The sequence below is a fragment of the Pan troglodytes genome, chromosome X (assembly GCF_028858775.2).
Source record: "Pan troglodytes isolate AG18354 chromosome X, NHGRI_mPanTro3-v2.0_pri, whole genome shotgun sequence".
Taxonomy (NCBI): Eukaryota; Metazoa; Chordata; class Mammalia; order Primates; family Hominidae; genus Pan; species Pan troglodytes.
The window spans coordinates 140,131,456-140,203,544 of NC_072421.2; positions in this window are offsets into that span (position 1 = coordinate 140,131,456).

The following is a 72,089-nucleotide window of genomic DNA, read 5'->3' on the forward strand; positions in this document are numbered from 1 at the left end:
CTCTAAGAAAAAGATCATCATCCTCCAGACCCCAGAATGGTAGATCCACTGACAGCTTGCACTGTACACCTAGAGAAGCCACAGATACTCAACAGCAGCTGTGAAAGCATCCAGGAGGGGGGCCGTACACTGCAAAGCCACAGGGGCTGAGCTGCCCAAGGTGGGAACCCACGTCTTGCACCAATGTGACCTGGATGTGATACATACAGTCAAAGGAGATTATTTCAGTGCTTAAGATTTAATTACTGCCCTATTTGATTTTGGACTTGCATGGGGCCTGTAGGCCCTTTTGCGTTGGCCAATTTCTCCCATTTGGAATGGGTGTATTTACCCAGTGTCTGTACCCCCACTGCATCTAGGAAATAATTAACTTACTTTGATTTTAGGCTCATAGGTGGAAGGGACTTGCCTTGTCTCAAATGAGACTTTGGACTGTGGACTTTTGAGTTAATGCTGAATTGTGTTAAGACTTTGGGGAACTATTACGAATGCATGATTGGTTTTGAAATGTGAGGACATGAGATTTGGGAGTGGCCAGGGGTGGAAAGATATGGGTTATCAGTGTCCCCACCCAAATTTCATTTGAAATGTAGCTCCCATAATTCCCATGTGTCATGTGAGGGACCCAGTGGGAGGTAATTGTATCATGAGAGCAGGTCTTTCTCATGCTGTTCTCTTGATAGTGAATAAGTCTCATGAGATCTAATTGTTCTGTATAAGGGGAGTTCCCCTGCACAGGCTCTTTGGCCTGCTGCCATGGCAGACATGACTTTGTTCCTCCTTAGCCTTCTGCTGTAATTGTGAGGCCCTCCCAGCCAGGGGGAAATGTGAGTCCATTAAACGTCCTTTCCTTTATGAATTACCCAGTCTTGGGTGTGTTTTTATTAGCAGCATGAGAACAGACTAATGCAATATATTTTTATACTTCACAGTATTGCCACTCCTCTTTTTCCAAATGTTATGTCTATATTTGCTGGTCATGGCTTTCCTTTTAATAATGTTATTATTTTAAAAATAGGAGCATCAAAACAATTTCAAAAACAAACCTATGAAACAACACAAAGGCAAATCAACACCTTGTTTTTTCAAGAAAAATGGAAATCAATAGTGTAAAAATGACTACATATATGTGTACGTATTTTACTGCATGTCATTTACAAGCAAAGTAAGACAAGAAATAGTCATTAGATTCATTGAGTTAATTATTGTCATCCTTACATATATAACTATATACTAGTTCCAAAACACTTATATTTTTTCCTTTCATACTTTCTTATTTCAGCTTAATTTATGGATTATTGACAAAAAACATTGTGTTCTATATATTAAACCTGTACAATGTGATTAGTTAACATATGTTTATTGTGAAATGATTATTACAATCAAGAAAATTAATATAGTTACTATTGAATGTAGAATGGCAACCCCATTCTGCTCTCTGTATCTGTGAGTTCATTTTTTTTCTAAATTTTCACATGTAAGTGAGATCATACAGTATTTGTCTTTCTCTGTCTCCCTTATTTCACTTAGCGTAATGTCCTACAGATTCATCCATCTTGTCAAAAATGACAAGATTTTCTGATTTTTTAAGTCTGAATAATATTTCAATGTATGTGTGTGTGTGAATACACACACACACACTCACACACACACACACATATATATATATCTCACATTTTCTTTATCCATTCATCCAACAATGGACACTTAGGTTGTGTCTATGTCTTGGCTATTGTGAATAATGCTGCAATGAATATGAGAGTGTGGATAGCTCTGCAAAATACTAATTTCGTTATCTTCAAATATATGCCCAAAAGTGGGATTGCTAGACCTCTATTTTTAATTTTTTGAGGAACCTATACTTTGTTTTACATAATGGCTGTACTAATTTACATTCTCACCAAGAGTGAACAAGGGTTCCCTTTTCTCCTCATCGTGGCCAACTTATCTCTTTTCTTTTTGATAATAGACACCCTAAACTGTATGAGGTGATATCTCATTGTGGTTTTGACCTGCATTTCCCTGATAATTACTGATATTGAGCACCTTCTCATATCCCTGCTGGCCTTTTGTATATCTTCTTTTGAAAAATATCTATTTGAGTTATTTGCCCATTTTAGGATCATATTGTTTTGTTGTTGGATTGGTTGAGTTTATATTGAGTTTAATATATTTTGATATTAACTCATTATCAAAAATATATTTACGAATATATTGTCTTGTCCCATAAGTTGCCTTTTTATTTTGTTGGTTTTTTCCTTTGCATTGCAGATGCTTTTTATGTTGCTGTAGACTAACATGTTTACTTCTGCTTTTGTTGCCTATAATTTTTGTGTCATATCCATAAAAATCATTACAAAGATCTTTTTGATCTTTTTTCCTCTTTTCTACAGAGAGTTTTATGGTTTCATGTTTCACAATAAAATCTATAATCTATTTTTAGTTACTTTTTGTGATTCCTGTAAGATAGTGCTCCAATTTCATTCTTTTAAATGTGGGTATCCAATTTGCCCAACAGCATTAATTGTAGAAAATATTATTTCCCCATGGTGTATTCTCAGCATTCTTGTCAAAGATTAGTTGACTGTATGTGAATTAACTTATTTCTGAGGTCTCTATTCTCTTTATTAGCCTGTAAAGATGTTTTATTATTCATAATTTGGTCTTGCTAGGTTGTATTCATGTTTTCAAGGTTATCAAACTTGTTTGCATATAATTGCTCACAGTAGTCTCTTACATTCATTTGTATTTGTGCAGCATCGGTTGTAATGTGTTCGTTTTAATTTATAATTTTCTTTATTGAGTCAGATCTTTTTATTCCTGGTTAGTCTAGCTAAAGGTTTGTCAATTTTGTTTAACTTTTCAAAATTCATTCTTAGTTTTGTTTATCTTTTCTATTTATCTATCCTCTAATTTGTTTCTCTTCTGCTGTTTATTATATGTTTCCTTTCTTCTCTACTGTTTATTCTATCCTTCCTTTTGCTAAATTTTGGGTTATATTTTTCATATTTTTTTTGCTTGTGGCATAAAGTTAGCTTGTTTATTAGGGATCTCTTTTCTTAATGTAAACATATATTACTGTAAATTTTCCTCTTTAATTGTCTTAACTGCATCCCATACATTTTAGTATTTTGTGTTTCCATTTTTATTTGTCTCAAGATATTATTTGATTAAAAAAAATTCTTCTTTGAACCATTGTTTTTTCAGGAGGGTGCTGCTAAATTTCCACATATTTGTGAGTTTTCTAATTTTCTTCCTGTTATTGAGTCTAGTTTCATACCATCCTTACCAGAAAGATCGTTGGTATGACTTAATTCTTTCTAAATGTGTTAAGACTTGTTTTATGGCCTAACATATTATCTATTCTTGAGAATGTTTTGTGTAACCTTGAGAAGAATACATTATGCTGCTGTGAGATGTAATGTTCTGTATATGTCTGTTAGATCAATTTGGTGTACGGTGTTGTTCTAGTCTGCTGTTTTCTTATTGAGTTTCTGTTCAAATGATCTATTCACTGTTGAAAGTGGGATACTAATGTATTTGACTATTTTCATGTTGCTGTTTACCTCTTCTTTCATTTCTGCTACTATTTGCTTTATATATTTAAGTGCTCTGACATGGGTGCATAAATATTTACAATTGCTACAGCTTCTTGATGAATTGAACATTTATTATTTTATTATGATTTTGTCTCTTTTTTCTTTTTTTTTTTTTGCGATGGAGTCTTGCTCTGTCGCCCAGGCTGGAGTGCAGTGGCGCGATCTCGGCTCACTGCAAGCTCCGCCTCCTGGGTTCACACCATTGTCCTGCCTCAGCCTCCCGAGTAGCTGGGACTACAGGTGCCCGCCACGGCACCCGGCTAATTTTTTTTGTATTTTTAGTAGAGACGGGGTTTCACCATGGTCTCAATCTCCTGACCTCGTGATCCACCCGCCTCGGCCTCCCAAAGTGCTGGGATTACAGGCGTGAGCCACCGCGCCCAGCCGATTTTGTCTCTTGTGACAGTTTTTGACTTAAAGTCTATTTGTTTGATATAATACAGCCACAGCTGCTGTCTTTTGACAATCAATTGTATAAAATACATTTTTTATCCCTATTCTTTCAGCCTATGTGTGTCCTTAAAAATAAAGTTAGTCACTTATATGCAACACATAGTTGGAGCTATTTTTAAATCTGTGATACCACTCTTTTTTGATTGGAGAATTTAATTCATTTATGTTTAAAGTAATTATTGATAGGTAAAAAATTACTATGGTCATTTTGTGAATTGTTTCTTAACTGTTTTTTAGTCCTTTTTTTCTTCCTCTCTTGCTGTCTTTCTTTGTGATTTGATAACTTTTTTGGTAGTAAGTTCTGATTCATTTTTTAAAATGTTGTTTGAATCCACTACACATTTATCTTTTGTGGTTGTCATGAGGCTCACATACAATATCTTATAACATCTTATTTAAGCTAATAATATCATTAAAAAGCCTATAATTTTACTTTCCCCTCACATTTTTAGGTTATTGATTTTATTATTTACATATTTTATGAAAATATTGAGTATCCATTATCAAATTATTGTAGCTACAGTTATTTTAATACATTTGCCTTTTAACAGTTATCATTATTTTTGAAAGGGATTTACACACCACCATTACAATTTTAGAGAACTCTAAATTTGACTACATATTCACCTTTATTAGTGAGTTTGATACATTTGTCTGTTTTTGCATTGTTAATTAGCATCCTTTCATTTCAGCATGAATAAATCCCTTTACCATTTTTTATAAAGTGGTTCTAGTTGGTGACGAAATCTTTCAGCTTTTATTTGTTTGAGGTAATTTTCATTGCTCCTTCATTTCTGAAAGACAGCTTTGCCAGGTATTGTACCCCTTGTTGGCAGTTTTATTCTTCCACTATTTTGAATGTATCATCTACTTCCTCCTGGCCTGCAAGGTTTCTGCTGAGAAATCTGCTGATAGTCTCACAGAGGATCTTTTGTATGTGATGAGTCACTTCTCTTGCTGCTTTCAATATTCTCTCTTTATCTTTGACTTTTCACAATTTAATTATGTGTCTTCTGTAAATCTCTTTAAGTTCCTCCTATTTGGGCCTTCATAAACCTGCATGCTTAATTCTCTTCCTAGATTTGAAAAGTTTTCATGCATTATTTCTTTAAGTAGTCTTCTTGCTCTTTGTCTCTCACTTTTCTATCTGTGAGTTCTTATTTTGGATATATTGTTTTGCTTGAAGGGCCTCATGAGTCCTGTAGAGTTTCTTTACTCTTTTTCATCTGTTTTACTTTTTGTAATAAATGCCACTATCATTTCAATAAATTTATTTTGACAGTATTTCCATATGAATAAATTTTCCATGGGGATAAAAATTTACTACAAGGCATCTACATTTTAAATGGAGCCTTTTGATAAAAAATTCAATAAATATGCAAATAAGTGACATATTTATATGTACAGTAATGCGTTTTTCACATTTAGGAAAAGTCAATATTCCAAACTTATTCAGTTTTGAAGGAATCCTTTTCTTATTGGTTCACCATGTCTATGTAGACAGTAAAAGATAGCAGAGTTGTTGAAAATAATTATCGCTTTTTTGGATCTCAAGTAACCTTTATTAAAATATTGATTCATAAAAATATGTGTGCATAAGTAAACAATCTCTGGTAACACTTGAAAGTTTAACAGAAGGTAATTTAAAATCAATTGTCAGTCCTCTGAAAATGACACAGACAGCATGATCACCCTCCAACCCAGTGTTTATGGAGAGATCACATTTTGCAACAGATACTATCTTGTAAAAGGAAGTCATAGTACCATGTTGGGCCATAGCATATTCGATTAGGGAAAAAAACACATATTGGTTTATAGCCAATGTTAGAGTCTGCAATAGAGACCAAATGTAGCAATACAAGTGTGAGTAGCTTGTGTTGCAATCACCGTTGCCTTTTGCAGACTCAGACCTTACATCATTTAGAACCCTGTACTTTAGGGAGCAAGCATGGTTAAATTCATCATGTAAATTTTTTTCTTCACATATTATTCTTTTCCTAGTTATTATTTTAAGTTTCTTCTTAGTTTTTGTCATGCTTAGATGTTTCTTTGTGGTAAATAGTTAAAGAAGCCAATGAGTAGCTTTTTAAATTTCCCAAAGCAAAACCTTACAGCAATACCTATACATTTAGGTCCAAACCCCCAAGCATATAACTATTATGGTGTGCTCACCAAGAATGGGTCTGCCTTCAGCCATTGCCATAGCCATTAGCAAATACCTGAACCCATAATATGTGTCACACATACTCACTTTCATGCTGACTTTCATACATAAAATAAGAAACTTATCTTCTTACCCACTGCCATGTAATAAGACATGCTAAGAATTGTGCACCAAAAATTATTATGACCATATCTAGGCCCATAACCCATATCTATTCTCCTAACCTCACTAATTTTCATGCCTATGTTCTATAGCGTCTCCTGTGGTCAAAATATAAAACCATACTCAAATTCACTACTTTTTCTGGTACAATGATAGTACATACTGTGGTAGGCAGAACTTCAGATGATGCTCAATTGAGTTAAACACCCTTGTATAATCTTTTTGCCTTGAATGTAGGCAGACATCGTCACTTACTTCTAGCCAACAAAATATGGCAGACGTGATGGGATAGCCAGTCTCATGATTGCATTTTATTATGTATGAATCTGTCTTAGCAGACTGGAATCAGAAATTTTTCTGTTTGTTTTGAATAATTAAGTTGCCTTGTTGTGTAAGTCCCACTTGGCTAGGACCTGTGACATCCTCTAGGAGATGATCATGAACCCCAGCAAATAGCCAGTAAGAAAATGGGACCTCATTTCTTCAACCTCAAAAAACTGAATTCTGCTACAACCACATGAGTTTGGAAAAGGGCCTTGAGCTCCCGAAAGGAGTACAGCCCCTCTGATACCCGGATTGTAGCTTTGTGAGACCTTGAACAGAGGACAAAGTAGAGCAGAGAACCCGCTAAGCCATACCTTGCCTCCAAAACCATGGAAACTATGAGATAATACATTTATATATTTTAAAACAACTATCTTTGTAGTAATTTGTTATTTTGCAGAGAAAACTAATACACATCTTCAGAGTCATGCTCAGCAAACAGTGCCTACATCTATAACCACGTGCAAGGAATGGCCATAACAACACCCAGGCTTGCCAAGAGAGTGTATGTTTTCACAAGGTTTTCACCTCTTTGGAATGTCAAAGCACACACCTTTAAACATGCTTTAATTTATACACAAGCTCAAATGTGCCTACGTTCAAATCTTGTACACTATATATATATATACACACACAAGATATATACGTACAAGATATATATGTACAAGATATATATGTACTATATATATGTATACAAGATATATATATGTATATATATATATATATATATATATACACACACATATATGGTGTACAAGATTTGAACACAACCACCCAGACAAGCACATTAAACGTGTCTAACTCAAACTTATACCTGGAAAGTCCTACCAGCTTTGCATATCCAGGCAGAACTACAAGGAGAACACCCTGATGCACCCAGACAGGCTCAGGCCCATGCCAATTTCTTACCTATTCAGGGAATAATATTGAGATGACCTCATCCAGGACCATCAATGCAGGTCTATCTATTCATGCCCTCCCCTGCACCCACAGCACACCATTTTCTTAACCGAGCCAACCAGCTGAACACATGTGCTTACAGACAATTTTATGTCTGGAGTTATGTGTACAAGGTCAAAGGGGAAACTGGTAAATATATGTGTGCTGAAAGCAGGAAAAAAATAGGGAATGACAATAACTCCGTAGTTCTTGGGGAAGTATATGGACATAAGTATCCCTCAGTGTGTTCATCTTAGCTCCTAGCTCTCTGGGGCCAAAGGAAGTAGAATCTGTGCTTTAAGAGGAGAGGGCTAACAAGAGTCAAGTATCACATAAATGCTCTAGTCAATCTGGGTGGGGTTTAGGGAAAGCACTAGACTCAGTGCAAAGACTATAGTGTTAGTCTGTAAATCCAGACTACAGCTTACTTGTAAAGACTACGCCAACAACACAAGGAAGAGGGAGGGATCCATGATTGGGTGGATACTAAGAGCTCCCCCTGAGATCTGTAATGAGAACAGTAAATTATGTGGAAGAGTACAAAGTATGCAGTCATGTGGAATTTGGTTTAATTCTTTTAAATTCCCTTAGAACAGAATCAGTAACTCTTTCCTTTATGTTCCTATTAAAACTTTGATCTTTACCTTTTAGTGTGTTTTATATTATATTCAAGTTTCATGTCTCCTGTCACCACTGATGTCTTAATCTTGTTATTAGTAACTCTTGTTTATTGACTGCCTTCTTAAATCTGGAACTTCCACTTGTCACTTTACATAAGCATTGTATCTGATCTTTGCAACAAATTTGGAAGGTTTTATTATCATCTCGATTATATGATGAACAAACAAATAGAAAAATATCAAGTAATTACCCTGGATGACAGGGAGCCAATTACAGTGTTCAGAAGGGGAGGTTTAAAAGCTATAGTTTTTGGCATTTAGAGATGAGGTTTTTTCGTCACTCTACCATACAGCTTCCCTCATAATTCCCCAGCTTCATCTCCTTCTCAAACCCACCTCTGTCCTTCAAATGAGTTATGTGTCTTCACTATGTTGCTGCTCTCAGGGCCAAGCATAGTGTCTGGCACATAGTAGATATTTTACACATATTTTAGATAAGTTGTTTATTTTATTTTATTTTTATTATACATTAAGTTCTTGAATACATGTGCAGAATGTGCAGGTTTGTTACATAGGTATATATGTGCCATGGTGGTTTGCTGCACCCATCAACCTATCATCTACATTAGGTATTTCTCCTAATGCTATCCCTCCCCTTGCTCCCCAGCCCCTGACAAGCCCCAGTGTGTGATGTTTCCCCCCCTGTGTCCATGTGTTCTCATCGTTCAACTCCCAATTAATTATAAGTGAGAACACGCGGTGTTTGGCTTTCTGTTCCTTTGTTAGTTTGCTGAGAATGATGGTTTCCAGCTTCATCCATGTCCCTGCAAAGGACATGAACTCATTCTTTTTTATGGCTGCATAGTATTCCATGGTGTATATTGCCACATTTTCTTTATCCAGTCTATCATTGATGGGCATTTGGGTTGGTTCCAAGTCTTTGCTATTGTGAGTGTTTCTTTATAGTAGCATGGTTTATAATCCTTCGGGTATATACCCAGTAATGGGATTGCTGGGTCAAATGCTATTTCTGGTTCTAGATCCTTGAGGAATCACCACACTGTCTTCCACAATGGTTGAACTAATTTACACTGCCACCAACAGTGTAAAAGTGTTCCTATTTCTCCACAACCTCTCCAGCATCTGTTGTTTCCTGACTTTTTAATGATCACCATTCTAATGGGCGTGAGATGATATCCCATTTTGGTTTTGATTTGCATTTCTCTAATGACCAGTGATGATGAGCTTTCTTTCATATGTTTGTTGGCCACATAAATGTCTTCTTTTGAGAAGTGTCTGTTCATATCCTTTGCCCACTTTTGATGGGGTTGTTTGTTTTTTTCTTGTAAATGTGTTGGTGTTCATTGTAGATTCTGGATGTTAGCCCTTTTTCAGATCGGTAGATTGACAAAATTTTCTCCCGTTCTGTGGGTTGTCTGTTCACTCAGATGATAGTGTCTTTTGCTGTGCAGAAGCTCTTTGGTTAGTTAGATCCCATTTGTCAATTTTGGCTTTCGTTACCATTGCTTTTGGTGTTTTAGTCATGAAGTCCTTGCCCATGCCTATGTCCTGAATGGTATTGCCTAGGTTTCCTTTTGCTTTTTTTTTTTTTTTTTTTTTTTTTTTTAGACAGAGTCTTGCTCTTGTCATTCAGATTGGAGTGCAATGGCATGATCTCGTTTCACTGCAACCTCCGCCTCTCAGGCTCCAGCTATTCTCCTGCCTCAGCCTCCTGAGTAGCTGGAATTACAGGTGCCCACCACCATGCCTGGCTGTTTTTTGGTTTTTGTTTTTGTGTTTTTTAGTATAATTGGGGTTTTACCACGTTGGCCAGGCTGGTCACGAATTCCTGACCTCAGGTGATCCCCCTGCCTTGGCCTTCCAAAGTGCTGGGATTACAGGAGTGAGCCACCGCACCTGGCCTGTCTAGGTTTTCTTCAAGGGTTTTATGGATTTAGGTCTTACGTTTAAGTCTTTAATCCATCTTGAGTTAATTTTTGTATAAGGTGTAACAAAGGGGTCCAGTTTCACTTTTCTGCATATGGCTAGCCAGTGTTCCCAAAACCACTTATTAAGTAGAGAATTTTTTCCATATTGCTTGTTCTTCTCAGGTTTGTCAAAGGTCAGCTGGTTGTAGATGTGTGGTGTTATTTCTGAGGCCTCTGTTCTCTTCCATTGGTCTATATATCTGTTTTGGTATAGGTACCATGTTGTTTTGATTACTGTAGCTTTGTAGTATAATTTGAAGTCAGGTAGTGTGATGCCCCCAGCTTTGTTCTTTTTGCTTAGGATTGTCTTGGCTACAGTGGCTCTTTCTTGGTTCCATATGAAATTTAAAGTAGTTTTTCTAATTCTGTGAAGAAAGTCAATGGTAGCTTGATGGGAATAACATCTATAAATTAATTTGGGCAGTATGACATTTTTTACGATATTCATTCTTCCTAGCTATGATCATGGAATCTTTTTGCATTTATCTGTGTCCTCTCTTATTTCCTTGAGCAGTGGTTTGTAGTTGTCCTTGAAGAGGTCCTTCACATCCCTTGTAAGTTGTATTCCTAGGTATTTTATTCTCTTTGTAGCAGTTGTGAATGGGAGTTCTCTCATGATTTGGTTCTCTGTTTGTTTACTTTTGGTGTATAAAAATGCATGTGACTTTTGCACATTCATTATGTATCCCAAGACTTTGCTGAAGTTGCTTATCAGCTTAAGGAGTTTTTGGGCTAAGATGATGGGTTTTTTATTTGTTTGTTTGTTTGTTTGTTTGAGACGGAGTCTCTCACTGTCGCCCCGACTGGAGTTCAGTAGAGTGATCTTGGTTCACTGCAAGCTCCGCCTCCTGGGTTCACGCCATTCTCCTGCCTCAGCCTCCCGAGTAGCTGGGACTACAGGCACCCGCCAGCATGCTCGGCTAATTTTTTTTGTATTTTTAGTAGAGACAGGGTTTTACCTTGTTAGCCAGGATGGTCTCGCTCTCCTGACCTCGTGATCTGCCCACCGCAGCCTCCCAAAGTGCTGGGATTACAGGCATGAGCCACCACACTAGGCCGGGCTGAGACAATGGGGTTTTCTAGAAATACAATCATGTCACCTGCAAACAGAGACAATTTGACTTCCTCTCTTCCTATTTGAATACCCTTTATTTTTTTCACTTGTCTGATTGCCCTGGCCGGAACTTCCAATACTATGTTGATTAGGAGTGGTGAGAGAAGGCATCCTTGACTTGTCCCGGTTTTCAAAGGGAATGCTTTCTGTTCTAACCATCAGGCCCCTCTTCTGCAGGTCTGCTGGAGTTTGCTGGAGGTCTACTCCAGACACTATTTGCCTGGGTATCACCAGTGGAGGCTGCAGAACAGCAAAGACTTCTGCCTGGTCCTTTCTATGGAAGCTTCATCCCACAGGGGCACCCACCAGATGCTAGCCAGAGCTCTCCTGCATGAGGTATCTGCCGACCCTTGCTGGGAGGTGTCTCCCAGTCAGGAGGCATGGGGGTCAGGAACCCACTTGAGGAGGCAGTCTGTCCTTTACCAGAGCTCGAGTGCTATTCTGGGAGATCCACTTCTCTCTTCAGAGCTGGGAGGCAGGAACTTTTAAGTCTGCTGAAGCTGCACTTACAGCTGCCCCTTCCCCCAGGTGCTCTGTCCCAGGGAGATGGCAGTTTTATCTATAAGCCCCTGACTGGGGCTGCTGCCTTTCTTTCAGAGATGGCCTGCCCAGAGAGGAGGAATCTAGAGAGGCAGTCAGGCGACAGCTATGCTGTGGTGGGATCCGCCCAGTTTGAACTTCCAGGCAGCTTTGTTTACATTGTGAGTAGAAAACCACCTACTCAAGTTTCAGTAATGGTGGACGCCCATTCCCACACCAAGCTTGAGCATCCCAGGTTGACTTCAGACTGCTGTGCTGGAAGTGAGAATTTCAAGCCAGTGGATCTTAGCTTGCTGGGCTCAATGGGGGTGGGATCCACTGAGCAAGATCACTTGGCTCCCTGGCTTCAGCCCCCTTTCAAGGGAGTGAATGGTTCTTTCTTGCTGGCATTCCAGGTGCCACTGGGGTATGGAAATAAAAACTCCTGCAGCTAGCTCAGTGTCTGCCCAAAGGCCACCCAGTTTTGTGCTTGAAACCCAGGGCCCTGTTGGTGTAGGCACCCGAGGGAATGTCCTGGTCTGCAGATTGCAAAAACCATGGGAAAAGTGTAGTATCTGGGCCAGATAGCACTGTCCCTCAGGGCACAGTCCCTATGGGCTTCCCTTGGCTAGGGGACGAAGTTGCCTGACCCCTTGTGCTTCCCTGGTTAGGCGATGCCCCACCCTGCTTCTGCTAGCCCTCAGTGGGCTGCACCCACTGTCTAATCAGTCCCAGTGAGATGAACTGGGTACCTCAGTTGGAATTTGTTGATATTGTTTCTTTAACTTTTCTGTAAGTTTGAAATTATTTCAATATAAAATAAAACTATCATGTTATCTGCAATATTTCATAATTTATAGTAAAAAATAAACAACTTGAAGTAAGTCAGGCAAGATGGTCGAATAGGAACAGCTCCAGTCTGCAGCTCCCAGGGAGACCAATGCAGAAGGCGGGTGATTTCGACATATCCAACTGGCCTACTTTAAGGGTGTGGTCAATAATAAGAATTTGCAAAGAAGAACAAAGCATTTTCCCAAAACATATTCTTTGAAGAACCCATTAAAATATTTTTCCTACCCAAGAGTATTCAGCAGAGGGAACCCAAAGGGTTAAGGCAGTTAGTTTTAAAATTCCACCCCCTTTCACACAGAGATGCTAGCAATAAGAACACAATTGATCAGCAGAAAAGAATGTCAATATTGCTTTGTACTGAAGCCCTGTTTTTGTGTTGTGTGTGCGTGTGTGTATTTGTTTTGTTTTGTTTTCTTCTAAATTCAAGTCATTAAGCAGAGTTTGACCTTCTCATACTTCAGTGAGAAAATGTACACAATAGATGGTGCTTCTTATGAGAATTATGTCTTGTGAATTTTATGGTGGTTGACATTTGCTGTTTCATAACAGGTCACTATAAAAGCGAGATGTTTTTGCTGCAGCTAGGTCTGTGGAATGGAACAAACCAGGTTAATGACTTGAAACCCACAGGGCACATTCTGCCATGGGATAGTCACATTGGCCACTCCAATGCCATTTTATTATCTCTCTTTTGTTAGCTTGATAGAAAGGCTGACCCGTTTGCCCACAAGAGCTGCACAAGTCTAGGACACATGTTCCAAATGAGTATACATGCCTAATAGAGTTTCTGTATATAGTGTGGTGATTAAGTCTATAGACTTCCCTGCCAGGGTGCTAATCCTGACTCCAAAACATCTAACTGTGAGTGACTATATTCAAGTTAATTAAGCTCTCTGTGCCCCATTTTACTCATCTGTAAAACAAAGTCTATAATAGTACCTTCTTCTTAGGGTGGTCATGAGGATTACGTGAGTTAACAGATGTAAAGCACTTAGAACAGTGTGCAACACTTGATAGGGTCTTTTGAAGCACATGAGAACAAAACATGAAATCTATGTATCTGCATCTGTGTACACATGTGTGCCTGGGAGTGAGCATAAGGTGATTGTGGAATGCAAGTAGTCAAGAGAATTTGGAAGTATAATTGATTCTTGAGAAATGTTGAAGAATGAGTAGATTTTCAGACAGACAACATGAGGAGCAGTGAGAATATCCCAAACAGGAGCAACCTCATGAGAAAATGTGACATTCTGTGTGAACTGCGAGTAATTCAGTAGAGTTGAAGAGATGGTCAGAAGGTGCCTACTAGCTTAAGGAGTTTATTAGGTAGTAAGCTTAGATTCTGAACCTAAGTTACATCCACTGCTAGGACTCATGCAGTCTGTGAAAGCTTGGAGAAATTGAGGAATGAGCTCAATAGAATTATTTGGGGGATGGTGGAAGTTCTGATTGAGAAGCTGCTTAAGATAAAATCTCGTGTAAGAAAGATATAGTCATAGTGAGTGTGATATACTGATCAGGTTTTGGTTGTTGGTAGGGACAGTGATTGTATGGTCAGCATGTAGAATGACCGCTAGGGTCAACTAACGTTTCTTACCCTCTGGGTTTCATGTCTGGACATAATGATTCATCTTCAGGTTTTCTGCTTGGCCGAAAAGGTGTGAACAAATAGCTACACACCTCCCTGGTGAGGCCCTTATTGGTTGACTATAGTTTTCAAAGGAAATCATTTAATCCTGCCATTCCAAATTAATGAAGGAATTCCATGCAGACCATTTGGCTGGCTGCCTTCCATACACAGCAGAGAAAGTCTTTGCCATCAATGCCAAGGTTTCAAATGGGCATTTTCATAAAAACAGGCAAAGCAGCCCATTATCTAATTGATTTCCATAAATTATGGTGGCTGGGGAGTCAATGTCAATGCACATGGCATTGAGCCATTTTTTGGAAGGCACTCAATTCTAGGTTTGAAATATCTTCTGTACCAATAGAGGCCCTAGATTCCTTTACTAAAAAAAATAATTAAAATTTTCACATTTGAATAGTGTCCACATACACAGTCTCTGAAAGCAAACATTGGGAAACTTTACCAGGTTCCCTTTGCAGCCTATCGTAAAGGAAATGTACCATGACATTTTAAGATGAATTGGAGGTGACACATAATACTGCTGTACATATCTCTTAGCACAAACAGCCTCTTTGCCTAACAAGAGTTGTTTCTGTTTGCTTGGCTTTAATTACTTTAGAAAATGATCAGTCAGTTTCATCTTAAGTTCTTCATGCTTCAATAATGTCAACTATTCTTGCCTTGTTACCCAGAAGAAACTGACTGTCACAGCTGACCAACTTAGGGGATTAGACGTGAGGACTAAGAAAACTTTGTAAATAGGATACGGTGTTCTTGCAAGCAGCAGGACCATCAGGGAGGAAGAGGAATCAAATGCAATGGAAGCAAATGACACATTGCCCCCACCCCACTCAGGTTGCTTGAGCTGACTCCGGATGCCTCTCGGTGCTCAAGTTTCCAAAAATCACGCAATGTATTCAACTTCTCCCATTGAAGTCCCTAAAATGAACAAGGCATGGATCTCACATAAAATTCAATTGAGTGTCTGCCATATGCCAGACATTGTGCTAGGTATTGGGAATAACAACTAACATATATTACTTGCTGACATGTGCCAGGCACTAGCTATTTTACATGGATTAACTCATAAATCTTAATAATCAACCTGAAAATTATAGACTATTATAATCTCTACTTGCCCATGAAGATAATGAGGTATACAGACTGATTTGTAAATGATCTCATAGATGAGAAATGGAACAGTCAAAACTTAAAACCAGGAAATGAGGTCTAGCATGCACAGGATTCATCATGATGCTCACTATTTTCTTACAATGAATCAGGTTAGGTCACCACCCTGTAGAAGTACAAAGTTTAGGTAGTATAGGAGACAGAAACATGAATACCATATCATGTGAATTGATTGAGTCCCTTTTAAATTCTAGGTACTATATAAAGTGCTATATTGATATTAATTCATTTAGTTCTTGTGGTATCAGGATCATCTCTCTAGTTAAGACCAACTTTGGCTCACCAAAATAATGTGTAACATTTCAAATATACATCTTTTTACTCATGATTTTGCTTAACATCTGTAAGTAAATAGCCTCTCTCTTTTTTATAATGGCTTGATTGAGATATAAATCCCATTTAAATATTAATCCTTTTAAAGTGTACAGTCCAATGACATTTAGCACATACGGGGAGCCATACAACCATCACCACATCTGATTCTAATATTTTCATCACTCTAAAATGACATCTTATACTCTATTAGCAGTCACTCCCCATTCCCCTTCCCCAAGACCGTAGGAAACACTGATTTGCTTCCTAATTTTTATAGTAGATTTATTGGGATATAATTTGCATAAAACATACTGACTCATTTAAAGTGTGCAGTTTGATTTTTTTAGTACATTACTAAAAATTGTGCAACCATCACTGATATCTAATTCCAGAATTCCAGACTATCACAGAGTTGAAGAGAGGGAGATGAAAATAGATCAAGATAAATTGTCACAAAACTCTCTATTCCTATAAAAATGGAGCCATTTTTTAAAATAAAAGTTCCTCAGATTCTTGTAAGACTTTGGCTCATTTTCAGAGTTCTAAAAAAATTAATTTTGACAATTTTTGCTCATGTTCTTATTGCTTTTGTGGAGGCGTCAATTTTGAGATTTTCTCATTTCACCATTCCCTTGGGAACAGTATCTTGGGCACTTTAAAAACGCAAAAGTTCTCAGATGCTGCAGGCCCATTTATATACCACAAACTCCATCTTTCTTAATATAACAAACCTTCCCTAGACTTACATCTGTTAACTCAATACCAGCTGTATCATATGTATATTTAAAAATATTCTTTCGTTACTTCCACTTTTCTTCTTCCCATAAATATATATTGAACAAGTACTGTGTACTAGGATCAGAGATAGATGCTGAGGGTTAAAAGTACATTACAATAGAGTTTATTATGACCTCATGGAGTTTAGAGTGCTGAAGGGCAGATAGACAATAAATACATCCAAGGACATTGTGTTAGAGTTCTCCAGAAACACAGAATAGGATATGTGTGTGTGTGTGTGTGTGTGGTGTTTGTGTATGTATGTATGTGTGTGTATGTGTGTGTAAAGGGAGGAAAGAGAGAGATTGAGAGATGGTAGAAATTGGCTTACGTGATTATGGAGACTAAGACATCCCACAATATGCCATCTGCAAACTGGAGAACCAGAAAAGCTGATAGCTCAGTCCAAATCCAAATGCCTGAGAATTAGGGTAGTTGATGATGTAATTCCCAGTCTGAGTCCAAAGGCCTGAGAACCACAGGGGTGGACTGGTTAAAGTCCTGGATTTGGAAGGCCAGAGAACCAGGAATGCAGACATCCAGGGGCAGGAGAAGATGGATGTCCCATCTCAAATAGAGACAGGCAGTGAGAAAGAGATAATTCACCCTTCCACTGTCTTTTGTTTGGTAGAGCCTCAACACATTGGATGGTTCACACCCACATTGGTGAGGAAAGTTCTTCTTTACTCAGTCTACAAATTCAAATGTTAATCTCTTCCTGACACACTCTTAATGTTAATCTTTTCCTGACACACTAAGAAGTAATGTTTTACCAGCAATCTCGGAACTCCATGGCCAAATAAGGTTGACACATAAAATTAACAGACACCTAGGTCAAATACCAAAGTAAATTCAGGTGTGTATATGTAGGCATGCATAGAATTGGTGTTTCTAGGGCAAGGGATACTGGGGCTTATCATTTTCTCCTTCTCTCAGTGAAGTTTTGATGGAAGGTGGAATTCTAGAATTAATTCATTCAGCAATATAATATGTGTCCAGATCTCTGATGAATTCTTGGAATGTGACAGTGAACAAATCAGACATGGTCCCTCACTTCATGGAGCTCATAGTGTAATGAGAAGTTCATGGAAGTCTACTCATCTGATTTCAATTTTCTGAACTCCGTTCACTATAGAGTTTAGAAAAGATTACAGATCTACAGTTTTTTTCCAAGTATACAATAATATAAATAGAAAATAGAGAAAACATAAGGAAATCATAAAAGGAGGCTGGTTATTGAACATAAATTGACTAAATTTTGTCATAGAGTGACTAGGTATTTAGTTTGCCCAAAACTTTCCTGGACTTAGCACTGAAGGACCCATCTCCTGGTATACCCTGGATAATTGGTCACCCTACTTATTAATGAGCTTTTGCGTTGGCAACAGCAGACAGATCTAAGGGTATGATGCTGGTTGCCTAAACATAAACAAGCAAATACGTAAAATAGAACTAAAAATATCTTCTATTAAGGAAGATCGTTAAAGTGTGTTTGTGGTTGTATTGGGGCAGTAAATGTACATAGAATAAGCATTACAGAAAAAGAAAGACAATAAACGAAACTGATTAATTACCTGCAATGTTTATATAGAAAAGGGATATACGCTGCTGTGTGAGTGTTAGGCAACATTCTTCATACTTTAATAACTAACCAATGAAACAAACAAGAAATATAAATAAGAATTAGCTCACTGAGTAAAGAAATAAATCTGTTACAATAAAAGTAAATCAAAGTGACACAGCTGTAAAAATATGTATATATTGGTAAAAATTATTTAAAAACTGAATACTTATTTAACCAGAAATAGTGGCATACCTGTATTCACATGATAGTGATTAAGAGAACGTTGAGTGGGTGATGGGTCAGTGTAGTGGTATAAAGATTGTTAAGATTTCTTAGTGGATTGTAGGAAGCCAGGTGGATATATATATATATATATATGTATATATATATATATATATATATACACACACATACAATCTAATAATAAAATATAAGAACATTATTTTAAATAAGGAGGAAAATATATGTAGAAACAAACAAAAAACAAGTGAAATGGTTAGCTTTGGGGAATGAAAATTGGGGGAGGGGGCAAGAATATGGCAAAGGACTGGAACTGTTGTTTTGGTTACGTACTTTGAAGTACAATTTAACTTGTAAATTATGGACTTATATAACTTTAGCAACAATAAAATTAAATTGAATTGAATACATAAAAAGTAATAATTTAGTACAAGTAATGAATGTTCTATCTTTACAAAATACCAGCCCAGTTCAATATTCTTATTTTATTTAATATATTAGTATACTGTTTTTATAAGTGTTGGAGTTTTTCTATTTGTATTATTAACTGTTCTTGACTCTTGAATAATTTGGAAATAAAGAGGAAATTTCAGAGATAAGAGACATTTCAGTGCCTGGGCTTGGAAATGCTTATTAATTATTCCACAGTGATTTGTTTGTTTTTTTTTTTTTTTTTTTTGAGATGGAGTTTTGCTCTTATTGCCCAGGCTAGAGTGCATGCAATGGCGCGATCTTGGCTCACCGCAACCTCCGCCTTGCGGGTTCAAGTGATTCTCTTGCCTCAGCCTCCTGAGTAGCTGGGATTACAGGTACCCACCACTACGCTGGTTAATTTTGTGTTTTTAACAGAGACGAGGTTTCTCCATGTTGGTCAGGCTGGTCTTGAACTCCTGACCTCAGGTGATCCGCCCACCTCAGCCTCCCAATGATTTGCTTGTAAAAAATACTTTTTCACCTCATCCACCATGACTTTTACAAGATTTTTTCTTAGAATCCATAAGGGAATGTAATTTGTTGATGCCACTGATGATAATATCATAACACATATCTAAAACTAATATCTGCTAATCATCACTAGTGCATAGACTCTTCTAGTGAGTTTCTGCTGCCATTAGTTTGATATTAGAATATTACAGCAGCAATGGTGTCCTTCATTTTTAATATCCATTTGCTTTCCTTTGTAAGGAAATGCACATTTTTCTGTGACAATCACATTATTTTAATCCTTAATGTTTACACAAGCCTTGTATGCAAATACTATCCATTAAATTCTACACAATATAAATATGAGGCGCAACTCTGGTAGGAGATGTCTGTCTTAAATTACAAAATTGAACTGCTGTCCACTGCACCAAGAGGGCCACTAAGATGCATCTCTTTATTATTATTTTTTTTTAATGATACTTTAAATTCTAGGGTACATGTGCACAACGTGCAGGTTTGTTTCATATATATACATGTGCCATGTTGGTGTGCTGCACCCATTAACTCGTCATTTACATTAAGTATATCTCCTAATGCTATCCCTCCCCACTTCCCCCACCCCACAACAGGCCCTGGTGTGTGATGTTCCCCTTCCTGTGTCCATGTGTTCTCATTGTTCAATTCCCACCTATGAGTGAGAACATGCAGTGTTTGGTTTTTGTCCTTGCGATAGTTTGCTGAGAATGATGGTTTCCAGCTTCATCCATGTCCCTACAAAGGACATGAACTCATCCTTTTTATGGCTGCATAGTATTCCATGGTGTATATGTGCCACATTTTCCTAATCCAGTCTATCATTGATGGACATTTGGGTTGGTTCCAACTCTTTGCTATTGTGAATAGCGCCGCAATAAACATATGTGTGCATGTGTCTTTATAGCAGCATGATTTCTAATCCTTTGGGTATATACCCAGTAATGGGATGGCTGGGTCAAATGGTATTTCTAGTTCTAGATACTTGAGGAATCGCCACACTGTCTTCCACAATGGTTGAACTAGTTTACAGTCCCACCAACAATGTAAAAGTGTTCCTATTTCTCCACATCCTCTCCAGCACCTGTTGTTTCCTGACTTTTTAATGATCGCCATTCTAACTGGTGTGCGATGGTATCTCATTGTGGTTTTGATTTGCGTTTCTCTGATGGCCAGGGATGATGAGCATTTTTTCATGTGTCTTTTGGCTGCATAAATGTCTTCTTTTGAGAAGTGTCTGTTCATATCCTTTGCCCAATTTTGATGGGGTTGTTTGCTTTTGTCTTGTAAATTTGTTTGAGTTCTTTGTAGATTCTGGATATTAGCCTTTTGTCAGATGGGTAGATTGCAAAAATTTTCTCCCATTCTGTAGGTTGCCTGTTCACTCTGATGGTAGTTTCTTTTGCTGTGCAGAAGCCCTTTAGTTTAATTAGATCTCATTTGTCAATTTTGGCTTTTGTTGCCATTGCTTTTGGTGTTTTAGACATGAAGTCCTTGCCCATGCCTATGTCCTGAATGGTATTGCCTAGGTTTTCTTCTGGGGTTTTTATGGTTTTAGGTCTAACATGTAAGTCTTTAATCCATCTTGAATTAATTTTTGTATAAGGTGTAAGGAAGGGATCCAGATTCAGCTTTCTACACATGGCTAGCCAGTTTTCCCAGCACCATTTATTCAATAGGGAATCCTTTCCCCATTGCTTGTTTCTGTCAGGTTTGTCAAAGATCAGATGCATCTCTTATAAATGGTCTCTGCGTCATTCCCAGGGTAGTTGCTTATATCACAGATGTTGGGAATTGAGGATAGTATCCATATAACAGGGTCTCTGAGTTTTCTGAACTAGTTAGTTCTCTTTGGGTATAAAGGATGTAGAGGAGGAGATAAGTATGTGATGAAAAAGAAACCTGCTTGTCACAGTTGATAGGATTGGGAAATGCGAACTTAGAATTATTCAAACAATGGTTATGGAATGCTATTCAAACTATATGTATGAAATAATGACTATTTGTGGCATACAGTCCTAGTTGCCATTGAAATGCAAAAGTAATTTAACTGTGCACCTACTTCAGTGGAACTTAAAGTGGGGTTGGGTATATACATATACTAAAATATAAATATTATTAGAGGCCAAAATGCTGTAATTCATATGATAAACACAAAACGTGTTTGAGGGTGCAGAGTAGGGGAGTACTCTAAGCTACTGAGGGCATTTAGAGAGGTGTTCAGACAGGAATTAGTATTTGATGTGAAACTTAGAAGAGAAGGCAGAAAATTTGGGAGATGTAAAAGCATTTTAATGAAAGATACAGAATTAGCATGGTTGGAGAGCTGAGAAAGTATTGATGTGTCCAGACTACACCAAATAATATATTATTGTGTGTGTGTGTGTTTGAAGAGGACACAAGAAGTAATCACATTTGAAATTAAAGCATGCTTGTTTGTTTGTTTAAGAGGAACAAACTGATATTTCACTTGTATTTGGTAAAAAAAAGATCTAGAAAGGTAAACTGACAATCTGATAGTTATAGGCATTCAATGCCATCATATATACCCTCATACATTTCAAAGCAGATTGTACTCAAGAATAAGGAATATAATCAGATTTTAGTTATTTTATGTAGCACACTTGATTCCAAGTATATTGATTCAATTTGAATGAAACTCTGAGATGACAAACAGTTGGTATTTAGTTTTGTACTAAAAAGGCTTATTTCTTATATTTATTTAAGCTTAGTGGGCAGGTATTAGATGTCTCTTGTGCCTCACCTCAAGTCATGTGAGGCTGAGGTATGCCTTAGGTATCTTAATCATCATCTGCTGGGATTAGCTGGGCCGTAAAGTTTTCACCCACTTCAATTTTTTTTTTTATCTTTCTCATCTTTTAGATCATCCCACTGCTTTCTCCTTGTTTGACCCTGTGGTCACCCCAGGAAGTACAACAAGCATAATTGCTTGTGAACCTTCAGTAAATTCTGATTCAAGAGTCTTGGGCTTGGGGAAGAGCAACAATAAGAAATGAAGCAACTGCAACTGATTTTTTAGTAATGATGGGATGTCATATTTTTCCATGGTCAACAATACCTTGAGATGCCTCAACCTTTATTTAATTTAAACTTATCTATTTTACTTAAAAAGCATGTATTAGTTAACCACTGATAAGTAATGTGTGAGAATATTATTAATATCTTTTACTTAATGTATTAGGACCCTATATTTTACTTCATTTAACCTGACTCAACCAACATTTTTAAGCACCTACTATGGGCCAAGCTCCAGGAATATAAAGATGAACTTATATTCTTGTAGGCTACATAATACTACAAAGAAAATTATACTACTGGTCAGATATTGGTAAATGTAATTAGGAGCATAGTGTCTTATGAATGCCCCAAGAGATGAATTTAGGAGTGTGAACCAATGGAAATTGTCATGTCGCAAATTGAAGAATAGTTTGTGGGTAAACATATAAGGTCTGTCATCTCAGTTGCTTTATTATTCACGGGTCCTATATAACAAAAAAAAATAAGGTCAGTGGCAAGATGTGGCTTTCTGATCTCCTCTAGGAAGGTCTGAGAACAATGGACAGGGTTGTTCATTGGAGGAATCCTTCAAAGAGAGGCTTACTGACATCTTGATTCCCACCGAGGGGTCATGCCAATTGACAGGTGCAGTTTGTAAGGCAACATCTATAAGAAGACGTCTATCTTTATGAAAGTCCAATGGAGCTTTCACTCTTCTTTTCAATTCCCTGTGAACCCAGAGGTGGGTTAGATATTTTTGGAATGTGCCACAGGCAGCCAGGCAGGTGGAAGATTTCATTCCAGCCCATCTCTGTTCTAAAATAATGAAAGAAGCTCCAAGAAATTGTACCTGTCAAATCTGTCAGAGAGTAAAAGCAAGATGATATCATTTTGACAGATTTCAGCAGCCATTCTGCTGATCACCCATGTTACTACTGCACTATGTTCCCGAGGAACTGATAGGTGAGCAGTGAATTATATGTTTCAGAATTAACTCAAAAGGATCTCTCAAATGTATTTGTAGCATTTCAACAAGTTTGGAAAAGCTGACTTTATATTTCTGAAAGGGTTGCATTTGGGAGCAAGACAGAGAGAGAGAGAGAGAACGAGAGAGAGAATGAGAGAGAGAGAGAGGCTTAATATATGTTGAATATGAATAAAGGAGACAGTATGATCATATTCCTGTCTCGTTCCTTAGTACTTGTTTTCTTTCTGTGAGTTTTACTTGCATATATAAATGAGCTTCCTGACACCCACATGCAGTTTGAATGCATTTAATTTCTCTCATTTCCAACTGCATTGTGGGAAAAACAAACAAACCACCTGAAGCAAATACTATTAGCCAAAAAACAAGCATCTGTGTCCAGATAAGGAACGGAGTGTTGGCACTAAAAGACATTGGCTGTTTCTACATAGGTTTACTTGGGGACTTTATTGGATTAGTCTCTGTGTTAAATCATATATTTATTAGTCATAAAGTTGCCTTGGTGTTTTCTAATCCAGCTCTATGTTGTGATAGGATTGAGTCATTATGCTCTTCCAAGTATTTTTATCTGATCTGGAGTTTAAACTGTAAAGGTCAGGTTAGCTGAATGCATTATGATAAGGGTTTAATCTATAACTAAGGACTAGATCATTACAGAGATTTGAGATTACTATTAGTTTCTTGAAAAGAGTAACAATTAGAGAAGAGCTTTAAACCTAAGTCAGAAGACCTGGAATGAATTTAAGGTTCTATATCTCTACTTATTTAACTGTGTATCCTTAGACAAGTCACTTAAACTGCTTGAACTCCAGTTATCTCATTTTCAACATGGAGTAATCACACCTACCCTGTGTTTGTTACATGGCTGTTTTTTGAGTGTCAAATAAGATAATATACTAAATCACTTTAGAATCTCTAAAGAAGTACAACAAATATGAGGTATTATAAGACATTGTAAAATATGTATAAAATCATAATTTATATTCTATTGTATTGTAGTAAAATATGCATAACATAAAACATATCACTTTAAACTTTTTGAGTGTATAATTCAGTGCCATTAAGTCCATTCACTTAATTTAGAACCATCTATACTACCCATCTCCAGAACTTTTTCATCATTTCTAACTTAAACTCTGTACTCATTAAGCAAAAACTCCCCATTCTTCCTTACCTTCTGAAGCCTAGTAACCTCTGTTCTACTTTCTGTCTTTATAAATATGACTACTCTGGCTACCTAATAAAAGTGCCGTCTTACAATATTTGTTTTTTTGTGTGTCTGGAATACTTAACTCAGCATCATGTTTTCAAAGTTTATCCATGTTGTAGCATGCCTCCGAATTTCATTTCTTTTTAAAGCAGAATGCTGCTCCACAGTATGCATTTACCAAATTTTTAAACCACTCCTCTATTGATGGACATTTTGATTATTTCAAGCTTTTGGCTATTTTGAATAATGCCACTAAGGAAATGGATATACAGGCTGGGCGCGGTGGCTCACTCCTGTAATCCCAGCACTTTGTAGGGCTGAGGCGGGCAGATCCTCAGAGGTCAGGAGTTTGAGATCAGCCTGGCCAACATGCTGAAACCCTGTCTCTACTAAAAATACAAAAATTAGCTGGGCGTGGTGGCGTGCACCTGTAATCCCAGCTACTTGGGAGGGTGAGGCAGGAGAATCCCTTGAACCCGGGAGGTGGAGGTTGCAGTGAGCCGAGATGGTGCCATTGCACTCCAGCCTGGGCGACAGAAGGAGGCTCCATCTAAAAAAAAAAAAAAAAAAAGGAAAGAAAAGAAAATGGGTATACAAATAACTGTTCAAGTCCCTGATTTAATTTTGTTAGGTATATACCACTATATATATCATATTTCACTTTATAGAAGTAAAATTTCTGGACCATATAATAATTCTATGTTTGATATTTTGAAGAACCACCAATGATTTTCTATTTTTATCTCCCCAGAATTATGCAAAAAATAAGATTCTATGATGAAGAAATATTCCTTTCTCTCTCTCCCTCCCCGCTTTCCTTTCCTTCCTTTCCTTACCCTTCTCTTCCCTTCCCCCTCCCCTCCCCAGCCCTTCCTCCTCCCTTCCTTTCTTTCTTCCTTCCACAGTGAGTGAACATTTACGCTATTCAGATCCTGTACTAGGCACGAGGGATATACTGATAAATCAGACCTGTTCTCTGTCCTCCTTGATCAATTATTAATATAAATTTTAATATTAAAATTTCATTTCCAGTGTTTATATATTGCACTCTACATATTCATGGAGGGCATTTATAATCAAATTATTAAGTTCTCTAAAACTTATTTCAAACTTTAGTTCAATTTACTGGGTCATAAGAAACACTTATTTTTAATGCAATTTAATAAAATACAATAGCACACTATATTAGAAAACATGTCACATACTAAGAATAACTATTATTTCATAATACTTTTGTTTTAGAATATATATTACATATATATTTTGGAATACACATATGTATACTTATATATACATATGTATATATATATGTGTGTGTGTGTGTATAACCTAAAAGATGATTCCTTGTTTTAGTACTCTTTCCAGCAAACTAGGAAGGCCTTTCAGAGAGGCTGCAGGAAGAGTGGCAAAGAATAAACAGGAGCTAAGAATAAGACAGCAAAATCTTCCTTCTTCCCTATTTAATATGGTTTATCCTAACCTCTGCTAAAAATGACCAAAAGAGTTCTTTTTCCATTTTGGACTACGATACGGGACTCTTTAAAAATAAACTGATATATGGGAACTGTGTCAGTTTATTTTTAAAGAGTCCCATATTGTAGTCCAAAATGGAAAAAGAGTAATGTTCCTTTGATATTTTTCAGTTAAGAAATTAATAAACACAAGGACAAGATCTCTATATTCATAACTATGACCAAAGATAATTTTGAGGGAAAATTCAATTCGCATCAAGTAATTAGGTTCTGTGTAGCCAATATAAAAATTCACATTGACCTTTTTCAATTATGAATATAAACATTATTTTTAAAGTAGAGGAATTTTGATCTAAAATACGAATGTCACAATTTCTGCAGCTATCTCATATACTATGTAAATGCTCTACTATAATTTTTGGTTTGGGTTGTGTTTTGAGATAGCTTAACTTGACCAGGAAATTCCTGTTTTTAACAGAACGTCTAACTTGAACATGAGGCATTTAATTTGAATATGAGTCATCCAACTTGAAGATAAAACATGTTAATCAGTTACACAGGTTTCTGTTTTTAAAATTTGGGCCTATGCATTTAATCAAGATTTTTTTTTAGTTGATCACATAGTGTGAAAACTATAGAGTGTGGAATAACCATTAATCCTCTTTACCAAATATGCCCAGATCTCTGTCTTCTGGGTACATGAGACGAATAAACTTGTGGTTGAGTAGCAGATTTCTGTAATTGATCATATAGTGTAAATATATATATAATATAACAATTAATGTTCTTCACCAAATATGTCCAGGTCTCTATCTGCTAGGCATGTGGTAGGATTAAATTTGTGCCTGACGAGTTGCACTTTATGAAGCTTGATCAACAAATTATAAGTAGAATTCATGTATAATCACTCCTAACTGGAGGATTTTTTTAACCTCCTTACTGACCTGTGGCTTACATGTAAAAAGCTATATACATTTAATGTATACAAGTCAATGAATTTGAGAATGAGTATGCCTAGGCCATAGACATATTCATCACCTCCCAAAACTTTCTCCAGCCCCATTCATTGCTATTTTTTTTTTCCAGCTGGGGAATTAAATTTCCAAAGCGAATCTCTCAATGAGACTATGCCCAAAGGAAAAGACACCAAGAACACTTGGGATGCTGATTGCTCTCTCAGTGTGGGTCCCTGAATAAACGTAATGATCAGAAGCACCTTCCAATTAGAAATGAATATGCAGCATCAGCAAAAGTAAACCTCTGGTTGTTTTAAGCCACTGAAAATTTGTGATTATTGTTCTTATAGCATAATATAGCATATATTGCCTGATATATATATATATATATAATATTTTTTTTAATATAATGAACTAAATATCAGTGATGGCCACTCACAACTTCTAAACCAGTGCTTTATATATAGGTTTGCTTGAACAAAGAGTATAAAGATGTAAGATTTTGTCTTAATTTATCAATTTAGTCAATAAAATTTTAAAAAATTACACATCTGGCCAAAAATGAAAATGCTTGCTGAGTATATTAAGTTTCTAGTTCGTGAAGACTCCTGTATCATATTAAAATATATGATTTTTTACTCTCTATTATTAAGAGCTTTTATAATTTTATAACTTTTATAGTAGTTGCAAGTAATATGTGATGAAAAGGTTGAATGTTTAAAAGAGATAAATTCATGTAGCAACTACACTAAACTCAAGCTGCATTCACAGGGAAGGTTGGACAAATGTAACTACAAACATACTAGATGGCAGAAATGGTGAAACTATATTCAAGTAGTTCATAGGAAACTGATACTAAAATGGTGCTAAAATGCTAATTTTTATAGGTCTTAAAAAATCTAAGTGGAAGAGTATTAGAAATGTATAGTCTCAAGTCCTCAAAAGCAATTGCATCAAACCCAAAAATTGACAAGTGAGACCTAATTAAACTAAAGAGCATCTGAACAGCAAGAGAAACTATCAACAGGGTAAACAGACAACCTGCAGAATGGGAGAAAATATTTGCAAACTATGCATCTGGCAAAGGTCTAATACCAAGAATCTATAAGGAACTTAAACAATCGAACGAGCGAAAAACTAACAAGCCCATTAAAAATGAGCAGGGCGGGCACGGTGGCTCATGCCTGTAATCCCAGCACTTTGGGAGGCCGAGGCAGGTGGATCACGAGGTCAGGAGATCGAGACCAGCCTGACCAACATGGTGAAACTCCATCTCTACTAAAAATAGAAAAATTAGCTGGGAATGGTGGCACATGCCTGTAATCCCAGCTACTCCGGAGGCTGAGGCAGGAGAATTGCTTGAACCTGGGAAGCGGAGGTTGCAGTGAGCCAAGATCGTGCCACTGCACTCCAGCCTGGTGACGGAGCAAGACTCCGTCTCAAAAAAAAAAAAAAAAAAAAAAAGAATAAGCAAAAGTTATAAATACAGACTTCTCAAAAGAAGACATGTGAGTGACCAACAAACATATGGAAAAATGCTTAACATCAGTAATCATCAGAGAAATGCGAATCAAAACTACATTGAGATAACATCTCACACCAGTCAGAATGGCTATCATTAAAAAGGTCAAAAACAACAGATGCTGGCAAGGTTGCAGGGAAAAGGGAATGCTTATACATTGTTTGTGGGAATGTAAAGTAGTTCAGCCTCTGTGGAAAGCAGTTTGGAGATTTTTCAAAGAACTTAAAACACAACTACCATGCAACCCAGCAATTCCATTACTGGGAACATATCCGAAAGAAAACAAATATTTCCACCAAAAACTCACATGCACTTACATGTTCATCGCAACACTATTCACGATAGCAAAGACATGGAATCAACCTAGGTGTGCATCAATAGTGGATTGGATAAAGAAAATGTGATACATATACACCATGGAATACTAGACAACCATAAAAAGAATGAAATCATGTCCTTTGTAGCAACTCAGATGCAGCTGAAGGCCATAATCCTAAGCTAATTAACTCAGGAACGGAACCCCAAATACTGCATGTTCTTGCTTCTAAGTGGGAGCTAATGATTGGATACACATGGACATAAAGATGGTAACTGGAAACTGGGGACTACTGAAAGAGGGACGGAGGAAGGGGGACAAGGGTTGAAAGACTATTAGGTACTATGCTTAGTACCTTGGCAATGGGATCAATCATAACCAAACTTCAGGATCATGCAATATACCCAGGAATCAAACCAACACATGTACACCTTGAATTTAAAATAAAAGTAAAAATGTATAGTCTCAGTGAAGATCTTTGTAACATTTATAGCAGTGATGTATAACACCTCTAAAAGCAACCAAGTATCATAAAAATTTACAAAACATTACATTAACAAAATATGAGGGCAATAAAAATGCTTATACAGAAAAACTCAAGAAATTTCATGAAAACAAATATGTAAAAAAAGCAAAGTGGTATTTTTATAACCCAGTAATTCCATGGGGAGAAGCAGAAGGTTGACGGTAAATGTTTGAAGATAAAGCATCATCTTTTAATGTTTTTAAAACATGAAGAAATATGATAAAATTACTTCACCTTTAAAAAATAAAGTGTAGGTGTAACAGAGCAAAATAGCGAAATAGAAGGCTCTACCAATTTCCCCCTACCCCCTGCAGGAATACCAAATTTAGCAACAATCTACAAAAAGAGTACATTCATTAGAACCAAAAATCACGACCTCACCAAAAATCAGGTGAGCAGTCACAGTACCTCACTTTAACCTCATATCACTGGAAGAGGCACTGAAGAGAATAGGTAAGACAGTCATGATTCACCAACACCCTCCAACACACAAATCCGCCGGCAGCAGCCATGTGGCACAGAGAGAATTTGTGCTCTTCGGAGAGGGAGAGTGCCCCAATTGTGAGATTTTGCATTGAACTCAGTACTGCCCTGTCACAGCAGAAAGCAAAACTGGGCTGATCTCAGCTGACACCCATTCATGGAAGGAGCATTTAGAGGGGCCCTAGCCAGAGGAGAATGGCCCATCCCAGTGGTTGGGACTTGAGATTCAGCCAGCCTCACCACCATGGGCTAAAGTGTTCTGAGGTTCCAAACACACTTGAAAAACAGTCTAAGGCACAAGGGCTGCAAACCTAGCTGAGTCCTAGTGTTGAGTTGGGCTCAGAGCCAGTGTAACTGGGGGATATGCGACCTACTAAAACACCAGCCGGAGTGGCTAAGGGAGTGCTTGGACCACCCCTACCCCGACTTCAGGCAGCACAGGTAACAGCTCTAAAACAGACCTTTTAGTCCTCTTGGGGAGAGGAGGGGAAAGAGTAAGGAGAACTTTGCCTTACATATTAGATACCAGCTCATCCACAGTAGGATAGAGTACCAGTCAGAATCATGAGACGCTATCTCCTGGATGAAATTTCTAGACACACCCTGGAGAAGAAGGGAACCTGTTGCCTTGATGGGAAGGACCAAGTCCTGGCAGGAACCATCACCTGTTGACGAAAGAGTGTTTATACCCTGAATAACCATTAACAATATCTAGGTAGTATGCGGTGGATCCTGGGGGAGACTCAGAGGCATGCTGGCTTCAGATGAAGCCCATCACATTCCTAGTTGTGGCAGCTATGGTGAAGGACTCATTCTGCTTGAGAAAAGCAGAAGAAAAAGTAAAGGGGATTTTGTTTTGCACCTTAGGTGCCAGCCAGCCACAGGGGCTAGAGACCGAGGTGGGCTCTTGGGGTCCCTGATTCCAGGTCATGGCTCTTGGACAACATTTTTGGACTTGCCATGGGGCACAGAGGAGCCCACTGCCCTCCTGGCATTATTCACCACAAGCTGACTGAAGAGGCCTTGGGCTTTAAGGGAACATTGGCAGTAGCCTGGCAGTACTATCTGTGGGGATCTGGTGGTGGTGGCCATGAAGTAAGAATGCTCTGCCTATGGAAAGGAGAGGTAAGAGTGAGAAGGACTATGTCTTTTGGTTAGAGTGCCAGATTAGCCACAGTACAACAGGAAACCAGGTAGATTTCTAAGGTTTTTGATTTCAAGCCCTGGCTCCCGTATGGCATCTCTGTACCCACCTGAGCCTGAGTGAATTCACCACATAAAGGGAAGGATACAAGTCTGGCTGGCTTTGCCCACTGAAGATTGAAGAGCCCTAGGGTCTCGAGAGAACAAGGGGGTAGGGGTGGTACTCAGGGAGTGATTACAACAGGCCTTTCGGGAGACCCAGTGCTGTTCTAAATTCAGGTCTGACTCAGTGCAGTCCCAGCAGTGGTAGCCACAGGGGTGCTTGTGTTACTCTAACCCCCAGCTCATGGGGCTCAGATGACTCTCCTCCTGGTAATCCAGAGAATTCTCCCAGATCTTATCCAAGACCACCAAGGTGGTAGCTCTAAAAGTCTACAAGAATCGCAGAATTACCGGGCTTGTGGTGGCCCTTAATTCAGATATGGCTTAGATCACAAAACACAAGTCCTTTAAAATCCCTGGAAAGCCTTTCCAAGGAGGATGGGTACGAACAAGCCCACACTGTGAAGACTACAATAAATGCCTAATTTTTCAACGCCCAGACACTGACAAACATCCACAAACATCCAGACCATTCAGGAAAACCCTACCTCACCAAACAAACTAAATAAGATACCAGGGACCAACTCTGGAGAAATGAAAATACGTGACTTTTCAGACAAATAATTCAAAAGTAGCTGTTTTGAGGAAACTCAAAGAAATTTAAGATAATACAGAGAATTAATTCAGAATTCTATCAGAAAAATTTAACAAAGGGATTGAAATAATTTTTAAAAATTAAACAGAAATTCTGGAGTTGAACATGCAATTTACATACTGAAGAATAACATCAGTCTTGCAATAGCAGAGTTGATCTAACAGAATGAAGAACTTGTAATCTTTAAGGCAGGGTATTTAAAAATACACAGTCAAAGGTGACAAAAAAAAGAAAAGAAAAACAATAAAGCATGCCTACCAGATCTTGAAAATAGCCTCAAAAGGGTAAATCTAAGTTACTGGCATTTAAGAGGAAGTAGAGAAAGAGAAGGAAAAAAAATTATAAAAAGGATAATAACAGAGAACTTCTCAAACCCAGGGAAGGATATTAATGTGTAAATTAAAGAAGGTGATAGAACACCAAGCAGATTTAACCCAAAGGCATTTAATAATCAAATTTCCAAAGATGAAGGATATAGAAAGGGCTCTAAAACCTGCAAGAAAGAAGAAACAATGATCATACAATGGAGCTCCAACCTGTCTAGCAGCAGACTTTTCAGTGGAAACAATACAGGCCAGGAAAAAGTGGCATTACATATTTAAAGTGCTAAAGGCAGAAAAAAATTTACCAATTTACCCTAGAATAGCATATCCACATTCAGCACTGGACAGATCTTCTAGACAAAAAGAAATCAGCAAAGAAACATTGGACTGAATCTGGACTATTTTATCCCATTTGTTCATTTTTGTGGCCTTCTAAGTCGTAATCACTGAAGTTAAGACAGCCTAAATAATTCAACTCTGATCTATGGGTCTTCTGTGTCCTTGAGAGGAGGCTGGTTGGAAATAAAGACCCCATTCCAATTGCCCAACCTTCATTTCCTCTTCAGGAAATGAAGAGTTTACATATTTACCATTTGAAAGCTACCATTTGGGGCCCAAGTTAGGAATGATTTAATATTTGTTCCACCCCACTTAGCAGTCACCAGATACACATAGGATTTCTTCCTTTTACTACATGTTTTTTTCTTTTATTCAAATCAACAGACTAGACCGTAGAACTGCAATTGGCACTTTAACCTCACAAAGTAATAAAAGCAAGCCAAGTATCATCCAAGAGTCCTGACACCTAGAAGAGAAATCATATACTTTGAAAAGGAGAAAACAATTATGTGTTGAATTCAGTGGCTAAAAGAACCATGAACTTCCTCCTCTTTTTGTCAGCTTTCACTGAAAGTGATCAGCTTCAGTTTCACATTGTTTAAGATGGATTTTCATTGAGAACTTTTCTATGGTGTTTTGATTTAAATACATATAAGTGCTGTCATAATAACTATAATGAAGGTGGTGCAGGAGCACAGAGGAAATAAAATTCAAGTGGAAATAAGATGCAAGAGGTTATGTTTAGTGGTGCATTTTTTAAACAAAAGCTTTTATCTTTGAGGATGGTTAGATTTCAACAGTAGAAATGGAAAAGATTAGGAGACTGATGCTGAGAAGGCAGGATGGAAAGGAATTTTATAAATGGATGTGTGTGTGTGTGTGTGTGTGTTTATTTTCTCTCAGAGAATGGAGGGTTATAATTTTAGATTAGGTCATTTGCAAATCTCTTCTTTAAAAGTTTAGTTTTTCTTGTTTGCATGTGAAGAAGGGTTGGGTGAGAGAGAATCTCCACTCCTTAGCCTGGAGCAACATTTATGTATGCACAATTCTTATTATCTGGATCATCTGTCTTTTTTATTATTCTCTTTGTCTGACACTTGTGAATACATGATGCCTATATAATACAGATACAATGTTTCATAGGCATGATATAACAGAGAAACTTCTCTCTCATATACTATATTATGCAAATTTAAAGTCTATTATAATGACTATGTTCAGTATGACATGGTATTCATATATATACATTTTGGTATATTTATTACAGCAACCTTTTTAAAATTCCATAGTGTTGCCACACATTATACGTACTTGAGAATGTGTATTTGAAGGAACAACTAGAACATTCTTGAACATTTGTTTCATTAATCTTCAAATATAAGGTTGATTATTGGTTCATGTAAGTAATGCCCTTTGACTTGAATTCACATGTTAGCCAATAACAGAATCAGACCCTAGAGGGCAAGTAAGCCTTCACAAAACTCATGCTTTGTCCAGTAGAGACCACCTGAATAGTTTTTCTCAATGAATGAGAGAGTAGCTTACAGTTTATTTAGGAGCTTACATCTTTAGTTTTAATTTTAAAATATTTAATTTACAAATATAAATTATGTATATTGAAGGTATACAACATGATGATTGATTTGATATACCTATACATTTTTTACTGATAACTGTAGTCAAATTAATATATCCATCACCACTCATAGTTACCATTTGTGAGTGTGTATGTGTGTGTCTCTGTGGTGAGAACACCTAAAATCTGTTTTCTTATCAGATTTCAAGTAAACAATACAGTATCGTTAACTATAGCCAACATGTTGTACATTAGATACTCAGAATTTATTCACCTTATAGCTGAAAGCTTATACCCTTTAAACTACATTTCCTCAATCCTTCTACCCCCACCACCCCCAGCCCCAGGCAACCATCATTTTATCCTCTGCTTTTATGAGTTCTCTTTTTTAGATTCTACGTATAAGAACAATCATGCGGTATTCATCTTTCTGTGTCTGGGTTATTTCACTTAGTATAATATCCTCCAGATTCATCAATGTTATCACAGATGGCAGGATTTCCTTTTTATGGGTAAATTATATTCCACTTTGTATGTGTGTGCATATGTGCATGCATATCACTTTTTCTTCATCTAGTCATCTGTTGATGGACACTTATGTTTTTCCTATAACTTGACTATTGAGAATAATGCTGTGAACATTGAACTGAAAGCTCTTTGAAATGCTGATTTCCTTTTCTCTGGATATATACCCAGAAGTGGGATTGGTGGATCATACAGTAGTTTTATTTTAAATTTTTTGAGAAACAACCATGATTTCCATAACGATTGAACCAATTTACATTCTCCCCACAGTGTACAGGGTTCCTTTTTCTCCATACCCTTGCCAACACTTGTTATCTCTTGTTTCTTTTTTTTTTCAATGATAGCCATTCTAAGTAAATTAGTACAACCTCTGTGGAAAACAGTATGGAGATTTCTCAAGAACTAAAGGTAGATCTACCATTTGATTCATCAATTTTATTATTGGGTATCTACCCAAAGGAAAGACAAGTCATTATATCAAATTTTGATATATACATGCCTGTATGTACCTGCCTGTGTATGTTTATTGCAGCACAATGCACAATTGCAAAGATGTGGAACCAACCTAACTGCCATCGACTAATGAGTGGATAAAGAAAATGTGATGTATATACACCATAAAATACTACTCAGCCATAAAAATAATGAAATAATGTATTTTGCAGCCACCTGGATGGAGCTTGAGGCCATTATTCTAAATGAAATAACTCAGGAATGGAAAACGAAATACAACATATTCTTAATTATAAGTGGAAGCTAAGCTATGGGTACACAAAGGCATACAGAGTAGTGTAATGGACTTTGAGGACTCAGAATTGGGGAGAAAGGGGGTAAGGGATAAAAAACTAAATTTGGGGTGCAATGTCCACTACTCAGGTGATGGGTGCAATAAAATCTCAGATTTCAGCACTATACAATTCATCCATATAACCAGAAACCACTTGTACCCCAAAAGCTGTTGAAATAAATATATATATTTGTATTGAAATAAACATATATATTTATATTGAAATAAATATATATCATATTGCAATAAATATATATATTTATATTGCAATAAATATATATATTTATATTGCAATAAATATATATATTTATATTGCAATAAATATATTTATATTGAAATAAATATATATATTTATATTGAAATAAATATATATATTTATATTGAAATATATATATATTTATATTGAAATATATATATTTATATTGAAATAAATATATATATTTATGTTGAAATAAATATATATATTTATGTTGAAATAAATATATATATTTATGTTGAAATAAATATATATATTTATGTTGAAATAAATATATATATTTATGTTGAAATAAATATATATATTTATGTTGAAATAAATATATATATTTATGTTGAAATAAATATATATATGTTGAAATAAATATATATAATGTATATATGATGCAAATTAGTGAATACAATATGAAGTGTAAATTTTTATGAATTATTAATAGCACACCTCTGTAATACCCTAAGTTAAAAGCATAGACTATTTCCAAGTACACTCCTGCCTCTTAATAAAGTACGATGCTTACGTTTACTCAGTGATTAACCACTAGCCTGGATATTTTTTCTTCAAATGCTTCCTTTTACCTAACATATTTAATGACCTAGGTATGCATCTCTAAATGTTAGAGTATAGTTTTGTCTAATTTTAATATTACCTTAATTGAGTCAAATAGTAATCGGTAACTTATGCTATTTCTATATTGCTCAATGTTGTATTTTTAACTCTTCATTCCTGTAGCCGTGTAGTGATAGTTTACTTTCCTACTGTATAATATCAGTTATATTAAAATACTTTTATTGATCCTAAAATATATTAGCCATTCTAATAGGTGTGAGTTAATATCTCATTGCAGTTTCAATCTGTATTGCTCTGATGATTAGCGATGTTGAGCGTATTTTCATATTCCTTTTGGTCATTGGTGTGTCTTCTTTGGAAAAAAATGTCTGCTCAGGTCTTTTGCTTATTTTTATTTTTATTCTTATTGCCATTGAGTTGTATGAATTCCATATATATTTTCAATATTAACCCCTTATCAAATATATGGCTTCCAATTATCTTCTTCCATTCCATAAATTGCCTTTTTATTTTATGGCTTGTTTTCTTTGCTGTGCAGAAGATTTTTAGTTTGATGCATGCCCCTGTGTTTATTTGTGCTTTTGCTGCCTGTACATTTGGTGTCATATCCAAAAAAAATTATTGACAAAATCAATGTCATGGAGCATTCCCTCTATATTTTCTTTAATTTATTTCAAGTCAATTTTTATATATGGTTGAAGCCAAGGATCTAATTTCATTTTTTTTTTTATGTGGATATCACGTTTTTCCAACATCATTTATTGAAGAGACTGTTTCCCATTGTGTATTTTTGGCACTCTTTTTGAACATTCATTTACCATATATGTGTGGGCTCTCTCTTTTGTTCCATTGGCTTATGTATCTGTTTTAATGCCTGTATCATAATATTTCAGTTACTATAACTTTGTAATATAGTTTGAAATCAAGAAATGTAGTTTCTATGGCTTTGTTCTTGTTTCTTGAGATTGCTTTAGCTATTTGGGATCCTTTGTGTTTTCATTCAAATTTTTGGAAATTTTTCTATTTCTGTGAGAAACATTATTGGAATTTCAATAGAGATTAGATGAAATCTATAGATTGCTTTGGGTAATGTGGAAATGTTAGCAATATTAATTCTTCTAATCCATGGCCAAGAGATATCTCTCCCTTTATTTGTGTCTTCTTTCTTTCATCAGTGCCTTATAGTTTTTAGTGTATAGATATTTTACCTCCTTTGTTTAAATTTATTCCTAAACATTTTATTCTTTGTGATGCCATAATAAATGGAATTATTCTTAATTTTGTTTTTTGGATACCTTCAGGTTCATGGCCTTTAAGCATGCTAGAGGCACTTTCACTTCTGTTGTTCTACCCTATGCGAGACAAAACACGACACTTTGGGGGTATCTAGTGTTGGTCATCAGGTTAGTAAGCATGACTGTGTCCTAGTGTTGAAATTATTTTTCTTTCACACTAAAAGAAAAGTGACTTGAATGAGGCACTTACAATTTTTGGCCTTCATTTCACATGAAAGGCAATTGAGAATGTTAGAGTTAGTTTTTATATGAGTCCTATGTATGTCAATATATATTTAATTCATTGTTTAACAAGTGACTAAATAAATTAATTACATTGTGAGGTGCATCCATAATTGATCATTCAATGATACTTTTGATTAATTTTTTTCTCATATTTAAGGCCAAATTGAAGTACAGAGGAGAGAAAGTGAAGTAGTTTTAAGCCATAAAATCTATTTTTAGGCAACCTCAGTTCAAATATCAGTCCTACCACTTTCTAGTTATGTGGCTTTGCACAAGGCACACATCCTCTTGGTTCAGTGTCTTCATCTGTCCATGTTGTTAATAAGATCACTTACTTCATAGGGTTTTTCTGAGGAGTATATGAAGGTGGAGACTATAAATATAAATATATACACATATATGATGTCATATGTTATCTATGATTAATTTTGGATGCAGAAGTTGAAATTAAAGGGCACAGCTGTAGTCATAATTCTGATGTTTACTACCAGAAAAGCCTTAGGCGTGTTCCTTGCCCTCTCTGGATCTGTGTTTCTTCAGCCATAAGATAGGAGGTTTGAAGCCAATAGTCTCTAATATTGTTTCCCAGATTGGTTATATTGTTCATTAGACATAAAATTTGCCATTATTTTTCATTATTTTGTAATACTTCATGATCTGGGCCATGAAAAAATGCCAAAACTTTATTTCACACTGATTTTTATTTTTACTAAAAGGTTTAATCATAGGAAAATGTTATTTTATGGAACATCACATCTGCTCTGTGGTTTAACATTGAAAAAAAATGTCTGTGTCTACTGAGATATGAGTTAACAAAAAACACTAAGTCTGATGTTCCTAGTCGTCACTAAACATTGCAGTAGAAACATAAAGTATAGCCTTCCGTCATCGTTCTATGATGGCTTTTTTTGAAGGCTCACCTTACATTTCATGAACATATTTCAACTTACTACACTTATTTTAGGCATTTTCTAAACCATCAAAGGAAATGAGCTTTTTTTTTTAAAACTTTTTATGAGCTTATGTTGTTGTCTGAGTTCCATCTTCAATCTATGTGTGATATCTACAGTCCTAATGAAAGTAAAGGAATTAGTTGAGCAGAAACCATGAAGTTTCTAAAAATGTCTCTTCTAGTCTTATTGTCTTGAGGGTCTTTGTTTATTGTGATTTTAAAGGTTCCTTGATTCTCACGTTATATATCAAGAAAAGCAGTAGAAGAAAGTGACATGTGATAAGTTTACATTAATGTAAGAAATAACTTTGCAACCAAGAGAGTTATTTACCAGTTTATTGTGTTCTGTTATGAAGTAAGATTTTTGAGTAGACAAGTAATAAGACAGAACTAAAAATTATTCTTTTAGGAGGATACATTGGCATTATGCAACCGAAATCATGCTCATTTTGGCTACAAAACCAGTAATTATAGCATAAGCTTTGGCACATGATGGACCTGAATTTAAAGTCTAGCTCCACAAATAACTAGCTATATGGCTCCAGATAAGGTTAAATAACCTAACTTGGAGTATCAACAACTTGATCCATAATATGGGAATTACAACTAATATATATCTTATAAAGTCTTTGTGACAATTACCAAAGTATTTATAATTATCACATGGTATTTAGAAATCTGAAATAGTTCTTTTTGCTTTTTGATTTTGGTATTTAAAGAAGATTTACAAAAACCGATGTTACATTATACATCTTTTTTTGACAAATAAACATAAACTATACAGGCCTCTGTATCCCTCAAATCATTGGCCTTTGAGAAAAGTGGCAGAGGGCTCTAGATGATATCTTACAGTCAACAATTCACCCTTAAACGTGTATAGGGGAGGCTGGATTATGAAAAACTGAGATAAATCATTGTAGTTTGTCTTAAAACTCATTACTGTTTCTGTGAAAATAACAACTAGTAATTGGCAGTTTTGTGGAGGCTACTATACAGTTAGGCTTTTAAAAGTCTGAATTAATATCCTCAATTATTTTCATGGCAATATTTCTTACAATTTAAACCACAAACTTAACAATCATTGAATGAAATTTATAAAGCTATGAAAAAAGAAAGGCATTAAAAGCATTTACATTTATAGAAGAAAAAGATCACAACATTTTATAAGGTGTTTAACTGTATTTACTAAAACAATGGAGAAAAATTTTATTTTTAATGGAATAACAGTCCATTGCTACATACAAATATATTTTAGAGAACACTGAAATCAAGGCTTTGTAGATTGGTGAAATCAGCTATGATTATGAGGAGGGTAATGATAAAGGTGATGTTTATAATGATAATGGTGGTGTTTGAAAGAATAACGATGTGCTTTTCTATTATCTTCATTCAGTGTGCCTTGTATCACTCATCTTTATGACAGGGTTATATGTGTTTATTGCCCTTAGACTTTTCAAATGTAAAATAACCTGACAGATGTCATAAAGATATTTCCCAAATGAGAAATCCGAGGTGACACTTCACTAATAAATGTAGTTTAGAATATTATTCAGAGTCAGACAGAACTAAGTTATAACACTGGTTCTGCAACCAATGGTTTTGGCAAGTGCCCTTGGTCAACTTATTTAATCTTTCTGAACTACAGTTTCCTCATCTGCAAAATGATGATAAACATAATCTACTTAGTGTTGTTGTAAGAAATAAATGAAACTGCACACATAAAGTAATTAGCATAATTTCTGACATTGTGAGCACTTAGCAAACTTTTTAAAAAATTTTTGTCATATTTTCTATTTTCTTTTCTATATTTGGAAGTAGTATAATGTTAAAAAAGCCTCTGGAGCCACAATGTATAAGATCATATCTCACCTTTACAATTAACAGCACATACTACTCTTGTGATATTGGGAAACTTAAACTTTTTGTGCTTTAGATTATTCCACTATAAAATGGGGAAGTATGTAAAAGATTTTGTGAGAAGAAAATATGATAATACATGTAAGGTACTTGAAATAGCTCTTGGAGCATAACAAGTTCTCATTAAATTATGATTTAATTAATCCTAACTTCATTTTCCACTTGTCAATATATAAAATGCATAATTATTATTTTTCTTTAGTTTGAGACGGAGTCTTGCTCTGTCACCAGGCTGGAGTGCAGTGATGCAATCTCGGCTCACTCCAACCTCCACTTCCCAGGTTCAAGTGATTCTCCTGCGCCTCAGCCTGCCGAGTAGCTGGGACTACAGGCACACGTCACCATGCCTACCTAATTTTTGTTTTTTTTTGTTTTTTTGTTTGTTTTTTTTTGTTTGTTTTAGTAGAGACAGGATTTCACCATGTTGGCCAGGATGGTCTCGATCTCCTGACCTCGTGATCCGCCCACCTCAGCCTCCCAAAGTGCTGGGATTACAGGTGTGAGCCACCATGCCCAGCCATAAAATGCATAGCTTTTTAATGTGAAACTATATCCCCATTAATAGTGAATGTGATATTGAGTGGTGTGTTGCATTGAAGGCAATAATTGTGTTATCTAAGAATTAATTATCATTCTTGAAAGCATTCTTAAAAATCACCTATACATTTCTTCAAAATAAGAATTACAATCCAACACCTATTTATCATAAAATTTTATTAAACGTGAAATAGCGGGAAATTTCCTCAACTTAATAAAGAATATCTACCAAAAGATACAGCCAACATTATACTTAATGGTGAGAAACCAGAAGTTTCCCTACTAAGACTGAAAAAAAGGCAAGAATGTCTCCTTCACCACTTCTTTTTAACATTATGCTGTAAGTCCTAACTAATGAAAATAGAAAGGAATAGGAAATAAAAGGTGTACTGATTAGGAAGGAATAAGAAATAAAGCTATCTTAGCAGATGACATGCTTGTCTATGCAGAAAATGTAAAATAATTGGCAAGAAAACCCCTGAAATTAATAAGAAATAGCAATGATGTTTCAGGACACAAGGATAATGTGCAAGAGTCATTTACTTTCCTAATGTATCAGAAATGAACAAGTGGAACTTGAAATGAAAAACAATACCATTTACATTAATACCACCCAAATGAAGTACATAAGTATAAATCTTATAAAATATGTACAAGATTTACTTGAGGAAAATTACAATACCTTGTTGAAATTTAAAGAAATAACTAAACAAATGGAGAGATATCCCATGTTCATGGATTAAAAGATTCAATATTGTTAAGATGTCAGCTCTTCACAAATGGATCTATAGATTCAATATAATCCCAATAAAAATATCAGCAGGTTGTCTTCTGTGCAGCAGCAAACTGATTCTAAAATTTATATAAGATAAAAATCCCATTGATATATACACCTACTATGCACCCACAGAAACTAAAAAATTAAAACAAAAATAAAATAAAATCCAGAATCCAATCAAGGATCATAAGAAATAAAAGAAATAAAATTTATATAAAGAGAGAAATACCTCAGGTAGTCATTGCAATATGTAAGGTTAAGAAGTAAGTTGGAAGACTGATTCTGCTTGACTCTAAGCATTGAGATGCCATTACACACCTATGAGAATGGCAAAAACACAAGACACTGATCACAACAAATGCAGGTGATGATGTGGAGCAGCAGAAACTCTCATTCTTTACTAGTGGGAATGCAAAGTGGTACAACCACTTTGGAAGACATTTTGGCAATATCTTGCAATACTAAATATACTTTTATAAAATCCAGGAATTGTGCTCTTTAGTATTCTACCCAAATGAATAAAAAACATGTTTTTAATAAAAACCTGTGCACAGGTATTTGTAGCAGCATTATCCACTATTGTGGAAACTTGGAAACAACAAAGATGTCTTTCAGTAGATGAATGAATAAATAAACTGTGAAATATCCATACAATTGGACATTATCCAGAGCTAAAAAGAAAATATCAAGCTGTAAAAAGAGATGAAAGAAAGTTAAATGCACATTACTAAGTGAAAGAAGTCAATCTGAATAGGATGTGTATTATATGATTCCAATAATATGACATTCTGGAATAGGCAAAAAAATGGAGACAGTAAAAATATTAGTAGTTGCTAGGGTTTAGGGGGAAGGGAGGAATGAGTAAATAATGCATAGAGGATTTTAAAGGTGGCAAAGTACTCTGTGTGATACTATAATGGTGGATACATATCATTATACATGTGACGAAACCAATAGAATGTACAAAACCAAGGGTGAACCCTAATGTAATATATTGACTTTAAGTGGTAGTGGTGTGTTAATTTAGGCTCATAAATTGTAACACATTTACCTCGCTGGTGTGGGATATTAATAAAGGGGAAGTTTATTCATATATGAGGTTAGAAGTTATATGGGAAATCTTTGTACCTTCTCTCAATTTTGCTATCAACCTGAAACTGCTCAAAAGGTATAAAATAATACAAAACAACAATGTCATAGATAATTATAGCTTATGGGAAAGTGAAATGAATGACAACAATGTTACAAGGGACAGGAGGAAGGTATTAGAAATATTCTGTTATAAGGTACTTGCACTACTCATGAAGGAGTATAGTATTATTTGAAAGTGGAATAAAAATAGTGTTAAGTATATTGTCAACTTAAGCAGCCACAAAACGAATTAAACAAGAAGAATAATTTATATGATTGAAAGGAAAGAAAATTGAATCATATAAAATACTCAATTAAAACCAGAGGTGGCAAAAAATAGGAAAAGACAAAATAGAAACAAAGACCCAAGAGCAACACACAGAAAACAGTTACAAATATAGTACATATTAATCCAATTATTTTAGTAATCACTTTGAATGTGAAGGATCTAAATGCACCAAGTAAGAAACAGAGATTGTCAGAGTTCTTACAAAATAATCCAAGTTCGTGTTGTATATGAAACCAAATTTAAATATAAAGACAAAATTACATTAACAGTAAAGGGCTAGAGAAAGTTATACCATAACAAAAGAAAAATGAAATAGCTATATCCATTTTAGACAAAGCAAAATTAAGAACAAAAAAAAAAGTATCATTGGATAAAGAAGGGCATTACATAATGACAAAGGTGTAATTCTTTAAGAAGTGTTAACAAAATATAAAGACATAACTCTAAGAAGACATAATGCTCCTTAACGTGCATGCATCTCAAAATAGAGTACCAAAATAAATAGCTGAGGCAAAAACTGAAAGAACTTTAAGGAAAAATACACTATCCACTCTGATAGTTGAAGACTTTAACACTGCTCTCCCAGTAATTGTCAGATCCAGCAGGCAGAGAATCAGTAAGAATATAGTTTAACCGATCAGAGCTGAACTAGATATAATTGACATTTATGGATTTCTTTATTCAACAATAACAGAATACACATTCTTCTCAATAATATGTGGAACATTCATCTTGATAGAACTTATTTTAGACTATAAAACACACCTTAAGAAATTTAAAAGTATAGAAGGCATACAAAGCATGTTTTCAGACAAGAATTGAATTAAACTAAAAATCAGTAACAAAATGCTAAGTGGAAGATCATGAAATAGTTGGAGATTAAACAACACACTTCCAAATAACACATGGGTCAAACATGAAATTTCAAGAGAAATTTAAAAATACTTTAAATATTTTGAAATAAAATTCAATGTATTGAACTATCCAGTTTTAAGATTAATATATACAGTGTATTACTAACAAAAGAATATATAAGTAGATCAGTAAAATAAAACAGAGCCTAGAAATAAACACATAAAATTAAATTCCACTGATTTTTGCCAAAAATGTCAATACAATATAGAAAGTATAGTCTATTCAACAAGTGGTGATCTAAAAAGTAAATAAATTTGGACATAGGTCTTACACACTTTCACAAAAATTAACTCAAAATATATTATTAAGATAAATGTAAAATGAAAAAGAAACAGGTAAGAAGATGACATAAAATATTGGTAACCTTGCATTGGTGATGACATTTTAGATGCAATCCATCAAAAATTATTTTAGTTTTACTATATTAAAATAGAAAAACTGGCCGGGCGTGGTGGCTCACGCCCGTAATCCCAGCACTTTGGGAGGCCGAGGCCGGTGGATCACGAGGTCAGGAGATCGAGATCGTCCGGGCTAACACGGTGAAACCCCGTCTCTACTAAAATACAAAAAATTAGCCGGGCTTGGTTGCAGGCGCCTGTAGTCCTAGCTACTGGGGAGGCTGAGGCAGGAGAATGGCCTGAACCCGGAGGCAGAGCTTGCAGTGAGCCGAGATTGCGCCACTGCACTCCAGCCTGGGCGACAGAGCGAGCCTCCATCTCAAAAACAAAACAAAACAAAACAAAACAAAACTGTTCTGTGAGAAACACTAACAAGAAAATTTAAACTTAAGCTACAGAGTGTGAGAAAATATTTTCAAAACACACAAAGGACTGTTATCCACAATATACAAAAATCTCTTAAAACTCAACGATAAGAAACACCAAACAAGCCAATTAGAAAATAAGCAAAATAAATGAAAAGATACCTCACCATAAAATAAATACAAATAGCAAATAAACATATGTAAAGATGCTCCATATTATGTCATTAGGGAATTGCAAATTAAAACAACTTAAGATACTATGACACCCATTAAATTAACTAAAACCCGAAACACTGACAACACCAAATACTCATGAGTATGTGAAGCAACAGAACTACTCATCCGTTGCTGGTAGGAATGATAAGTGATATGAACACATTGGAAGACATTTTGGCATTTTGTTACTAAGCTAAATATTTTCTTATTGTATAATCAAGGAATCATATTCCTGGATATTTACTCAAATAAGTGGAAAACATATGGCCACAGAAAAACTTGCACATAAATTTTTATAGCTGTTTGATTTACAATTGCCAAGAATTGGATGAAACAGAATGTCCTTTAATAGGTGAATGAATAAACAAAATACAGTAGACCCCTATTATTTGTGGGGAATATGTACCAGGACCCCCCCAGTGGATACCTGAAACAATGAATAGTACTGAACCCAATATATACTGTGCTTTTTTCCTATACACACTGATATTGTTTGCACATTTGTCCCTCCAAATCTCTTGTTGTAATTTGATTCCCAATGTCGGAGGTGGGGCCTGGTGGGTGGTGATGGGATCATGGGGGTGGGTCCTTCATGAATGACTTAGCACCACCCTCTTGGTGATAAGTGAGTTCTCGCTTAGTTAGTTCACACAAGATCTGGTCCTTTAAAAGTCTAGGGCCTCCCCCACATCTTTGCTCTCTTTCTCCTGCTCTCACCATGTAACATGTCTGCTCCCACTCCATCTTTCACCATGATTATAAGCTTTCTGAGGCCCTCACCAGAAGCAGATGCCAGCACCATGCATCCTGTACACCCTACAGTACTATGAGCCAATTAAACCTCTTTTCCTTATAAATTATCCAGTCAAGTATTCCTTTGTTGTAATGCAGGAACAGCCTAACACACAAACATACATATCATAAAGTTAACTTATAAATTAGGTACAGTAAGAGATTAACAACACATAGATCAATGGAGCAGAATAGAGAACTCAGAAATAAAGACACATACCTACAACCAACGGATCTTCCACAAAGTTGACCAAAATAAATAATGGAGACAGGATACCCTATTCAATAAATGGTGTTGGTAAAACTGAATAGCTATATGCAGAAGAATGAACTTGGACCCCTATCTCTCACCATGTACAAAAATTAACTCAAGACGGATTAAAGACTTAAATATAAGACTTGAAACTATACAAATTCTAGGAGAAAATCTAGAAAAAAACACTTCTGGACATTAGTCTAGCCACGTAGTTTATGACTAAGACCTCAAAAGCAAATGCAACAAAAACAAAAACAGACAAATGAGGCTTGATTAAACTAAAAAGCTTCTGCACAGCAAAAGAAATAATAAACAGAGTAAGCAGACAATCTACAGAATGAGTAAAAATATTTGCAAACTATGCATCTGACAAAAGATAAATATCTAGAATCTATAAGAAATTCAAACAAATAAGCAAGTAATAAACAAATAATCACATTAAAAATTGGGCAAAAGACATGAACAGACTTTTCTCAAAATAAGATATACAAGTAGTCAACAAGAATATGAAATATTGCTCAACATCACAAATCATCAGAGAAATGTAAAAGTAAAACTTCAATGAGATACCACCTAATACCAATCAGAATGGCTATTACTAAACAGTCAAAAAATAATTGTTGGTGAGAATATAGAGAAAAGGGAATTCTTATACAGTTTTCGATTATATAAATTAGTACATCTATAAAAAAATAGTATGGAGATTTCTCAAATAACTAAAAATAGAGCTATCATTTGATCTAATCATTTAACTATCAAACTACTGAGTATCTACCTGATATGGTTTGGCTGTGTCCCCACCCAAATCTCATCTTGAATTATAGCTCCCATAATTCCCACGTGTCATGAAAGGGACCCAGTGGGAGGTAATTGAATCATGGGGGCAGGTCTTTCTTGTGCTGTTCTTGTGGCAGTGAATAAGTCTCATGAGATCTGATGGTTTTATAAAGGGGAGTTCCCCTGCACAAGCTCTCTTGCCTGCCACCATGTAAGATGTAACTTTCCTCCTCATTCCCCTTCAACTATGACTGTGAGGACTCCCCATCCATGTGAAACTGTGAGTCCAGTCCATTAAACCTCTTTTTTTTTTTTTTAAAATAAATTACGCAGTCTTGGGTATGTCTTTATTAGCAGTGTGAGAACAGACTAATACATTCCCCAAAGGAAAATAAGTCATTCTACCAAAAGGACACACACACACTCATATGTTTACTGCCGAACTATTCACAATAGCAGTCATGGAATCAAACTAAGCACCCATCAATGGATGGTTGAATCAAGAAAATGTTGTATATACTCACCATGGAAAACTATTCAGCCATAAAAGAGAATGGAATCATGTCTTTTGCAGCAACATGGACGCAGCTGGAGACCATTATTCTACGTGAAATAACTCAGAGACAGAAAATCAAATACTGCATGTTTTCTAAGTGGGAGCTAAACATTGAATATACATGGACATAAAAATGGAAATAATAGACACTAGAGACTCCAAAAGTGGGGAGGTAAGATGGGGGTGAGAGTTGAAAAATTACCTATTGGGTACAATGTTAACTATTTGGGTGATGGGTACACTAGAAGCCCAAACCTCATCGTTGTGTAATATATCCATGTAAGAAATCTGCACATGTACCCCATAAATCTATAATAAAAATAAATTAAAATAGAACAATTATAACAATATGCTGTAATAAAGATTATGTGAATGTGTTCTTTCTCTATTTCTCTCTCTCTCTCTCAGAATATCTTATTGTAGTGTAATTGCCTTCTTTTTCTTGTGATATATCACACTGATAACCAAGATGGCTACTAAGTGACTGAAGGGTACGTAGTATATATATAGTGTGGCTACCCTGGAAAACAAGGATGGCCATGAGATTTCATCACATTACTCATAATGACATGCAACTCAATATTTTTAGACCATGTTTGAGCATAGGCAACTAAAACCACAGAAAGCAAAGCTGTAGATAAGAGAACTGGTGTATAGTACATCTGTATAACTGAATATTGCTGAGCACTAAAAATATGAGCTATTAAGGCACACAGAGACATAATGAACCTTAAATGCATATTGCTAAATAAAAGAAACTAGTCTCAAAAGGATCCATCCTTTAAGATTCCAACTGTATTACATACTGGGCAAGGTAAAACCATAGTAATGATAAAAAGATTATTGGTTGCTAAGGGTTTATGGGGAGGGGGCAAGGGATAAATAGGTGGAGCACAGGAGAGTTTTAAGGTGGTGAAACTATACTCAGTGATCCCATGATGATGAATACAAGGCATAATACATTTGTCAAAACTCATAGGGCTGTACGACTCAAAGAGTGAACATTAATTCAAACTATGGACTTTAGTTAAAAATAAGGTATTCATATAAGTTCATCAATTGTGGTAAATGTTTTATCCTAACATAGGATGTTAATAAAAGGGGGAATTCTGTAGTAAAAAAGAGGTATATAGAAACTACTTATAATACCTCTTTCAATTTTTCTGTAAACAACGCTACTCTGGAAAATAAAGTCTACGAATACAAAATCACTTAAACACAAGACACCTTTTTAAAAATAAATTATTGACTGAGAGATATCAGTGGGAATTTCATGGAAATCAGACATGATTATTATTAATCACCTGTCTATGCCAGGAAATATTTTCTCTAGTGCTCTATCTAAATCCCAGTGACTTTAAAAAAAATACTGAGACCTTTCAGTTTAATAGATATTTATACGGCACTTACTGCTTTAACCCTGAAGGACTAAAAAGAGAGCTAACAAAATACACAATTAAAAGAAAAAAAAACAACAAAGCTATATTATGATTTTGAAAGATACGTGGGGCATGAGTAAAGGAGTAGGTGGAGGACTGACAATGCTATGTAAACAAAAGTAAGAATGCCAACATTGCTCAGAACTACCATAGACATCCACACACACGCACACAGAGAGAGAGCAAGAGAGAGAGCAAGAGAGAGTGAGAGAGAGAGAGAGAGAGAGTGATCACTAAAGTGATGATCACTTTGATCACCACTAAATAATATTAACCACTAAGCCTGATCTTCAAAGTCTAAGAATATAGCCTGCATTTACCCAGGCAGAGATTCTATTTTCCTTAAAATGATTTTAAATAGTTTTTAGCTTATTGCAATAACCTAGCCTTCATATTTAAATTAGTTGCATTAGGAAGCTATTTGTCTTGCAAACAAAGCTGCATTTATAGCTTTAGGTTCATTTCACAGTACCCATCATTTGCCCATCTGTCCTTCTACTTGTACTCAAATTACAACATAACTTTTACAGGGTTTTCTTGTTTTATTCTTATTTTCTTTAATTTTTAAGTTGGAGAGAAGGGTAATAACATAACCTAACAGGGAAGTATATTAATCCTAAAGAAGAAAAATTAAGATATTTAGATATCAAAAAAATAAATAGAAATTCAAGAGAATCACAGCTATTCAAAAAATAGTCTTCAAATAAGAGAAAATAAAGCAAGAATTTAAAAAGCAATAGAAAAATAAGAATTTAAAAAGCAACATCATATGTGGTATCATGTAAAACACATATACACTTTTGGTAAATATTTTTTGTAAATATTTTGTAAATACTAGTCAAATATGACACATTTTCAATAATTACAAAAAGTGTGTGTGCATATGTGCTTATTTTTTTCTTTAACCCATCAAAGATTTGGCAAACATTAGAACTTTTAGGACAACATCAGAGTAAACCTGGAGCCCAGTGTGGAAGCAGAACCCCAGAGTACTACAGCCACATTCTTTATAGCAGATTTATGAAAATGTAATTCATATGCCATGCAAGTTACCCATTTAAAGTATACAGTTCAATGGTTTTTAATATGTCCACTGTTTTTGCACTACATGCAAGTATGGAAAAGGTTTTCTTGTTGATAAATGGAGCTGACCACATATATTTGGATACCGAGTTAGGATGATGATTCAGGAAATCTCAGTGTATTCACTTCCTAAGATGTTCCTAGACTAACATTGTTTTCAGACATCTGACAAACAGAAACACAAAACATTTCTGGGGCAGTCGGCTTCACCATTAACCAGCTACAGTGGCCTTGGGTTCATGAAAAACCTCAGTGACGGGCAGGACTCAGCGATTGTGGGCTTCAGACATGCCTTTGTGCTTCAGCAGCTTCAGTGGCTATGGGACTCAAGCCTGACACCACACTAGCTTCAGTGATTCCAAACTGCGGTGACCACAGAGGTCCCTTGAAAGATTGTTGAAGGATGTTCTCAAAGCCAGTCTGTGAAGACTGAAAGAAGTGCATACTTCTTCAAATGTTCAGATATCTACATATGGCTACAAGAATGAAGAACAATGAGGGAGTTGATCTCATAGAAGTAAAGAGAAGAATAGTGGTTACCAGAGGTTGGGGTGGTTGCCGGAAGGGGAGGCTGGAGAAGATATTGGTCAAATAAAACATATTTATACCTAGATAGCAGGAATAAGTTCAGGAGATCTATAGTACAGCATATAGTAAATGATGATATATTCTATCCTTGAAAAATGCTGAGAGTGAATGTTAAATATTTCCACCACAAAATTATAATTTTGTGAGGTAGTGCATTTGTTAATTAGCTATATTTAACCATTTCACAATGTGTGTGTACATATATGTATTTCAAAACATCATGTTGTACACAATAAGTACATATAATTCATGTCAATTTAAAAGAAATAAATTTGAGAAAAAAGAAATAAATAAATTTGAGAAAAAAATGATCACAACTAATTAAAATGTATAAAATATCACCCATTAAATAAGAATAATTGTAAGGAACCAAATAAAAAATAAAAAAATAAAAGCAAATATATTAATCTGATGGACTTCATAGAAAATACAGTGGAGATAGTGAATTTAAACATAGATCAACACAAACAAATTGTACAATCTGAATAACAAAAAATAGATTTTAAAAATAAAGTGTGCCTCAGGGATCTACTAGACAATATTAGAGAATGTATAATAAGTATAATTGCAGTCTCAGATAAAATAGAATAAATGTAGAAAAATGTTTGAAGAATGAAAAAGATTTCTTCATGTAAGACACAAATTTACAGATTTAAGATGCTAAAATAAACCCAAAGCTACAAAACACAAAAATGTTCATACCTGGCTGGGTGCCGTGGCTCACGCCTGTAATCCCAGCACTTTGGGAGGCCAAGGCGGGCGGATCACAAGGTCAGGAGTTTGAGACCAGCCTGGCCAACATAGTGAAACCCCATCTCTACTAAAAATACAAAAAATTAGCTGGGCATGGTGGTGGGCACTTGTAATCCCAGCTACTTGAGAGGCTGAGGCAGGAGAATCGCTTGAAGCCGGGAGTCAGAGGTTGCAGTGAGCCGGGATCGCACCACTGCACTCCAGCCTGGGTGACAGTGCGAGACTCCGTCTTGGAAAAAAAAAAAAAGTTCATACCTAAGCATATGAAAAGCCAAAGACGTTAAAAATAAGAAGATAAAAATAATATATTTAATACAAGGAACAATGTTTAAAAAAATGGCTGACATCAGAAACTGTGGAGGCTAGAGAAATGGGAATCATTTTTTTAAGTATTAGAAAAAAAGTAAAACTGTTACCCTAGAATTCTGTGTCCAGTTAAAATATCCTTCAACGATAACGGTGAAATATAGGGATGATCGCATTAACAAGAACAATAAAAAAACCTCCAGCAAAAATGGCCTAGTAAGCAAACAAACAACAGAGGATCTGTTGTCAGCAGACCTGCTAGGAAAGAAATGCTAAAGGCAGTTCTTCGGGCTAGAGGATATGATACCAGATAGAAGTTTATGTTTTCAAAAATAATGGGGAGCATCAGTAGTGATAAACATCTAGGTAATATATAACAGATAATTTTATTTAAATATTTTACCTCTTATTATTCTCTTTATAATGCATGTGACTTTTAAAGACAAAATCTGTAATGCTACCATGTGGGCTTATAATATAGGTAGATATAATTAACACAATAAGCGTAGCATAAGGGGCTTATAGGGTGATAATAGGACCTTTATATCTGTGAGGTTTTAGCATTTTATGTGAAGTTATATAACATTCAGTTTAATTTTGAAAAATGTATAATGCACATTATAATATCTGGAGCTACTACTAAAATATTGCATAGTAGAGGTAAGATGCCAATCTAAAAATTAAATAAAATTCAAACTGTTTTTAAAAGTTCAGGATTGTTGCGGAACACAAGATCAGCATACAAAAATGAGTTGCTTATCTAGACACTAGCTATGAACAATTCTCAAATGAAATTAGGAAAACAAGTCCAATCACAATAACATAAGAAAAATATATAAAAATATAATGTACACTATTGGGGTGATGGATGCAATAAAAGCCCATACTTCACCACTATACAACTCATCTACGTAGCCAAAAATCACTTGTACCCCTAAAGCTATTGAAATTTTTAAAAAATTACAAAGCACCTGCAATTAATCAGAGAGAGAGAGAGAGAGAGGGAGAAATAAATGACCTAAGTAAAGATCCTTGCATTGAAAACAAGAAAACATTCTTGAAATAATTAAGGGCCCAAATATATGGAAAGATACTCTGTGTGTGTAATTCAAAGACTCAATATTGTTGAATGGCGATGCTCCCAAAAGGTATCTGCAGATTCAATACAATCACTACTGAAATTCCAACTGCCCTAATTGTACATTTTAAAATAACTAAAAGAGTATAATTGGATTATTACTATCACAAACGATAAATGCTTGAGGGGATGAATACCCCATTTTCTATGATGTGATTGGTACACATTGCATGCCTGTATCAAAATATCTCATTCACCTCATATGTATATACATCTACTATGTACCCATAAAAGTTTTTTAAAAATAAAGAATTGTATACAACACATGCATATATCCAACAATGAGTATAATTAATGCTTCATAGATCTGGCATGCAAATTGTCATTCTAAATTTGAGTCAAGTATAAAAAATTTCAGAAGAAAAATAGTTCCCCCAAGAAACCTATCCAAATCTGTGAAATATTTCTGTAGTCCACCAAATCACCCTTTAGCTTACAGACGTGTCTACAAATATTATGAAACTCACTGATGAGACTTTATAATCAATTGTTACATGTTAGAAAATATGATGTCAGGATACCACGATGAAAAATAATACTATATACAATGATTAGAACTATTTATCTGATTTTTTTAACATTAACATGTAAAAATGTCCTGATGGATCTCAAATAGTGATGTACTAAATGCTATAATGCCTGGGGTTTGCTTCAAAGCAACATGGCAATATAGTGAGAAAATGACTGGCCATCAGTTAGGCATTATGCAGGCTGAGTGATGAGTACATGGGAGTTCATTATAGTAATCTGTCTACTTTCATGTATTTAAGATTTTTTAATAATAAAAACATTTTTAAAATTAAAAATAAAAATTTGACCTATTTTCAGAAATAAATAAACAATTAAATTAAAATGCATGTGAAAATTCAAAGGATCTCATGTAGCCAAAAGAAGCTTGAAGAACAAAGTTGAAAAACTCATACTTTTCTATTTCAAAATTTACAATCCAGCTATAGTAAATCAAAACATTGTGGTATTGGCATAAGTTTGGATATTTGGGTCACTTAAGTAGAATTTTGAATCCAAACATAAACCCTCACTTTTTACACCTGATTTTTACAAAGATTCTTAGACACTTCAATAGGGAAGGAAATGTTTTTTCAACACACGACACAGAAATAAATGGATATCTGCATCCAAAATAATTATTTTGGAATTCTACTTTATACCATATTTAAAAATTATCTCAAAGTGGATCAAAGACACAAATGTAAGAGCTAAAACTATGAAACTTTTAGAATTCAGCATAAGCATAAATCATTTTGACCATGAATTAGGCAGTGGTTTCTTAGATGTGTCATCAACCACATAAGAAATAAACTGATACATTTGATTTCATCAAAATTAAAAACTTACGTGCTTTAAAAGAAATTAGAAAAGTGAAAAGACAACCCATAGAAGGGTGGAAAATGTATTCAATTTTTATCTGCTAAGAGTTTATTATCTAGAATTTAAAATAATTCTCACAAATCAGCAGTAAAAAGAAAAAAACAATTTTTAAATGAGAATAGGTATTTCACTAAATAAGACATACAAATAGCTAATAAGCACATTAAGAGATACTCAATATCATTATAATTAGGGAAATGCAAATCACAATGGCAATAAGATACCACCTCACTCCCGTTAGGCTGGCTATGTTTAAAAATAAATAACAATAATGAAAAAGCACAAGTGTTGGTGAGGCTGTAGAGAAATGAGAACTCTCATACATGGGAAAGAAAATGGTACAGGTTCTGTGGAAAATAGTTTGGCAATTTCTCAAAATGTTTAGCTAGATTTATCATAAGAATCATAAATTACACTCCTAAGCATATACCCCAGAGAAATGAGAACAAGTGTTCACATAAAAACTTGTACAGAAATGTTCATAATAGCACTATACATAATCTACAAAAACTGTATACAAGTCATGAATGGATAAACAAATAGTCATCTATCTATACAATGGAAATTATTCAGGCATAAAAAAGAATAAAGTACTAAAATATGCTACCACACTAGTGAACCTTGAAAGTAATATGCAAAGTAACAGAAGCTAGATTTAATAGGCCATTTATTTTTGTCTTTTCACTTATTTCAAATGGCCAGAATAGGCAAGTCCATAAAGGTAAAGGGTCAATTAATTAGTGGTAGCCATGAAGAAAAAACAGTGTACCCTATTCCTTTAAAAGCCAGGGTAAATTTCTGTCTACCCAGCCAAGGCATATTCTTCTTATGTGGAACTTCAACCAATATCTGCCTCTCAGACAGTTTGCAAGAAATAACAAAATCTATCCTTACTTTACATTCCCAAATAGACTCTTTGGCAGCAGTGACTCTCCAAAACCGCCGAGGCCTAGACCTCCTCACTGCTGAGAAAGGAGGACTCTGCACCTTTTTAGGGCAAGAGTACTGTTTTTACACTAACTAGTCAGGGATAGTACGAGATGCCACCCAGTGTTTATAGGAAAAGGCTTCTGAAATAAGACAACGCCTTTCAAACTCTTATACCAACCTCTGGAGTTGGGCAACATGGCTTCTCCCCTTTCTATGTCCTGTGGCAGCCATCTTGCTGTTACTCTCCTTTGGGCCCTGTATTTTTAACCTTCTTGTCAAAGTAAAGACAGGTGTAAGAAATTATAAAAGTATTAATTTTGGGAACTGATATATGTCCATGAAATCTTCAAGATTTATGTTCCTCTGCCATGGCTCCAGCTGGTCCCTCCATTCGGGGTCCCTGACCTCCTGCAACAATGGAAATTTAAAAATTCTTCAAACTGAAGGAAAATAATGACACAACCTACCAAAACATCTGGAATACAGGTAAAGTGGTGCTAAGATGAAAGTTCATAGCCCTAAACACCTACATCAAAAAGACTAAAAGAGCACAAAATGACATTCTAAGGTCACATCTCAAGGAACTAGAGAAACAAGAACAAACCAAATCTAAACCCAGCAGAAGAAAGGAAATAACCAAGATCAGAGCAGAAGTAAATGAAATTGAAAAAAAAAGATAAATGAACCAGCTTTTTGCTGGTTCTTTGAAAAGATGAAGAATATTGATAGACCATTAGCAATATTAACCAAGAAGAGAGAAAATCCAAATAACCTCACTAAGAAACAAAACAGTAGATATTACAACTGACACCACTGAAATACAAAAGATCATTCAAGGCTGCTATGAACACCTTCACACATATAAACTAGAAAACCTAGAAGAGATGGATAAATTTCTGGAAAAATATAACCCTCCTAGCTTAAATCAGAAAGAATTAGATACCCTGAACAGACCAGTAACAATCAGTGAGATTGAAATGGTAATTTAAAAATTACCAACAAACAAAAAGTTCAGGACCAGATGGATTCACAGCAGAATTCTGCAAAACATTCAAAGAAGAATTGGTACCAATCCTTTTGACACTATATCATAAGATAGAGAATGAAGGAACCCAACCTAATTAATTATATGAAGCCAGCATCACCCTAATACCAAAATCAAAAGAACATAATGAAAGAAGAAAACTACTGACCAATATCCTTGATGAAAATAGATGCTAAACTAATAGGCAAAATAACTAGCTAGCATCATAATGACAAGATCAAATTCACACATACCAATATTAAACTTAAATGTAAATGGGCTAAATGTCCCAATTAAAGACTTAGACTGGCAAATTGGATAAAGAGTCAAGACCCATTGGTGTGCTGTATTGAGGAGACCCATCTCACGTGAAAAGACACACATAGGCTCAAAATAAAGGGATGGAGGAATATTTACCAAGCAAATGAAAGCAAAAACAACAACAACAACAAAAAAAAAACAAAGCAGGAGTTGTAATCCTAGTCTCTGATAAAACAGACTTTAAAACAGCAAACATCAAAAAAGACAAAGAAGGGCATTACATCATGGTAAAAACATCGACGCAACAAGAAGAGCTAACTATCCTAAATAGATATGCACCCAATACAGGAGCACCCATATTCATAAAGCAAGTTCTTAGAGACCTTCAAAGAGACTTAGACTCCAACAATAATAGTGGGAGACATTAACACCCCACTGTCAATATTAGACATATGAATGAGACAGAAAAATAACAAGAATGTTCAGGACTTGAACTCAGCTCTGGACCCAGCAGACCTAATAGATATCTACAGAACTCTCCATCCCAAATCAACAGAATATACATTCTTCTCAGCACCACATCACACTTATTCTAAAATTGTCCACATAATTGGAAGTAAAACATGCCTCGGCAAATGCAAAAGAATGAAAATCATAACAAACAGACCTCATAACTCTCAGACCCCAGTGCAAACAAATTAGAACTCAGGATTAAGAAACTCACTCAAAACCACACAACTACATGGAAACCGGACAACCTGCTCCTGAATGACTACTGGGTAAATAACAAAATTAAGGCAGAAATAAATAAGTTCTTAGAAACCAATGAGAAAAAAGACACAATGTACCATAATCTCTGGGACACAGCTAAATCAGTGTTTAGAGGGAAATTTATAGCACTAAGTGCCCACAGGAGAAAGCAGGAAAGATCTAAAATCAACACCGTAACATAACAATTAAAAGAACTAGAGAAGCAAGAGCAAACAAATTCAAAAGCTAGCAGAAGACAAGAAATAACTAAGAAAGATCAGAGCAGAACCGAATGAGATAGAGATATGAAAAACCCTTCAAAAAATCAATGAATCCAGGAGCTGGTTTTCTGAAAAGATTAACAAAATAGATAGACCACTAGCTAGACTAAGAAAGAAGAAAAGACAAAAGAATCAAATAGACACACTAAAAAATGATAAAGGGGAGATCACACCTGATCCCACAGAAATAGAAACTACCATCAGAGAATATTATAAATACCTCTAGGTAAATAAACAAGAAAATCTAGAAAAAATTGATAAGTTCCTGGAAACATACACCCTCCGAATACTAAACCAAGAAGATGTCGAATCCTTGAATAGACCAATAACAAGTTCTGAAATTGAGGCAGTAATTAATAGCCTACGAACCAAAAAAAGCCTAGGACCAGCCAGATTCACAGCTGATTTCTACCACACAGGTACAAAGAGGAGCTGGTACCATTCCTTCTGACACTATTCCAAACAATAGATAAAGAGAGACTCCTCCCTAACTCATTTTATGAGGCCAGCAGCATCCTGATACCAAAACCTGGCAGAGACACAACATTGTCTTGATGGAACGTATCTCAAAATAATAAGAGCTATTTATGACAAACCCACAGCCAATATCATACTGAATGAGCAAAAGCTGGAAGCATTCCCTTTGAAAACTGGCACAAGATAAGGATGCCCTCTGTCTCCACTCCTATTCAACATAGTGTTAGAAGTTCTGGCCAGGGCAATCAGGCAAGAGAAAGAAATAAATTGTATTCAAATAGGAAGAAAGGAATTCAAATTGTCTGTGTTTGCAGAAGACATGACTGTATATTTTGAAAACCCCCTCATCTCAGCCCCAAATCTCTTTAAGCTGATAAGCAACTTCAGCAAAGTCTCAGGATACAAAATCAATGTGCAAAAATCACAAGCATTCCTATACACCAATTATAGACCATCAGAGAGCCAAATCATGAGTCAAATCCCATTCACAATTGCTACAGGAGGATAAAATACCTAGGAATACAACTTACAAGGGATGTGAAGGGCCTCTTCAAGGAGAACTACAAACCACTGTTCAAGGAAATAAGAGAGGACACAAACAACTGGAAAAACATTCCATGCTCACAAATAGGAAGAATCAATATCATGAAAATGGCCATACTGCCCAAAGTAATTTGTAGTTTCAGTGCTATCCCCATCAAGCTACCATTGACTTTCTTCACATAATTAGAAAAAACTACTTTAAATTTCATATGGAACCACAAAAGAGCCTGTATAGCCAAGACAATCCTAAGCAAAAAGAACAAAGCTGGAGGCATCGTGCTACCTGACTTCAAAATATACTACAAAACGACAGTAAGAAAAACAGCATGGTACTGGTACCAAAACAGATGTATAGACCAATGGGACAGAATCGAGTTCTCAGAAATAATGCCACCCATCTATAACCATGTGATCATTGACAAACCTGACAAAAACAAGCAATGGGTAAACGATTCGCTATTTAATAAGTGGTATTGGGAAAACTGGCTAGCCATTTGCAGAAAACTGAAACTGGACCCCTTTCTTACACCTTATACAAAAATTGACTCAAGATGAATTAAAGACTTAAATGTAAGGCCTAAAACCATAAAAACCCAAGATGAAGACCTAGGCAATACATTCAGGACATAGACACGGGCAAAGACTTAATGACTAAAACCCCAAAAGCAATGGCAACAAAAGCCAAAATTGACAAATGGGATCTAATTAAACTAAAGAGCTTCTGCACAGCAAAAGAAACTATCATCAGAGTGAACAGGCAACCTAAAAAATGGAGGAAAATTTTTGCAATCTACCCATCTGACAAAGAGCTAATATCCAGAATCTACAAGGAACTTAAGCCAATTTACAAAACAAAAACAAACAAATGAAAACCAAACAACAACAACAAAAAACCCATGTAAAAGCAGGCAAAGGATATGAACAGACCCTTTTGAATAGAAGACATTTATGCAGCCAATAAACATATTAAAAAAGCTCATCACTGGACATTGGAGAAATGCAAATCAAAACCACTATGAGATACCATCTCATGCCAGTGAGAATGGGGATCATTAAAAAGTCAGAAAACAATGAATGCTGGATGGGATATAGGGAAATAGGAACACTTTTACACTGGTGTTGGGAGTGTAAATTAGTTCAACCATTGTGGAAGACAGTGTGGCAATTCCTCAAGGATCTACAACCAGAAATACTATTTGACCCAGCAATCCCATTATTGGGTATATACCTAAAGGATTTTAAAACTTTCTACTATAAAGACACATGCACACATATGTTTAGTGCAGCATTATTCACAATAGCAAAGACTTGGAACCAACCCAAATGCCCACCAATGATAGACTGGATTAAAGAAATGTGGCACATATACACCATGGAACACTATGCAGCTATAAAAAAGAATGAGTTCATGTCCTTTGCAGGGATATGGATGAAGCTGGAAACCATCATTCTCAGCAAACTAACACAGGAACAGAAAACCAAACACCCCATGTTCTCACTCATAAGTAGGAGTTGAATAATGAGAACACATGGACACAAGGAGGGGAATATCACACACTATGGACTGTCATGGGGTGGGGGGCTAGGGGAGGAATAGCATTAGGAGAAATACCTAATGTAGTTGACAGGTTGATGGGTGCAGCAAACCACCATGGTACGTGTATACCTATGTAACAAACCTGCACGTTCTGCACATGTATCCCAGAATTTAAAGTAGAAACAAACAAACAAAAAACCAGAAAATAGATGTTAAAATCCTTAACAAAATACTAGCTTAACAAATCCAACAACATATCAAAAAGGTAATCCACCATGATCAAGTGGGTTTTATACCAGGGATGCAGGGATGATTTACCATATGCAAGTCAATAAATGTGATACACCACATAAACAGAATTAAAAACAAAAATCAGATGATCATCTCAATAGATGTATAAAAAGCATTCTACAAAATCCAGCATCCCTTTTTGAATAAAGCTCACAGCAAAATCAGCATACAAGGGACATAACTCAGTGTTAAAAAGCCATCTATGAGAAACCCACAGCCAATATAATACAGAATGAGGAAAAGTTGAAAGCATTCCCTCTCAAATCTGTAAGAAGACAAAGATGTCCATTCTCACCATTCCTCTTCATCATAGTACTGGAAGTCCTAGCCAGAGCAATCAGACAAGAGAAAGAAATAAAAGGTATCCAAATGTGTAAAGAGGAAGTCAAACTATCACTGTTAGCTGACAATATGATTGCTTACCTTGAAAACCCTAAAGACTCCTCCAGAAAGCTCCTAGAACTGATAAAAGAATTCATCAAAGTTTCTGGATACAAGATTAATGTACACAAATCAGTAGCTCTTCTATATACCAACAGTGACCAAGTGGGAGAATCAAATCGAGAATGCAACTTCCATTGCTGCAATAAAAAAAAAAAAGTAAAATACTTATGAATATACCTAACCAAGGATGTGAAAGACCTGTACAAGGAAAACTACAAAATACTGCTGTAAGAAATCATAGATGGCTGGGTGCAGTGGCTCACGCCTGTAATCCCAGCACTTTGGGAGGCCAAGGTGGGCGAATCACGAGGTCGGGAGATCGAGACTATCCTGGCTAACATGGTGAAACTCTGTCTCTACTAAAAATACAAAAAATTAGCCAGGCGTGGTGGTGGGCACCTGTAGTCCCAGCTACTCGGGAGGCTGAGGCAGGAGAATGGTGAGCCTCACTGAGGCGGAGCTTGCAGTGAGCCAAGATTGCACCATTGCACTCCAGCCTGGGTGACAGAGTGAGACTCCACCTCAAAAAAAAAAAAAAAAAAAAAAAAAAAAAGAAATCATAGATGACACAAACAAATGGAAACACAGCCCATACTCATGGATGGGTAGAATCAATATTGTGAAAATGACCACACTGCCAAAAGCAATCTACAAATTCAATGCAATCCCCATCAAAATACCACCATCATTCTTCACAGAATTAGAAAAAAAATTCTAAAATTCATACGGAAACAAGAAAGCCCACATAACCAAAGCAAGACTAAGCAAAAAGAACAAATCTGGAGGCATCACACTACCTTATTTCAAACTATACTATAAGGCCATAGTCACCAACACAGCATGGTGCTGGTATAAAAATAGGCACATAGACCAATGGAACAGAATAGAGAACCCAGAAATAAACCCAAACAGAGAGAGCCAAGTTATCTTCGAGAAAGCAAACAAAAACATAAACTGGGGAAAGGACACCCTTTTCAACAAATGGTGCTGGGATAATTGGCTAGCCACATGTAGGAGACTGAAACTGGATCCTCATCTCTCACCTTACACAAAAATCAACTCAAGATGGATTAAGGACTTAAATCTAAGACCTGAAACTATAAAAATTCTAGAAGATAACATTGGAAAAACTCTTCTAGACATTGGCTTAGGCAAGGATTTCATGACCAGAACCCAAAAGCAAATGCAATAAAAACAAAGGTAAATAGCCAGGACCTAAACTAAAGAGCTTTTGCACAGCAAAAGGAACAGATAGCAGAGTAAACAGACAACCCAGAGAGTGGGAAAGAATCCTCACAATCTATAAATCTGATGGACTAATATCCAGAATCTACAACAAACTCAAATCAGTAAGAAAAAAAACAAACAATCCCATCAAAAAGTTGGCTAAGGACATGAATAGACAATTCTCAAATGAAGATATTCAAATGGCCACTGAACATATGAAAAAATGCTCAAAATCACTAATGATCAGGGAAATGGAAACTTATTCCTGCAAGAATGGCCATAATCAAAAAATTGAAAAAAAGTAGATGTTGGCATGGATGCGGTGATCAGGGAACACTTCTACACTGCTGGTGAGAATGTACACTGGTACAGCTACTATGGAAAACAGCGTGGAGATTTCTTAAAGAACTAAAAGTAGAACTACAATTTGATCCAGCAATCCCACTACTGGGAATCTATCCAGAGGAAAAGAATTCATTATACAAAAAAGATACTTGCACATGCATGTTTATAGCAGCACAATTCACAATTGTGAAATCATGAAACCAACCCAAATGCCCATCAATGAATGAATGAAGAAACGGTGGTATGTATATAGATAGATAGATAGATAGATAGATAGATAGATAGATAGATAGATAGATGATAGATAGATGATGGAATACTACTCAGCCATAAAAAGAATGAATTAACAGCATTTGCAGGAACCTGGATGAGATCGGTGACTATTATTCTAAGTGAAGTAACTCAGGAATGGAAAACCAAATATTATATGTTCTCACTGATATGTGGGAGCTAAGGTATAAGGACACAAAGGCATAAGAATGATACAATTGACTTTGGGGACTTGGGGGGAAGAGTGGGAGGAGGGCGAGGGATAAAAGACTACAAATAAAGTGCAGTGTATACTGCTTGGGTGATGAGTGCACCAAAATCTCACAAATCGCCACTAAAGAACTTATGTAACCAAATATCACCTGTACCCTAATAACTTATGGAAAAATAATTGAAATGAAAATATTCAGTAAGTTCTAAATTTGCTTGATTAATAGGCTTTTTGTTCTCTTGAGGATAATGAAATATTTCTTTCTTGATTTTGGTTTAAAACAACTTGAAATTTGAGGATCTTGCTGCAAAAGAGATTTAAAAAAAGAAATGCAGCTGTTTTCATTATAAAATTAACTATCATTATGACCGTTCTCTTCCTGGAGAGAATATTTTTTGAATTCCTTTTTCTCTAACAGATTCATTTGCTGTCGAATAGCTTCCAGTTCCAGTAAGTCTTATATATTTTTAAACTTAAAAGGTAGTTGAGCATTTGAATATATTTTCTATTCCGATTATTTATAGAGGAGCACAGTAGATGTTACTTAAAACTAATCTTTCTAGGCCCAATACTTTTAAGTGTCAAATGCTGGGTCAAATTCAGAATAAAAAAGCAGATTATGTAATAATCTCTATTCTCAGTTTGCTCATGGACTAGGAAAGTAGTTTTTGATCTTGGCTACATATTAGTTATATGGCGTACTTAAAAAAAATCGCAATGTCAATAACACACTCCAGAACAATTAAATTAGACTATTTGAGGAAGAGGGACCCAGGCATCAGTATTTTTAAAGCATCACAGCTGCCTCCAATTTACTGCCAAGGTTAAGTACCACTGAGTAGCTCAGTTGTTCTCATATATTAAAGGTATGTCTGTATCACCTGTAGGTCTTGTTCAGACTTATATTACTGGGTAATACTCTGGAGTTTCTGATTCAGTAGATTTTGGTGGGCCTCAGAAATTTGTATTTTTATCAGTTTCCTAAGTGATCGATCAGTAATTTTCAATCATAAGTTACCATTAGAATTACCTCAGATGCAAAAGAAAAGAAAATAAAAAAGCAAGAAAAACAACAACAATGACAAAATACACCAATGCCTGTATCCTACTCACAGAGATTCTGCTTTAATTGGACTGAGGCAGAATCCAAACATCAGTATTTTTTCAAAGTTCCCCAGGTGATTCTAATATGCTCCAGGTATGACAACAAGCACTTTATCAGAAACAGAAGTTCTCAAGCTCTGACTGCAAATTTGTGTCACCTCAGAAAATATTCAAATTTCTGAAGTCTAGGCCACACCTCAGACAAATTAAATTATAATATTTTGTGGTGGGACTTAGGTATCATTTTTTAAAATGGCTCCCCATGTGATTCCAATATGCAGCTAAGGTTAAGAACATACTAGATAGTGGGGAGAGACTAGTACATATATAGAAAAAGATGTTATGAAGTATAATAAGGGAAATGGTATCATGCACAAACATAGCACTGAACTCAATGTGGTATCATTCAAATAATCTCCCCAAAAGAAGAAACACTTCTTATTAATCTTGATGAAATTAGTGGGATGGATGGGGACATTTGGTTTAAGTGTCATTTCACAGAAGTACATTTGGCTCAATAACTTCAGGTGTCTCTTTAGGTATCCCAAATTAAAATTTTATTTAAGCACTTAATTTTGTACTTTTAATGTTATTAGAATATTGGGTAAAAGGAAGTAATTAGACGTTCCATGGACTACTGGACGCTGGCTCTCAATTGACACTAATTCCAGGAGACACAAAACATCCTGTGACTCTCTCCTCAGTTCTAGAATGCATGGTTGGAATAGATATACTCAGCAGCTGTCAGAATCTCCATATTGCTTTCATGATCTGCGGAGTGAGGGCTACTATGTTGGAAAAGGCTTTTTCTCTTTGATATAAGAGAAAATCTCCACTAAATTTATAAAATATCTTGAAGGTAATGAGTTGTAAAATGTTTTTATATGTGATTCAGCTAAAATTATATTAAGAGAAAAAGTATTGTCTTTATTATTAAAGAGGAAAGACCAGATTAAGGAGACCACAAAATAGCAGAAAGTCTAAATATTTCTTATCTTTTTAAATCTTCTGTGTTGGCATGTTTAAAAATCACATTCCAAAACCCAAATCCCTCTTTAACATTGTTATATTTCTCTTAATTTTCAATTTTTATATACAGTTGTAAATTTATTTTTGTAGGGTTTGCGGTAGACATTCTAGCTCATTTTATTTTATCTAAATAGCCATTTGAACCCATATGACTTACTAAATAGAACTGACATACTATTTTAATTACATGTTAAGTTCCCAATTGGCACTGGGATATTTCTGTGCTTTATAATATCTAATGCCTGATGTCCTAGCCTATTAGTGTGAAAGCACTATCATGTTTTGTTAATTGGCTGTAGGGTATTTTTAATTTACAAAAACACAAGTCCTCAGTTAGTATACTTTCTCATATTTTTTTTAGCTAGCCTTAGGCATTTCTAAATGAATTTTATGGTCATTATATTCAAGTACTTAAAAAAGTGATTCTGATTGAAGTGATATTAAAATTATGAATTGAGTTTTTGAATCATTATCAGTTTGATTACATTAATTTTATAATTACATGTATTTTCAATTATTTACATATTTATATAGTTAATTGTTTTATAAATTTATTAATATGGGCCTCGCACTTTTGCAAATGTGTTGCTAAGTATATTAAAATTGTCACTGTGATAGTTGAGAATACATATTTTCCACCACAATTTTGAGAAATAAATTTTTGAGGAGATCCTTGGTATTTTTGAAGAGCTATGTGATTGCTCTTCTCTGTGAACCAGACCTTAAAGTAGGAAATACAACCATTCTGTTTGGAAACCTAAATGCAATGGGAGCAATTGGACTTAGGAGTGGCAGAGGTCAAGTGGTGGCACTCAACCACCAAAGGCAAGGTGGGCATGGTTAATGTAATGAACAGCACAGACAAATCAATAGTCAGGATAGTCTTAACTGTGTAGATGCCGAGACCAGCTCGGTCGGGGAGACCCTAACCCAGCGGCGCTAGAGGAATTAAAGACACACACACAGAAATATAGAGGTGTGAAGTGCGAAATCAGGGGTCTCACAGCCTTCAGAGCTGACAGCCCTGAACAGAGATTTACCCACGTATTTATTAACAGCAAACCAGTCATTAGCATTGCTTCTGTAGATGTTAAATTAGCTAAAAGTATCCCTTATGGGAAACGAAGGGATGGGCCGAATTAAAGAAATAGGTTGGGCTAGTTAACTGCAGCAGGAACATGCTCTTAAGGCATACATCTCTCATGCTATTGTTTGTGGCTTAAGAATGTCTTTAAGCGGTTTTCTGCCCTGGGCGGGCCAGGTGTTTCTTGCCCTCGTTCCCATAAACCCACAACCTTCCAGCGCAGGCATTAGGGCCATTATGAACATGTTATAGTGCTGCAGAGATTTTGTTTATGGCCAGTCTTGGGGCCAGTTTATGGCCAGAGTTTGGGGGGCTTGCTCCCAACATGTAGACCTATTGCATTTGCTAGTTGATCATGATGTTCCTAGAAATGAAATAGATAGGAAGCCTACTGAAGTCTTACTTGATCTGTATAAGTGGAAAAGTTTTAGACTACATGAACAAAAATCTAACCTGAATCATAAAAAGACTCACAGTACCTCAATCAATTCCTGGACATGAGCCAGTTTACAGACCCATACAGACAGACCCATAACTCCTTGAATGAAGGGGAAGCTAGACGTCCTTGAGGAAGGACCTCAGTACACTTCCAAAAATTTATACTCTTAATCTTTTTTCCAACTTTTCCCAATGGGACCTACAGCCTTTTTCCAGGGTCACTATACATTGGGAAAAAGAAAATAATCAGAACTTTCAGGGAATAGTGAACACTGGCTCTGAACTCACACTAATTTCAGGAGACCCAAAACATCCTGTGGCTATTTACCCAGTTCCAGAGGGCATAAATGGCATAGATATACTCAGCAGCTGGCAGAATACCTACATTGGTTTTCTGATCTATGGAGTGAGGACTATTATGGTGGGAAAGCCCAACTGTAATTCATTACAACTGCCTCTCCCTAGGAAAATAGTAAACCAGAAGCAATACCTCATTTCTGGAAAGATTTCAGAAACGAGTACCATCTTTAAGGCTTGAAACATGTAGGGATCGTGATTCCACCAAATCATTTTTTAACTGGCCTATTTGGTTTATGCAGAAGACATATGGGTGTTGGAAAATGACAGTGAGTTATGGTGCGCTTAACCAGGTGGTGACTCTAATTTCAGCTGCTGTCTCGGATGTGGTTTCACCATTTTGGCAAAACTGACATATCTCCTTATACCTGGTATACAGTTTTGATCTAGCCAATGTTTTCGTTCTCCATACTTGCTCATAATATCCTTCAGAAGCAGTTTACTTTCAGGTGGTAAGGCCATTGATACACCTCCACTATTACACTACAGGAATGTATCAATTATCCAGCCATGTCATAATTTGTTTTGCAGGAATCCCGATCACTTTTCCCTTTCACAAGATATCACACTAAACCATTACATTGAGGATATGCTGATTGGACCTAATGAGCAAGAAGTAGCAACTACTTCAGACTCATTGATAAGACATTTGTGTGTCAAAGGGTAGAAAATAAACTAGGAAAAAAATGTTCTAGGGCCTTCTACCTCAGTAACATTTTTAGGATTCCAGCAGTGTGGCAACGGTAAGATATCTGTTCTAAGGTGAAGGATAATTGTTGAATCTGGCCCTTGTACAACCAAAAAAGAGGCACAACACCGAAAGATCCTCTTTGGATTTTAGAGGCAAAATATTCCTCCTTTGGGTGCATCACTATGGCCTATTTATGGAGTGGCCCAAAAAGCTTCTACTGTTGGGTGGAATTCAAAACAATAGAAGGCTCTGCAACATATCCAGTCTGTTGTGTGAGCTTCTCTGCCACTTGGCCCATATGATCCAGCAGATCCGATGGTGATTGAAGTGAAAGTGGCAGTTAGAGATACTGTTTGGAGCCTTTGGCAGACCCCTATAGGTGAATCTCAGTGCAGGCATTTAGTATTTGTGGGTAAAGTCCTGCCATCCTCTGGAGATAACTACTCTCCTTTTGAGAAACATCTTTTTGCCTGCCACTGGGCCTTAGTAGAAACTGAATGCTTAACCATGGGCCCCAAGTAACCATGCTACTTGAGCTTCCCATCATGAACTGGGTGTTACCTGAGCCATCAAGTCATAAAATTGGATGTTTGGAATATCATTCCATCATTACATGCAAGATACACACACACACACACACACACACACACACACACACACACACACACAGAGTTCTCAATCTAGAAAATGTTTATTATATATATACTGAACAGGTCCTGAAAGCACAAGCAGGTTATATGAAGTGGCTCAAAAGTCCATGGTTCCTCACCCTGCCATATTGACTTTTCTCTCCTTGCCTGAACCTATGGCATTATGGGGAGTTTTCTACGGTTAGTTAACAGAGGAGCAGAAGACTTGGGCCTGTTTTATGGATGGTTCTGCAAGATATGTAGGCACCACCATAAAGGTGACAGCTACAGCACCATAGCCCCTTTCAGAGACATTACTGAAGCACAGTGGTGAAGGAAAGTCCTTCCGGTATGCAGAACTTCAAGCTATGCACCTGAAGTTTCCCTCTGCTTGGAAGGCGAAATGGCCAGATGTTTGATTATATGTCAGCTCATAGTCTGTGGCCAGTGATTTGACTGTATGGTCAGGAAATTGCAAGGGACATGATTGAAAAATCAGTTACAAATAAATTTGAAGAAGGGGTATGTTAATAGACCTCTCCGAGTGGGCAAAAATGTGCAGATATGTGGGTTCTATGTAAATGCTCACCAAAGAGTAAAATCAGCAGAGGAAGATTTTAATTATCAAGTGGATAACATAATGTATTCTGTGGATACCACTCAGCCTTCTTCCCCAGCCACCCCTGTTATTGTCCAATGACCTAATGAATAAAGTGGCCATAGTGGCATGGATAGAGGTAATACGTGGGCTCAGCAACATGGACTTCTACTAAGATTGACTTTGCTACAGCCATGCTGAGCACCTAATCTGTTAGCAACGGGGACCAACGCTGAGTCCACAGAATGGCACCATCCCTTAGGGTGATCAGCTAGTAACGTGGTGGCAGGTTGCTTACACTGAACCACTTCCATCATGAAAGGGGCAGCATTTTGTTCCTGCTGGAATAGACTCTTACTCTGCATATGGATTTGCCTTCCCTACATGCCATACTTCTGCAAAAACTATTATCTGTGGAGTCACAGAATGCCTTATCCACCTTCATGATAATCTACACAGCATTGCTTCTGATCAAGGAACCCATTTCACAACAAATAGAGTGTGCAAGGGGCTTATGCTCATGGATTTCAATGATCTTACCATATTCTCCACTACCTTGAAGCAGCTAGCTTGATAGCATGGTGGAATGATTTTTTTAAAACTCTGTTACAATGCCATTTAGGTGGCATTACTTTGCAGGGCTGGATAAAGTTTCTCCAGAAGGCTATATATGCTCTGAATCAGCATCAAATATATGGTGCTGTTTATCTGATAGCCTGGATTCATGGGTATAGGAATCAAATGGTAAAAATGAGAGTGCTATTATTCACTATTATCTCTAGTGACCCACTAGCAAATATTTGCTTCTTGTTCCCATGACCATTTGCTCTGCTGGCCTAGATATCTTAGTTCCAAAGGAAGGTAAGTTTCTACCAGGAGACACAACAATAATTTCATTGAACTAGAAGTTAAGACTGCCATCCAGCCGTTTTAGGCTCCTCATGTCTCTGAATCAACAGGCAGAGAAGAGAGGTACTCTGCTGCCTGGAATGACAGATCCTAACTACCAAGGTAAATTGGACTAGTACTCTACAATAGCAGTAAGGAAGAATATGTCTGGAATACAGCAAATCCCCTAGGGCATCTCTTAATCTTTGCTCAAATTCAATGGAAAACTGCAAGACTCAATTGAGGTAGAACTACTAATGGCCCAGACCCTTCAAGAATGGTTTAGGTTACCCCATCTGGTAAACAAGCACAATTAGCTGAGGTGATTGCTGAAGACAAAGTGAATACAGAGAACAAGCAGTAGAAGGCAGTTATAAATGCCAGCTATGACCATATTACCAGTTACAGAAAGGAGGACTGTTAATTATCATGAGTATTTCTTCCTTATTTTGTTATGAATATGGGTGTGGGCAATCTTTGCTTTCTTCCTTTTTTATTCCCTTATGTAACATATGATCGGTTGACTTTATATCATAGTATCAAAGTATTGTAAATTTTACACCATAATATTTAAATTATCAGACATCAAGAAGAGTAAACATTCCTCAAGGACTTTACCTCTTCTTGTTGGGAAAAGGTTAGCGCATTTTTTGTTGTATGAAGGATAGTGGTATCATATTAGGAGGAATTATGGCCTGGTTATTACCTTTATTTGGAGATTAATTATGGTTTAAGGAGATGTATCTGGATGCCAAGTTGACAAGGACTGGACTTATGATGGTTAATTTTATGTGCCAATTTAATTAAGCCACAGGGTCCACAGATATTTGGTCAAATATAATTCTGGGTGTCTTTGTGAGCATGTTCGTTCATTAGATTAGCATTTGAATCAGTAGACTTAGTAAAGCAGATTGCTCTAAATAATGTGGGTGGCCCTCATTCAACAATTTGAATGCCTGAATAGAACAAAAAGGCTAACTTCACACAAGTAAGATTGTGGGAACGTTTTCTATCTAACTGCCTTGAGCTGGGACACTGGCATTTTTTGTTTTTTTGTTTTTTTGTTTTCTTGTCTTCAGGCTTGAACTGAATAATTTGTTCTTGGCTCTTGAGCCTGCTGGCTTTTGGACTGGAACTTGAACTATTAGCAATCCTGGTACTCAGGGCTTTGGACTTGAACTGGATTACTCTATCGGTTCTCCTGGCTCTCCAGTGGGCCAACTACGGATCTTCGGACTTCTCAGTCTCAATAATCATGTGAGCCAATTCCTTATTTATGTGTGTGTGTGTGTGTGTGTGTGTGTATAAAATATATATATATATTTTTGTGTGTGTGTTTCTCTGGAGAACCTGAGTGATACAATCAGAAAGTAACATAATTCATTAGATTGACAACATCAGTCATTACTAAAATATGAGATACGATTCAGCATTATCTTCTCATAAAATGTAAATATACATAAACCTCTTGAAGCAGTAAAGACTAATAATAAAAAACAAAGTGCTCTTATCATAAAAGATGAAATAAAAATTTCAGTTACATGAATATTGAAAGCATGACAGGAATCCCTGTTGAGATGATGAGATGATTACAATTTGACATTATTTTTGGGATTATAAAGTGAATGTAGTAATAAGTTCAAGTAAGCAAGGATTGTTATAAATATTGACAAATGAGAGGGGAATTTCTTTTTCAATAGTGATAGGATTATTTGCCAAGCACTACCCACCCACCTAAGGGACTCTTTTATTGAGTGCCTACTTTAGATAAAAAACACAATTTTTCTATTTAGGTAAAACGATGTTCATGTTTATGTGCCTAGCAGGATGGTCACCATCATGATGCTGATGCTTGTTTTTCGATGGTAAATTTTTTCAGGTAAATTTTTATCTCTTAATTGTATTTTTGGTAATGTTGGCTTTTTCAATAATTAGTGTGTATTACTAATATAGCCATAAAAGAAAATATATTCTCATTGGTGGAAAACATAAGCTTTCATGATTATTAGAGCAAGTTTAAAAATACAAGGATGTATAAAGTAGGTAATTGTATCACTAACCATTCTAATCCCACACACATATTGCAACCAATGTTAACAGTTTTCTTTACAGTCATGGAAGAATTTTCAAATATATGAACACATAGGTATGCTTTTTCTGTTTGTCTCCTGTTTTGTTTTGGTTTTATAAGTACACTATACACACTATTCTTCAAACATTTTTAAATTTAATAAAGCTTCTCACTCCATGTCTCAATACATATAGCACTGATACATTCTCTTTTATAAGTCATCAATATTTCATATCATGTATAAGTAGTCTATCCAACCACTGATCTATATACAAAATGTTTTATTTCTATTTTTAACTACTGCAAAGTCACAATAAGTATTTTCTATATTTCATTACAAAAGGTAAG